General features: G+C 41.0%; 1 protein-coding gene across 1 annotated transcript; it reads left to right on the forward strand.

Annotated features, from left to right (window-relative positions):
* Positions 1-15,534: 15,534 nt before the first annotated feature.
* On the forward strand, positions 15,535-54,096 carry KL (klotho). Its single transcript, XM_060129566.1, has 5 exons — positions 15,535-16,347; positions 42,910-43,420; positions 44,175-44,443; positions 50,102-51,203; positions 51,731-54,096. The coding sequence occupies exons 1-5, from the start codon at positions 15,535-15,537 to the stop codon at positions 52,066-52,068; spliced, it is 3,033 nt and encodes a 1,010-aa protein (XP_059985549.1). The 3' UTR covers positions 52,069-54,096.
* The last annotated feature ends 17,993 nt before the right edge of the window (positions 54,097-72,089 follow it).

Here is a 72,089-nt window from a genome sequence, read left to right on the forward strand (position 1 = left end):
TTTGACCCTTATATTTTTGTTATTGTTACTGCAGCTTAGTCTGCACCCAGTTCATATAAGCAACATCTAAGAGAATCTCTTTCCCTAAACCCTCACCAACACTTTGCAACTTAAGGCCAAAACTCTTCTCTCTTTTAACTTGTTTCTTTAATGGCCCCCAAATTCTGTCTTCTTTTATTTACATGTTTCATGGTTATGGAGTTACTTTGAACTTGTTAATTGGAATTTTAACAAACAGTTCCACGTTTTGCTTCTGATTTAACCCAATTTAACCTAATTTAACTTTGGAGTCACTCTTTACTCCTCTTTCTCAAATCCACATCTAACCTGTCAGGAAATGTTTTGCCTCTACTTTCCAAAAAGATCCAGAATCTGACTCTTTCTCCTTCCACTGCTACCAACCACCCTATTCCCAGCCCCCTTACCTCCCATCTTTTCCCAAAAGAGCAGGCAAAGCGATCCTTTAGAAGCTACATGAGTTCATGTCGCTTCTCTGCTCAAACCCTCCAGCAACTTCCCATCACACTCAGAGAAAGAGCCAGCATTCTCTGCTGTGGCCTTGATGGCCTCCTTGCTGATCCTGAGTGGGTCAGGCACACCCTGAGCTGAGGCCCTTTTCACTGGCTGTTCCCTCTGTGTCGTTTATTCTTTGTCCAGATATATTCATGGCTTACTCTCACCTCCTCCAAATCTCTGTTGAAATGCTACCTCCTCAACGAAGCTCAGCCTGACCACCCTGTTTAAAACTGCAACCAGTCCCACCAGCTTGGCAGTGCCATTTTCTTTCCTAACTACTTATTTCCCTATAGCATGTATCTCCTCCTAATATACTATGTACTAAACAATTTACCTAATATGCTTTTTGTTTATTTTCTATCTCCTTTAACTAGAATGTACGTCACACGAGAATAGGGATTTTGTTTATTTTGTTCGCTGCTCTATACCAAATGCATAGTACAATGCTTGGCATGTAGTAGGTGTTTTTGTTTCCCATAGCTGCTGTAACAAATTGCCCCAAATTTGGTGGCTTAAAACAACACAAATCAATTATCTTACAGCTCTAATAGTAAAATGTTGGCAAAGTTGTATTCCCTCTGGAGGTTCTAGGGAAAAATATGTTTCGTCGCTTTTTCCACTTCTAAAGGCTGCTGACATTCCTTGACTTATGGCCCTGCTTCAGGACAACCCCTGCTTCCATCCTCACATCGTCTCTGTTTCTGCTCTCTTCCTCCATATTTCCCTTATAAGGACACTTGCGATTACACTGGACTCACCTGGTGTATTAGCTTGGGCTGCCTCATAACCAAATACCTAGACTGGGTAGCTTAAACAACAGAAATGTGTCTTTTATAAGTGTACTAATCCCATCATGAAGGTCTCACCCTCAAGATCTTATCTAAATCTGTTTACCTCCCAAAGGCTCCATCTCCAAATACTATCGCGTTAGGGGTTAGAGCTTCAGCGTATGAATTTTGGGGACACAATTCCGTTCATAGCATGCAGATAATTCAAGATAATCTGTCTCTCTCAAGATCCTTACTCACATCTGCAAAGTCCCTTTTGGATTGTAAGTCCCTTCGCCATATTCATAGGAATATGGAATTAGAAGGTACACATCTTTGGGTGCCGTATAACTGCCTGTCATTTAGGTGATCAGTAAATATTTGTTGAATGAGTGAATAAACCCTTTGGAATATTAAATAAATTTCAGCTTTTGGTGTGGTTGCTGTACATTTAATTCTAGTTCAGGCCAGACTGACCTCACCTCTGGCATTCTAGTGGTTAATTGTTCCCAGAGGATCTTGGTGGTAGAAGCTCCCCACCCCCAATCTGGTGAGACAGCTCCAGGTCAGCTCCCCTGAACTCTTGCTTCAGCTCTCTTCCCACGGAGCTTCAGTGAGCTCGTCATATAGTGTGAGCTGGTAACATCTCCCACTTCGTTCCTATTTCTGCTTTTCAGGCCTCTCAGGTCTCAAAATACCTTGTAGCCTGTACCACAGCATTGCCCTCTCAGCATTTATCATTAATCTCCTCTAACACCATCCTCAGGTCATGCTTCCTGCAAGGGTGCTGGTAGCCTCTCCCTTCCTCCCACCATGGGGAGCAGGGCTGGGTACCGGCACTTCAGTGACCATAATTTGGAGTTTTTTAGGAATGGATGATTACAAGCTCAATCATACTATAGTTGCTACAGCACCTAAGGGGAGATACAAACGTCCATTCGTTTATTCATTCCACCAGTGTTTACTGAGCACTTTGCAAGGCATGAGGGCACCAAGCCCTTGAGAAGTTCACTAGATAAAACGTCACAGGAGCACAGATCAGAGAGACAGACACATGTGCTTCCTCCAAAGCACAAAGAGTGCTGCTGCTCTAAGCCAGAGGCTGTGTGGCTCCTGAGGACAGAACTAAGACCCTCTGGTAGAAGGTGCAAAAAGGCAGATTCCATGGAAGGGATCACGTTTGATTTGTCGTGTCTTCCAGGTAGCGATTTCCCTGATACAGAGAATGTTTAGGCAGAAGACTGAGAGGATTAGAGGAGACTCCTACACCGGTGGGAGTTTAAGTCATATGACCTCAAAGCTTCCTTCAAGTCCAAGATTCTATTTTTTGATTAAGGTGGAGTCTCAGGCTGGGATAGAGTCATATGATTAGGTATATTGGTCACTGTCAGCTGCAAATGACAGAACCCACTCTGGCTGGTTTAAACAGAAAAGGGATTTTTTTTAATTAAAGGATATTAGTCACTCACACAATGGTTGGGATGCTTTTCAAAACATCGTGGAGGGTGTGCTTCCAGGAACTGGAAACCACTCCCACTCTTGTTGCCGCCAAGCCCTGGGAGCCGGCATCTCTAGGAGGGACTAGATGCCCACTGGGAATGATTGCTGAGACCTGGCTTCCCTCTGCTTCCTTCCTTCCTTCCTTCCTTCACTGCCCCTTCTCTGTGATTAGCATGCACTCCTCAAGACTGTTCCTTCTTTTTTGATGTTGCCTTCATCAGAATACATGTTCCATGTTTGGAATTCCCCTTTATATTATATCACATCTTTTTTTCTGGGAGGTAAATGAAGTTGAAAAAGAAAACAATTAGGGAGAAGAAAAGACTCAGGGAGATCAGGCATCATTTCCATTCACATAGCATCAGTTTTGTTGGCCACTGCACCCACGGGCACTACAAAACTCAGTTAATCCTAATGCGATTATTTAGCTGACGTGTTTCCTTTTTTCTCTCTTCCTTTCCTTTTGCTTTCTCCTCTGGGGTAAGGGATGGAGAGATAGTATTTATAAAGTAAAGACAAAAGGAAGAAAATTCCCTCCTGATTCCATGCCTCAGAGCATAAATATCTTCAACCAGGAGATGTTTTAAAAAATCTAAATTTGTAGCACAATTTATGTAACTTCCCCTGTTGACGGACATGGGGAATTTCCCTATTGCCTGATGTTACAAACATCACTACACTGGGCATGTGTGCACGTATATCTTTATGCATTTGTTGCTACTATTGCTATAAGATAGAGTCCTTGAAGTGGAATTTCTGGATCATATGCCATGGTATATGTTCTTTTTTTATAGATGATGACAAATTACCCTCCTCCGAAGTTGTAAGATTTACATTTTCATCAGTAGTATATAAATGCACACTTTCCTGTACTCTAACACTAAATGTTAATTTTCCCCCCATTTTTAGATAAAAGATGGTCTCTCTTAAAAATTTTCTTTTGCTCTCAGTTTAGTAGTTCTTGTTTGCTTATGTTTATTGGACATTTTAATTTTTTTCCTTTGTGACTTGCCTGTTCATTTCTGTTGGTGATTTTCACACTGAATGGATTCTCTTTTTTTAAAAAAAAATATTTACAGGAACTCTTTATACATTATAGCTATTAACTCTTGGTGATTATTTTCTTCTAGATTGATTCTGACAAGACACTAATTCTAAATAGTGGCTTTACTCATATAGTTAAATTTGTTGGCCTTTTCCTTTATGTTTTCTGGGTTTTGCTTCATGCTTGGAAAGGCTTTCTTCATCACAAGATTATAAAAATTTTATATATTTCTCCTAAATATTTTTCAGTATTTTAATATATATTTTTTTCATTTTGCTATTTAATCCACTGGGACAGTTTTGTTAATATGGTATGAATTTGGAATCTAACTTTATTTTTTCCCCAAATGAGTGGCCAGTTTCCTCAGGCTTTAAAAAAATCATTCTTTCCTTAAGTTTCAGCTTTTGTTATATTACTACATATATAGATATATAGAGACATACAGATCTCTCTCTCTCTCTCTCTCTCTGTATATATATATCTCCAGAGCTATTTTGTACATTCTAATATGTTTTACTGCTTCTTCACTATTCGTATTCCAGCAATATATTGCTTTGATTATATTAGTATAAACTCTTCCCTTATTCTTCTTTTCACAATTTTCTTGACACAATTGACATTTATCACAAATGCTGCTGAATATTTTTCTTGTTTATACTGTATCCGATTTTTCTTCTTGTGTGCATCGCCAATTTAAGCATGTTGACTTTGAGATGGAGGCTTGAAATTTTCCGATTGAAATGCTGGGCAGGCCCTGGAGGTGTGAAGTGAAAGGGCAGGGATGAAGTCACAGTAGAGAGACCCAAATCTGTGAATCACTCTTCCAATTGAAGCCAGGAATTAGCTGAGCTCTCAGAAGAAGGGTGTCAGGAGGAAGATGAATGGAGGGCCAAGGACTAGGCGTTAGAGATGGTAAACAAGCGGAAGAGGAGCCAAGCTAGAATCACAGAATTCATACTGTAGAAGGCAGGCTATAAAGATCAAAATGCTTGGGCCACATTGGAGGCCCCTGCTGAAAAAATAAGACCTTCAGGCTTTCTGTTTAGAGAGAGATGGACAAAATAGTGCAGGTACAACATCAATACCGTTGGGATGAGGATTTGTAGGCAGCTCTGCTGTCACTTGGTCAACAGCTCAGATCCTATAACCAAATTTTATTAGTCAGTCTCAGAGAGTGATGCATTTTGGGTCATTTTTCTGTGCTGGTGATGCATTCAACTAATTAATTCACCTTCTGCTTCAACCAATGCCCCGATGACTTAGAAAGCCAATTTCAGCCTGTGGCCAGGGGCAGGGTGGCAATCTGTGAGAGTGGGACAGATGGATGCTAACTGGGCCATCCAAAGCTCTGAACTGCCGACCTTAGTCCCAGTCAACAAAAGAGACTGGCCATATTCAAAGAAACAGTGAGCTTGGTTTTGTACTATAGGAAGAGTATAGCTCTTGTGTTATCTCAGTGAGAAATAGGTCACAAAATTGTATATTTTAAACACAAGCATATAGACAACCTGAAATACTGCATCAGGTATTTGAGATAAATGTGGTTTATAAAAATAGTTACTTTTGAAATGCATGCTGTGTAGCTTCAATCCTGCTGCTCAGTGATGTTTCAGTCATCTTCTGTTGACTATTCAGGAAATTCACCATAGTAGTTCTTTTCCTATTTTTCATACTCACCCAGCTTGTTCACTCTCAGCAGTTGACTTACAGTTCTATTCTACTAGAAGATATAAAGCATTAGTTTTTAGTTTCATGTCATTCCCTTGACCCCTCCCATCCCCACCCCATCAGCCTCTCACCTCAAAATTTATTTTTCTATACCTTCATCTCTGCCTCCGAATCTCTCTGTAGCTCTACCCACCTCTCTTTCTCTCTCATCTCAAAAATATATAATCCTTCTTCACTTTGGACCAAAATTCATTGACATGTATGTCCTTTAATTTGCGTACAAGTAAAAAAGTCAAATAATGTTGAAAGGTTTTATTAGAAAATCATCAATCCCCTGGTTTTGCCCCTTTCAAATCTTAGGTGTTTTTTCTTGGCATTTCCCCTCCACATTTTAAAATAATATGCATGTATCACTTTCACCTGAATTATTCATACAATTACCCAGTATGTTATAATCATAATTCTCTATAAGATTTATATTAAACATAAATATGTAAAGTTCATTCACGGCTGAGCCAAGTAGTCCAAGTAGTGTACCATAATAACATTTCTTTTATCATACAATTCTTTTTTTTTCCTGGAGAAGCAATTTCCTTATTTTTTTCTTTGAGTCTAGTACTGATGCTTGCTTTGTCTCTTCAGCCTGCACTTCTTTTCCCTTTAGGATGTCTTTTAATTTTTTGTTGAAAGCTGGACATAATCTATCAGGTCAAAAGAACTGAGGTAAATAGGTCTTTATTATGATGTTTTATGTTTACTTGGCTAGGAGTTAAGCTGTGTTTACTACTTATTGCAGCTGTGGTATCAGAGGCTAAAATTTTCTCTAGTGTCCTTGGTTTTGTCTCTTCTATTGTCTTTGGGTTTCCCTAGAGACCTCTTCTTAAATAGGGTCTGAGGCTTGCAGTTCTGTTAGCTGTAATCCCCCATTATTATACAGGAGCCCTAGTGATGTGGTGGTGAGGTGTGGGAGAAGGGAATCATTGTGTGGCCCTGTGCTTGAGTCTCAGTCTATTAGTGAACCTGAGTTGGGTATTTCTCTTTCTCTATGTCAAAATCTAGAAGGATTTGGGTGTTTCCTGTCCTCCAGGTTGGTAGTCTATGGTAAAACTATAGGTTGATACAAATGAACTTATTTACAAAATAGAAATAGACTCACAGACATAAAAAATAAACTTATGGCTACCAAAGGTAGAAGGGGGGCAGGGATAAATTGGGAATTTAGGATTAACAGATACATACTACTATATATAAAATAGATAAATGACAAGGACCTACTGTACAGCACAGGGAGCTATGTTCAATATCTTGTAATAACCTATATTGGAAAAGAATCTAGGGAGTTTCCTGGTGGTCTAGTGGTTAGGATTCCGGGCTTTCATTGTGGTGGCCTGCATTCAATCCCTGGTTGGGGAACTAAGATCCCACAAGCCTTGTGGCCAAAAAAAAAAAAAAAAAAAAAAGGAATCTGAAAAAGAATATATACAGCATATGTACATAATACATATGTATGTACATTATGAAACATTGTAAATCAACTATACTTCAATAAAAAAATAAATGAATAAATAAAATAATTTAAAAAAACCCCACAGGTTGATTAGGATCTGATACAACAGTTTCCCTTGAGGCCAGGCCTTTTCAAGGAGAACAGAGAGCTATGGGTGCATTTTAGAATGGTTACTTCTCCCCTTCTCCTGCCAGGAGCATGAGGGGATTTTTCTCCATTTTAGAGTGAGAATCTGGTAGGGCTCATGCAGGTAAAATTGACAGAAGTGAGGGGCCCTTAAAGTTGGGCCCCTCAGAGTTTTTAACTCTCAAGCTTGTCCACACTGAATCTCCAGCAATGTGTCAACTACAGTTTAAAGTTTTCCTACTGGTATTGGCTCCAGCTGTGGGCTTCTGCTCCTGGTACGCTGTGCTCCTCTGTAGTGCCTGTCTGTCTTTCCAGTTTTCAAGGCAGCAGTTTGCCCTGTGACCTCACTTCTTTGATGCATCTAAGAAGAGCCATTGATTTTCAGTTTGTTCAGTTTTTTTCTTGTTGCGAGGATGGAAGTGATGACTTCCAAGCCCTTTACATGTCGTCCAGAAAACTCAAACCCTTTACCTCAGGTCTCTGGCTAAGTCTCTTATTCACTCCTAAAATCCTGTAAAATCTCTCTCAACAAAGTTTATCAGATACCTTCCTGTTCCTTTTGTGTGTGTTTTGTTTGTTTCCTGGAGACATCCCTCCTGAAGCCCTCTGTTCTCCTGCTCCTGTCTGGAATGCTTTGCTCTAAATTGGCTGCATCCTGAGGCTTCCTTTTGCTACAATCCTACAAATTCCCTTTGTATTTTTCCTGCCTTCTATCCTCTGTTTCATGCAATCCATGTTTTCTCTTTTTTTGTTTACTTCCTTATTTTAGTGGAGCATTTATTTTTATAGTTTCAGGTGCATGGAAAGCACTTTTTTAAAGATATTTAATGTCTGAATTGTCTATTCTGCTGTCACACATGATTATTAGTTTGGTGGGGTACATAATTCCAGGTTGAATATAATTTTCCCTCAGAATACTGAAGGCATGGCTCCAATGTTCTCTAATTTTCAGTATTTCTTTTGAGTAGTCCAAGGCTATGTTGATTCTTGGGGGGTTTTTTGTTTTTTTTTGTTTTTCCCTTCTAGAGACTGTAAGATCTTATGGGATTCTAAAGTTCTACAATGATGTGCCTTACTTCGGGTCTTTGATCATTATTGTGCTACTTAGACCTATTTAACTAGAAACTCATGTCCTTCAATTCTGAGACATTTTCTGTTTTCTCCATTCTCTCTCTTGAGCTCCTATAAGTCGGATGTTTGATCTCCTAAATTTTCCTTAACTTTTCTTTCCTATTTTCCAATGCTTTATTTCTTTGTGCTAGTTTCTAAGAGATTTTCTTATTTTCCAGTACGTTTGCCAATTAAAAATTTTTATTTGTCACCACATTTTTCATTTTCAAGAGTTGTTTTTTGGCTCTGTATTGTTCCTGTTTTTATCCTTACCTTCTTCTTATATCATAGATGCAATATTTTCTCTTAATTGAAAATAATAATGATGGTTTTTGTACTCTTCCATGAAGAGGTTCCCTTCATCTATCTGGTGATTCTTGGCTGTGTTCCTTTATATTTAAGACTGAGTCACTAGGAAACTGTCTGGAATCTTTGTGTGCATAGGCGGGGCTTGTGATAGATGGAGTGTTACTACCAGGTGCTCTGAGGGAGTCCTGGAACTGGCCTGGGAAAGAGAGTTGGGGGTCCCCCTGCTAGCTATGCAGAATTTTATTTACTCTCTTACTTTTTAGTCCCATGCCTCACCCATGCTCTTCTCCAGGTACGCTGTTCCCAAGGCTGTAGCCTCTTTGGAGTTATTTCTCCAGAGACAATAAGTTCCCTGTGGAGCTAGGGGATGAGTGGAGCCAGATTGTGCTTAGGATGGAAAACTGGGATCTAACTGCTCCATTTTTCAGGCCTCCAGCTGCCTCTCTCCTTTCAGAGTATCTCAGCTCTTGAGCCTTTCTGGAGCGATGTTAGGTAAGCCATCTTACTTCTCATGCATCTCCTCCCTCCGTTAACTCACCCACCAGTCCTTCATCTTCATTTCCTTTATGTACGCTAACCTCTCTCTGTTTCACTGAAATAGATATGTCTCTCCTTGTTGTACTGGGGGAAGTTGTGAGAAAAAAAAGGGAGTAGAAGCATCTTGAGTCCAGCAGCTCAATGCCCTAAGTCCCTGATGGCCATGCTCCCTGCTGCTAGATATGAGCCTTGTGTCAGGACATGTTTAGTTGGTGTGCAGGTCAGTTCCAGGCTAAGGAACCAGTGGTATTACATAGGAGGGTAAGGGGTGGAGTGGGAAATGCCGGATCTGAGCCCTCAGGCTCCCTGCTCCAGGAATGTCAGAAGCACACACAATGCAATCTAGTATCTCCACGGTCTACTTTAGCTCCAGAGAGCTCCTCAGAGCTGCAGCTTCCTGGGAACACATTTGCTGTTGTCTTGAAGACTACAACAGTGTCCTACTGTAGAGCACAGGGAACTGTATTCACTATCCTGTAACTGAGTCACATTGATGTACAGCAGAAATTAACACATTGTAAATCAACTATACTTCAATAAAATTTAAAAAATACATATTTGTTGAAAAAAAAGACTTCACAGAGCTTTTGTTGCCGTTTTTAGTTTTTTTGCCCACCACCCCTTGCCTTTGCTCCTTCTCCACCATTCCAGCATTCCAGTTGCACGCGCTTGTTTATCTGCTCTTCTTACTATCTCCATGTTTAATATTTTGGGACCTTAAAAGCCCATGATCAGCTGCCTTAGATCACAGCTGGTGCTGTACGCTTACCTCATCTTTCTCTTGAAATTTCCAATTTTCCTTCTCCCTCACCTTTCCTCCTCTGTGTACAAATACGTGCAGAGTTCCTCATCTTGAAAATACTTTCTATGAACTCTGTGAACCCCTCAAGTGACCATCCTTTCTCATTCCCTTCCTCTGGCCAACTTGTCAGAAGAGTATGTACTTTGGGCCTTTATTTTTTCACCTCGCACAGACTCTCATTTAATGCCTTACATTGTAATCTGACTTAAGCCCCATTACAACTTAAAACATCTGTCTCCAAAGTCACCACATGATCTAATTTCTAGATCAGTTGTATTTTCTTACCAAGTTTGATCATCTTTCCTTTTTGAAATGCTCATCTCCTTAGCCTGAAAAACACATTACCCTAGGACTTTTGGCCCTCCCTGTGGGTTCTTTTTTTTTTTCCTTCTCTTTTTAGTCCACCCTATTCACTCCCCACAGATGGAGATGAGGCTCAGCCTCTTGGTTTTTAGTTGTTTCTTTTCGAATGCCCTCATCTTATCCACTATTCTGGCATCAAAATTTCTCATCCAAATCTCCAGTCTGTAACTGCCTTCTGAGCTTCAAAGCTATAACTCCAATTATTTGCTTAATAACCTCGCTTACAAATTTGACTGACACTTCAAATTTAACATAGCACTGAATTCATCTTTTATCAAAAATTAATTACACCTCCTGATGTACTCAGGAATAAGAATGGTGGTGTTGTTTTCACTTTCAACTCAGCTCAAAACATTTAAACCATCATTTACTTTTCCCTCTCACTCACCGCCCCCATATGCAATCAGTCTTCTTTTGTATTGCCTCCCATCTTTTGCTTTTTTTTCTTTGCATTTTTTTTTTTACTATGCTAGGCAGAAGCCTTCCTTAACTCATTATCCACTTTACTACAGTTGCTTTCAAAGTGATCTTCTAGGTTCTAGTATCTTCCCCTCAATTTACTGACAGAACAATTAACTGATGAACATTGCCCCTTTTTTAAAATAAGTTGAGGCATCTTTCTCTTTGCCCTTGTAGCTCCACTACTCAAAAACTTTCTGTGGCTCCTGAGTTGGGCTGACCACAAAGGCCTTTACAGTTTTGAAGTCAGCTCTTGGATTGTAAATCAATTTTATTTTTGTTTTGCCAGCAAATAAGCAGAACAAGGATACGAGCAGGTGGGAATGCTGCCTTGTTGCCTTCCTAGTTCTTCATGAAGGTACACCTGATATTTAGTGGCTCTGAAAACCTCTGTGGAATGAGGAACTTGCCAGGTCAGAGAAGCTCAGAGCCCTAGTGTCACTGCCTTTTCAATCTTTTGGGGCTTGTCAGAGGTGTACCAGGGAAAAGTGGGTATGTTGGCAGTTAAACTATTCCACAGTGACATAGCTTTGTGTGCTATTTCCTGTTGTAGCATCAGACCTATCTGAGGTTTTAGTAGAGTGGGCTTGGGCCATTGCCCACCAAAGTACATATATATGCAGGATGTCAAATATGGTATTGTCATGACCACTTTTTCCTGTACTCAGGGCAGACATTACTAATCAATCACAGCCTCTTTTGTAAGCCAGGATGTGGCTCCAGAATCCTCAACAAGGTGCTTCAGCCATCTCTTACTAATGGTTTCATTCATTCATTCCACAAATATGTGTGTAGCAACTACAATGTACAGGCATTATTCTAGGTGTTCCAGATATTGCAAAGAAAAAGCCAGGTGTCTGTTCTCATGAGGCTTACATTCTAGTTGAGGATAAAGGAAATAAGCAAACAGACAAGATAATCTGAGATAGTCATAAGCTCTATGAGAAAAATAAAACAGGACCCTGTAATTGAGAATGACTGGGGGTAACTATTTTGGATGGAGAGGTCAAAGAAGGCTGCTCTCAGAATGTGGCTTTTGGTCTAAGACCTGACTGAGGAGAAGCAGGTGGTTCTGTAAAGAGCATTCCAGAGAGGAGGAACAGCCTTGAGGTTGGGAGCCATTTTGGCTAGTTCCAAGGACAACCAGGAGGTGAGTGTGGCTGAAACAGAGTAAAGAGTGGGAGAGTGATATGAGAGGAAGGCAAGTGTTGTTGGTCTGTTTTTTTAACTGCTGCATTCTCAGTGCCTAAAATAGTGCTTGGCACAAAACAAATGTTTGTTTAATGAGTAAATGAAGGGAGAAGCTCCAATGTGATATAATGACAAAACCTATTAAAGACTCTTTATGGTCTGATCCCTACCTACTTTTTCAGTCCACAGTTTCCTTGCACAAATAGACTTTTTTTTTTTTTTTTTTTAACCACAAATACACTGTGAACACTTTTTTCTTCCACATTTTGTTTCCCCATATCCTTGCCTCCCAGGCTCCTTGCAAGTTTTACTCTTTAAACCCCAGATATTGTCATGTCTTTTCTGTGAGACTTTTCCAGTCAACTCAAAATAGGGTAACTTTTGGGGCTTCAGTTGAGAGTGGCGCAGTGGTGGCGCAGTGGTTGAGTGGTGGTGGCGCAGTGGTTGAGAGTCCGCCTGCCGATGCAGGGGACGCGGGCTCGTGCCCTGGTCCAGGAGGATCCTGCATACTGCAGAGCGGCTGGGCCCGTGAGCCATGGCCGCTGAGCCTGTGCGTCCGGAGCCTGTGCTCTGCAACGGGAGAGGCCACAACAGTGAGCGGCCCACGTGCTGCCAAAAAAAAAAAAAAAAAAAAAAAAATAGGGTAACTTCTTCTTCTGAATTCCTCTAATACCTGTCATAGGTGTCATTTGTTAACACTGAATGTAATAAATTAAACAACTTTATTATCAACTTTCTTCATCCTGTTTCTCCCAACCACTACTGTTTTTGAGGAAAGAGGCTGTCGCCTGTGTTTTGAAGTCTTGAGCTCCTCCTGGTTGCTTTGCCCATGGTGGTTGCTGAGAGAGATTGTGTCGATGATATCAGTATCTTCTCAGAGAAGCTAGTGTCTGTGACTGGTGAGTTGAGAGCATGTGGCGTTGATGTTCTGTTTGGGCCCACGTGAATCAGTGAACCCCCTTCTGCTCCCTTCGCAGGGGAGGGCTCCACTGGTCCCAGGAGCACCTGGGAGAAGGGACTGGATGAAGGATGATGGTCACCTTGATGACTACCTTTAGGTTGTTGAAAATCATCACCACGACAAAAGTCAGTAAGATCTCCACTAATCGGTCCTCTGTCAAAAAAAATCTCCTTTCCTTTGATGCATCAATAACTTCACCTTTATATTCAAAGCACAGCAAGTAATTAATCTCTTATATGTGGGAGAACAAAGCATTGAATGAAATCCACATTTTAGATGTTGGAAGGGGCCTGTGAAAGAACCAAAATAAAACTGAACGAATGCAAAGCAGCAGTAGCAATTATTCACACTTCAGGAATCCAGAATTTAATAACCATGAACAGAACCTTGATAGATAAACAGCAAGTTCTGGAAGTAAAGTTTAATTACCATGTAATTTTTATCATTGGGTTACATTATCACCTGGGGACATCCCTGCAAATGCTGAAAGCTATGATGTCCAACTGGAGATACATGTGCTTTATGTCCCCTTCAGAGAGAGAAGAACTTCAAATATGAAGTATTCAGTCACCTTGGTCCTTTTTAATCACTGCTCTAAAAGTCCCTCTCTCTATCTCTCTCACTCTCTTTTTTTAAAAACTGTTGGTTAAATAAAAGTAGCAATAAATACAATCTGCCCTGAGCAAATAGACCATACATCAATAAGTGAACACTTAGCATAAGCCATTTTCCATGAGACCCATGAAGCATTTCTAATTGAAACTTAACAAGCTACAAGAAGCAGACAGTCTAATCTTAAGCTCTAGAAGGGAAATGTGATCCTGCATGCAGACATAGAAGCTTTTTAATTTAGCTGGAAGAGAGTGTGACTGTGTGGTTGCGTGGTATAATTTTTTTAATACCTGGAGTGTCATTGTTTGTTATTTCACATTTATTGAAAAATGTAGATGCCACATGTAACAGAATAGCAATGTCTTGTTCCAGCCTGATGGCTTAATCTTACTAAGCACATAATATATGCTAGCTGGAGGTGGGACTATTTAATAAAACACTGGAATAAATTTGTTGTGCTTACATTTTAAGGAAATTAATAAAAGTAACCTCATCTGCAAAATTTAAAACTTTATTGATTTTAAGTCTGTATGAAAGAGCAGTGCAGGGATGATCACTAGATGAGAATGGATGTATGGATCCTCTATGAGGATCTTAGTCATTGATCACAGGAGCAGGTGTGCCAGGATTGAGGCACATTGTACTGGAGAGAAAGGCAAAGATATTAGCAGGATCTTACATTTGTCTGGGTTTCCATGTTTGAGTCCTCTGTGTGCACATTTTTTCATTTGAGTGTAACAAGCCTCTAAGGCGGCAGGGCGGACACGGCCATCTCCATTTTATACAATAGAATGGATAAGGATCCTAAGACTTGGAGAGACTTTCCCACCCAAGATCACAAAGGTGGAGCCCAGACCATCCACTCCCCAGTTAGTCACAGATCAGATATACACACACTTAAATGGACACAGTGTCTCCACAATTTCTATCAAAAGGGCTCTTTGGTAACCGGAAAGACGTCATGACTATTTTGTCGTAGAGGGTGCTTGGGCCAAACCCCTCCTTCCTTTTCCGTTCACTGATCAGGGACCCAGAGTCCTCCCACTCCAGCCCAGCTGCGTGCAAGGTCTGCACAGATAAATTACTTGCCAAGCCAGAGCTGAAAGCTAAAACATGTGATTATTCAAAAAACAGATGCAAAGGATAATAGAGGTTAATGACAGCTGGTCAAAGTACAAACCTTGGTGTTTCTCTGTCTCTTTTGGAAGAACAATCACAACTGTCATTCATCAAGTAATTCTGCACTATTGAATTAAAGAACAAGTACTGGTTTTGAAATGGTTAAAAGATAACAGTAAGAGGGAGAGGAAAGCAAAGTTCCAACTCATCCCATACATCTCCTTTGGCTTCCTCGAAGGCGTCCTGGACTGGGGCCTGCGGGACCCGCCATTCAGGTTGCGCGCGTCCGGGGACTCTTCACGGGAGCATCTTCCTTAAACACTTCAAGGGGAAGTCTGCCACAAGTCCCTCTCTCCCAACATTCCAAGTTCCGACCTAGCTCTCCCCACCCTGCCCCCCAGTACAATTTCGGCCAATTCCTAATCGCCTCTAGTAATGTCAGTTACTCTTCTCGGCCTCAGAGTGGGAGAGAAGAGAAAGCAGGTGCTTCCCGGCGGGCGGACCCCGCGAGGGCATGCAAAGTTCCCGCGCCGAACTCAGGAAAGTTGGGTGACCGCCTTCCTTCCTCCACGCTCCCCGGCTCTGCGGCTTCTTCCAGGAGCGCGCGTGGATGCCGAATAAAAGAGGGCGCGGAGGGCACTCATGTCGCAGAAACATACCCAGCTGCCTCTGGGAGCAGAGAACAGGTGCATTTTCTCCGACGTCCGGGAGCGGCGCCCGTTGCACCTTGCCCGCGATCGCGCCCCTCGCGCGGACTCCCGCTCGCCCTTTGCGCCCCCGCCCCCCCCAATTCGGGGCGGGGAGAGGCGCGGGGCCACGTGTAATTATTGCCGGCGGGGCCCGCCGGGGAAGCGGGGGTGGGCGCGCCGGCGGGGGGCGGGCGGCGCGGCGCTGGCATAAAGGGGCGCTGCGCGGCGCCCCGGCGTCCGGCTCCCGCGCAACATGCCCGCCCACGTCCCACCGCGCCGCCCGCGTCTGCGGACGCCACCGCTGCTGCTGCTGCTGTTGGCCCTGGGCGGCCGCCGCCTGCGCGCTGAGCCGGGCGACGGCGCGCAGACCTGGGCCCGCTTCGCGCGCCCTCCGGCCCCGGGTGCCGCGGGGCTCTTCCACGACACCTTCCCCGACGGCTTCCACTGGGCCGTGGGCAGCGCCGCCTACCAGACGGAGGGCGGCTGGCGGCAGCACGGCAAGGGTGCGTCCATCTGGGACACGTTCACCCACCGCCCTCCGGCGCCTCCAGGCGACGCCCCGGTAGCCGGCCTGCCGTCGGGCGCCCCGTCGCTGTCCCCGCCCGCCACCGGGGACGTGGCCAGCGACGGCTACAACAATGTCTTCCGCGACACGGAGGGGCTGCGGGAGCTCGGGGTCACCCACTACCGCTTCTCCATCTCGTGGGCGCGGGTGTTCCCCAATGGCAGCGCCGGCGCCCCCAACCGGGAGGGGCTGCGCTACTACCGGCGTCTGCTGGAGCGGCTGCGGGAGCTGGGCGTGCAGCCCGTGGTCACCCTGTACCACTGGGACCTGCCCCAGCGCCTGCAGGACGCCTATGGCGGCTGGGCCAACCGCGCCCTAGCGGACCACTTCAGGGATTACGCCGAGCTCTGCTTCCGCCACTTCGGCGGCCAGGTCAAGTACTGGATCACCATCGACAACCCCTACGTGGTGGCCTGGCACGGCTACGCCACCGGGCGCCTGGCCCCCGGCGTCCAGGGCAGCCCGCGGCTCGGGTACCTGGTGGCGCACAACCTCCTTCTGGTGAGTTCGAGGGGCCAGGCGGAGGGCCACGCCGGGGAGAGGGCCACTGGAGACGTGAACCTCCGGTTAGATGAGGCTCCATTTGAGCACATCTGTGAGGTTAGCTGGGATTCACACCCGGGGAGGAGGCGGTGGGGGGGGGGGCCGGGGGGCGCTGAGCATCTTGGACTTCCCTGGAAAGCGTGGAGTTGGGAATGGGAGGGAAGCCCCCGCCGTGGGAGTGCCTGTGATTGCCCTTTTGGGCCCATCGTCAAAAAGAAATTGGAATTAGTTTCTCCTGTGAGAAAAGGGAGCTCCTTTCTCTGAGGTTAGAGGAATTCCTAGAGGTAAGATAGGGAGGAGTACGAGCAGCCACGGGGAGCATGAGAAAAGAAACAAGTTTGTTCGGAAGCCACGCAGATAGCGTTACTCTCTACTAGAATTTGTGGAGATGTCGAGAGTTCAGTGTTAATCCAATAAGATCTGTCTTGCTTGTAGCACAAGTTCACGCTGCAGCAAATTTGAAGGTATTAAAATCGCATCTACTGCAGAGCAGAGTTCAAACTGTCTTTGGATGTTCTTTCTGTGGCAGGATTGAACACTACATCCACCAGCCTTACTTAATCAGCAGGGGTATAATGACCCCTCATAAAATCTTAAACAAAGCTAGCCATAAAAGACAGAAACCACTACAGGGTGGTACAGATTGGGTCCTACAACAACTGTATTCGCACGATGCTCTCTCCAATAGGAAGGATTCCTCAGGGATGAGATTATTAGCCTGACAATTGATTTTAACACCCTTGTGCAAAAGGCTTAATAAATTTTGACAGCAGGAAGAATGAATGTGCCATGATAAAGTTGTTCCCCAAATAATTCTTTCTCCTTTTTCTCCTTTACTTAGTATTGAAGGTTAGGTCTCATCATTTATAATCTCAGTTATTGGTACACTTTGTACAGAATTTTGTATCATGAGAGAATATTTTATGGATATGAGCAAACATTTTAATAAAACTGTTTAAATGTGTAACTTTTGGCACCACATTTTGGTGACTTGTGGGCCTACTGGAAGACCTATTTTTCTTTAAACATCTTTATTGGAGTAGAATTGCTTTACAGTGGTGTGTTAGTTGCTACTGTATAACAAAGTGAATCAGCTCTATGTATACATATATCCCCATATCCCCTCCCTCTTGCGTCTCCCTCCCATCCTCCCTATACCACCCCTCTAGGTGGTCGCAAAGCACTGAGCTGATCTCCCTGTGCTATGCGGCTGCTTCCCATTAGCTAGCTATTATACATTTGGTAGTGTGTATATGTCCATGCCACTCTCTCACTTCGTCCCAGTTTACCCTTCCCCCTCCCCATGTCCTCAAGTCCATTTCTACGTCTGTGTCTTTATTCCTGTCTTGCCCCTAGGTTCTTCAGAACTTTTTTTTTAAAGATGGAAGACCTATTTTTAAATTTAGAATTAAACCACATATTTTGAACAAAGTCAAGATGAAGACCACTTCTACACACTTTAATTGAAGCCATAGATAATTGAGGCAGAACAGTATTGGGTTATTGAGTTGACTTAACTGCTGGAGCTGCTGGTAATGTTGTAATAATGGCTAATTAGATTGTATGTCAGCTCCACAAAACCTGTTTGGTACCACAGGTCATAAAAGAATGTTGGCTTTGTTTGACAAAAAATTTGTGATTTTAGTGATTCCATATTGATACATATTTTTCATTAAGATACTTTAGAGCAGTGGTAATAAACTTTTTCAGTCTGTCAATCCTTTTAAGGAATCAGAAGACCCTAAATAGCACCTGCTCATGGTTGGTGATAGAAAAACTATGGGAAAAACTGGCCGTCTTTTAAAGAAAACGTAAGGAAATTTCAGTTTGTACCAGTTTGTACCAGAAACAAGAGATATGTGGACCAGCTGAAGGACCTAATAGACCATTCCTGCAAAATTACTACTTTAGATTTAAATCACATGAGTTCTATTTTCAGAATGCATGTAATAAACTCTGTGTAAATACAAAAGTTATCAATTGTTATAGCCACTTACATGATCAGTTCATACATAAGATAAGGAACTGGGGCTGTAGGAGCTTTCTGGTACTCTGGTATTTTATTTTATTTTGATTCTAAGCTACTGATTTTTTTTTTTTTGGAGTACAGTTGCTTTACAATATTGTTAGTTAGTTAGTTTCTACTATACAGCAAAGTGAATCAGCTATACATATACATATATCCCCTCTTTTTTGGATTTCCTTCTCATTTAGGTCACTGCAGAGCACTGAGTAGAGTTCCCTGTGTTATACTGTAGGTTCTCTTTAGTTATCTATTTTATACATAGTATCAATGGTGTATATATGTCAATCCCGATCTCCCAACTCATCCTACCACCACCCCCTCCCCCTTGGTATCCATATGTTTGTCCTCTATGTCTGTGTCTCTATTTCTGCTTTGTAAATAAGATCTATACCATTTTTTTCAAATTCCACATATATTACTCTGGTATTCTAAATAGTCAACATGCTTTTGGTTCTTGTGCCCACTCTTGGCCTTTTGATTTAACTTCCCAGTTATATTTTTGTATCCTTACACAAAAACTTGCCAAACACTAACCATCTTTCCCAGAAATGCAGTGGACTTTGTGTTCATAAGAAATTAGTAACAGGGGGACAGTTGGTTTTGCTGATGCTACAAACATAATTACAGTTGCTGTAAAATATTAATTTTGCTTTCAAATTTCTTTGGTTTGGAATTTAGTCATTCTTGTATCTTACAAAGAAGTAAGTTGTCATGATCAAAAATGGTATCTTTCATTGTTTCATATGAGATGTTTTCATTCTGATTTCAATACTCTTTCTTGGCGTGTGTGTTAGGGGGAGGGGGGAGGGAAGTTTTGATCTTAGTTGAAAAGATAAATTATATTCCCCAGATTTTGGTAATGGAACGTTTTGGTAATAGAACATTTCAGCTAGGGCTTAGATATTACTGGCAGGGGTCACTGGGCCCCTAGCTTATTCATCTGCGTTTGGGGATGTAATAACTTGTGAAGGATAAATCTGGCCAACACCCCTCCCCTGCCCCATTCTCTGCTTCCACTAATTTACAGGTGGACTAAGGAGACCCCCTGGGGAGACTGGAAATTTGGACACTACCCCCCCCCACCCCGGAGGACAGGAGGCAGGCCAGACAAACTGCAGGATGAATAATGAGGTGGGGAGGCTTTGCTCAGAATGGAGTCTTCGTGGTTTTTTGCGGGTTTCTGGTGCTGAGGTAAACCTTAATAAAAATAGCCTCTGTGTGTGTATGTGTGAGAGAGACAGAGACAGACTGACAGCCAGAACTGAAAGGAGGATTTCTCTGCAGAGCCCTAGGAATCCAGACTGCTTTGCTCAGAGTATAACCCAGGAAGAAGACACACCTCCTCTCTGACTTGAAGAGGGACTGCTCTGCCTTCATGGCTCTTGAAAGATGGTTCTTGATGGCCCCAGAAAAACTAGTGTTAAGGCCTGTGGTTGGGAGTCCAGCTCCAGCGGTGCCTCTGAGTCTTTGTTCTGCCCGTGGGTTTCTGACCGTGGGTTTCTGACCGAGTTGAAGATAAACATGGGCCTCCCAGGGAGTCTTGCAAATGTCTGTAAAGGGAACCTGTGGGAAAAGACAACTTGTTTCACTTAAGGAGGTGGGGCTGGGAGATGTTACTTTGGGCATTTCGTATAGTGCAGACCTGACTGGTATTGAACATCAGTGCTCCTGTCTCAGCTGATCTATCCACAGCATCTGTCCAGCCACTATTCTCTTTCTTGCTACACTTCCTCAGCTTGGCTTCCAGAACCCAACTGCCTCTCCCTTCTCCTCTCAGCTCACTGGCGATTCGTTCCCAGTTCCCTTTGCTTATTCCTCTTCATCCTGCCTCTAAATACTGGAGTGCCTTGTGCTCCCTCCTGGGACCTCTTCTTAGATTCGCTCCAAGTGAACTCTTTGAATACTCTATGTCCTGATGACTCCAGATTTTGAGTCTCCAGCCAGAACTTCTGATCTGAGCTCCAGACTTGGAGCACTTGGAGTGCCTTCTCCACTCTGATGTCAAATAGGCATGTCACATTTAACATCCAAAATCAAATTCCTGTTTTCCCCATCTCCATTATGGCAGCTTTGCTCTTTCAGTTGGTTGGGCCCCAAACCTTAACTTCTTCCTTTCTCTTACATCTTATATTCAATCCATCAACCAATCCTATAGCTCTGCCTACCTTCAAAATGTATACAGAATCAAAGCACTTTTCCTTTTATCTATAGCTACAGGTCCAAGCCCCTATCAGATTCTGCCTGCATCACTGGAATAGCCTCCTAGCTGATGTCCTTGCTTCTGCACTTGCCCCTTGCAGTTTGCCATGATGGATATTCTCAAGGATATCATTATGTATGAACAAGACAAAGTCCCTCATTTATTAAAATCCCACTTCTTCTTCGAGAACCAGCTCACATGCTCCCTTTGGCTCCACACTCGAATGCCATCTCTTTCTCCTATGGAATCCCACAGTGCTTCACTCTGATGCCTCCTACCATACTTCTCCTTTTATTTAATCATTTGCTTCCTTTCACTAGCCAGGTAATTCCTTAAGTGAGGAAACCAGGTTCACTTCATCTATCCTAAAATGCCATCTTGCCCTTGGTAGGTGCTCAGTAAGTGGCTTCTGGCTGTTTAACAGCCTGACTCTGCCTTCATAAACTGATGCTCCTAGGATCTGCTCTCTTTGTCAGTCTTTCTAGCCATGTTCTTATGGGACAGGGGGTACTAAATTCTAATCAGATAGTAAGATCAGTAAATATAATGGGGCAGAATCTGATATTTTTCAGTAAAAATATAAGGTTCATCATTAAATGTATGACTCCATTGTAAAAATTTCCAAACAACTGAAAACTATCTATAGTCACTATGCAACACTATAAAAAAGTTTTCAGAATGGGAGGTGGGGAAATTCTCCTGGCTGGCTTTGGGAGCATTTATTGGAAGTGGCTTGAATTTTCATTCCCCAAGTAATAGTGGAGGCAATTTATCTACTAGATACATGTTTAAATTATACATGCTATGTACTTTTGTGAAGCACTTTACCAATTTTCCTCTCATTAAAATGTTTTTGGTACATTGCTGGAATAATCAACTGGGTTGAACGTTAATGTATTTTATAGACTACTGAATTCAATGGTGTGTTTAATCAGAAATGGTTAAAATATCTCCTGAAGAGCTTGACTCACTCTTCTTTGAATATCTGATTGAACACAGTGTTTTTTGAAGGTCACAGTCAAGTCCAAGAAAAAAATTTACAAATAGGAAAAGAACTAATAAAATAATTTCAAAATCATAACAATGTTTTACAATGTCAGTTATTTCGAGTTGAAGAAAAGAGGGAAAATACAGACTACTAAGCATTCAAATAATGCCAATATACATTTCTTAAGTGCAAAATGAATGAATGCACAACTGTATTACCTGAATGTGTAGTTAGTCATGAATTTGGCACACAGAAGTCCTCTGAGTTATCTTAATTTTTCAAACAATATGATTGCTCCAAGCCAGAATTTTAAAATTAATTTGTACAAAAAGTGCTTTTCTTTCAACGAATGTTATCTTTTTAAGGCATAAAGGAAATTTTAGGTGTAGGAAGAGAATAAAGTACAAAATAAAATTGGGAGGACAAGAAATAAAGAGTGGGTAAGTAAGAATACATACTGTTACTGAATCCTTCAAGATCCACATCTTCTCAGGAAACTGCAAAGTGATACTTGTAATCTGTACTTAAACAGATAGAGCATATAAAAGGTAGATTATGATACATTGATACATTCTGGGTACAAAGATAATCTAAAGGATCAGTATAGCTCTTTTCCCTTCCACCTTGGGATAAACTCTTATTTATCCTTCAAAGACTTGACTCAAACACTCCCATTTTGCGATAACAGGCAGAGAGGATCATTTACTCATTTGCGACTCCTTGAGGTCAGAGACTGCATATCATATTTCTTTTTAAATTTTTAGTGCTTATCTCAGTCCTTGGAGCAGAGGAAATATTCGATACAATTTTTAATGAATGAATAAATATAGATGTAAAATAATTTTACTTCAATATGTCCTCTTTTTCTTTCTTCTAAATTGAACACCTACAGTCTGTTTTCTCACCCAGTATCTGGGAAGGAGTTTTAAGAAGTGAGGAAGAACAGGGGAAAAAATTTCTGCCCAGATAAGTATGTAACCTTTGCACATTTACAAGGCAAAAAATATCCCCATTTTCATCCCGTGGACAGGGGAGGAGGGGAACAGGGGAAGGGGGAGAATGTGACCTTGTGAGTGCCTGACCTGGAAGCTGCATCATCTCTTCCACTCACCTCCCATTGGCAGGACTCAGTCACGTGGTGTAAGGAGCATGGGAATTACTGCAGCTGCGTAGCCATGTGCTTAGCGAATCAGGTGGGAACACGTCATTAAGGACAAGCATTCAGCTCTCCGACACCGTCCACCTCTCAAATATATTGTGAAAATTAAAACAAAATCATGTATGTCGACATGTTCTGAAAAACGTAAAGAGCTCTACAAAGGTGAGGTATGAATTTTTATTGTCAGTAATAATAAAAGCAAGAGTGTTTGAGAAGTGATTCTCTTGAGCTGTTTAGGTGAAAGGAATTAGACAAACGCTTTAGAAATTGTTGCCTCACTTAACTTCTTCATTCAGTGGGATAGAGTCTTTGCAATTATTTCAACAGCATTTGACTAAAGATTTTCAAATGAGTTTTGAGATAATTTATTTTACATAAAACCTATTACCAAGTACCTTTTCTTGATGTTTAAAGGAAATATACTAAAATTTATGACTGATATAATTTGATGTATTGACTTAAAGATAAATATTTAGTGAACTTGCATGGCCCCAGTCTGAATAGATTTTTTTTATTAATAACATTATTATTTGAAGTATGGATGTCAGAACATCATCCATGAACCAGTATCATTTATAGTTTGATAAAATACTCAAAATAAACTGAAACCAGTACTATACATTAAGTTTAAATATAATGGTGAGAAGATATTATTTGCATGTCTATAAGTGCACTACTATTTGATAATTAGAATGTTAGAATTAGAAGGCACCAGGGAAATCCCAGGTCAGATTTCTTCTCAGGACCAACTCCTTGCAGTTTCCCTGGGGTCCTCTAGCTTCTGCTCGACTATTTGCGGCAAGAGGAACCCAGCTCCTCTCAAGTTGCCCACTCGATTTTATCTTTTATATTGATTGGAAACCTGCCTCTGTATGGGACTCACCCGCGGTTGTCTCTGCCTCCCTAAATCTCAAAGAATGAAACAAACTGCTTTTTGACGAGACAGCTTTTCAAATATCTGAAAAGGCCACTATGTTCTTCCTAAGTATTTTCTATTTTATTCACACTCATGGCTGCTCCTCCGAGAAGAATTAGAGGGAGCTGGCATTTAGTCAGGGCTCCTTCTTGGGAGACTGCGGTGGGGCAGACAGGAATGTGGTTGAATTCTGAGAAAGCAAATGTGGCTGTTAAGAGGGCTCTTTATCTTCTGACACTTGAGGAAATGGTGGGGAGGGAGAGGGAAGAGTTGACCTTTCTATCTCCCCAGAGGTGGGTCTTTGAGGAACAGAGCAGAACAGGGATGTCTGTGGGAGCTGCCTGTGTCCATCGCCCTTACCAAGGGGCTGCAGACGGTGGAGATGACTGAGGACACCCAAAGTAGGAAGGGCGTTCTGGGCTCCGCGTTCTGGGAACCAGCTGTGCAGCCGGGGCCAGGTGCAGCAATGTGCAGTTCACGTCATAGGATCAGCGCGTAGAGGGGCCGAAGCTCAGATGGGAGAGGAGGGGAAGGACACGAAGCAGGAGAAGTGAGCCCAGACTCTTTGAAGGCTTCTCTTAAGATTTGATGTGCAGACCAAATTTCAGCTGCCCCAGATGTTCAGGGCACATTTCTTATTCTGGACACCGAATCCTGTCCCTGCCGTCCAAGACTGCATTCACGGTTTTGGCTGTTACCTTCCTGCGGACTCGGATTAGTTTGTGGTCAGCGAAAACCTCTCAGGCTTTTAAATTTTTCCCCATGTGAATTGCTGTTAAGCCAGACTTCCCTTGTCATCTCCTTTTGTCACTTACTTTTGAACTTTTAATCGTATTAAATTTCATCCTCAATGTGTAAAGGTGAGAGGAGGATTACCACAGATGGTGGATGCTTCTTAAAAATTGGAAATAACCTAAATATACTAGGGTGATCTGTTAAAGGAATAGCAGTGCACAGGTATAGTGGAATAAATAGTATTCGGCCATTATAAAGTTAATGTACGGTGATTAAAAAGTTGCACATGGTATGTTATTAAGAGAAAAATGCCATATGATATATTATGCTTCTTATATATCTCTGTTGCGTGAAGAAGTGTGAATAAGTAGAGAGCACTCTATAGCTCTTTAGCTGTGCTGAGCTCTCTTCAGCCACTGTCCTTTCCCCCAGCTTCTTTCGTGGCATGCCCAAGCCTAGATTTGTTATCCCTGCTTTCTGCTCCCATAAAATCCTGTACTGCCCTTCTAATAATACTTCACACATTTTATTGAAATTATTTGTTTGTCTTTCCCCAAAGACCTCAGCTTTGAGATGCTAGGAGTCATGTTTATCTTGCTTTCCATTTATATCCAGAGCATGAATGAAAGAGTGCACTGGCTCCCCCCGCCCCCTCCCCCCCAAATGTGAAAGGGAAAAAGAAAACTGTTAACAGTGGGTTATTTCTGGATAGTGCGATTATGGGTAATTTTTTCTTTCTGATTATCTGGATTTTCTAATTGTTCTATAAGCAAAATGTAATACTGTCGTGATGGAGAAACCGTAAGTGGTGTTTCTGGGAAAAGATGGCTGAGTGAATTTACCCATCTAATTTATTTTCCCTCTTGAAACCCCATTAAACTTTAGTAAAGAAACAGTTAAAGCAAAGAAGGGGGGCGGCAAGGGGAGGGAAGGAGCAAAGGAGGGAAGGGTGAGGGAGAAAGACCCACAGTGATGGAGAGAGCAGAATAGTAACAGAAATTTGGAAGCTGAGAAGCAGGTGGGAGAGTATTCCTGACTCAGCGGATCTGAGCAAGCTGACTGCTGAATTGGCTGTGGGAGAAGCCAAGAACCAATCCTACGATTGCAGAATCTTCCAGAGGCTCAGAGAATAGCAAGAGCAGGTACTATGGAACTGGAGGTGAAGGGAGTGGGTGCTTAAAATGAGAATTGGTTGAAAGCTGTGTAAGAAACAACTAGGTTTCTGGGTCTCTTCCCCCAATCCCGCCTGTTGGGCATATGCTGCTTCTCCACTCAAGGAGAAAACTCGAAGTGAACTTTCTGGAGAGTATAAAATGGAAAGTGTCTGGACTGAGGGACATCAGGCACAACTGAGGGCATGAGCACCACACTGAAAATAAGGACTAAGTGAACATATGCGACAAGTTTGAGACACCCACCCCTTCCCCAGACCCCTCCTCCACCCCGCTCCCAGCTCTCCTCGCCCACCAGGCTCTTGGAATGTTGGCTGTGTGACTTCTACTCTCCAGGGAGGGACTGGAAGTGTCTTCTCCAGGAAGTCTGATGAGCTCATGCGGAAAGACCTAAGATGCTGATCCTAAAGGTTCCACAACAAATGGCAGAGACAGATCACTCCACAGTGAAGCTCAAAATCAACATGCCCCACCCACATGCTCAGACCTTCCAGTCAGGGTTTTTGTTTCTCGTTCTTAAACATGAGTAGACAATCAAGAATCAACAGGATCCGAGGAAAGCCTCTAACTTGAAAGATTGAGACCCACCTAAATAAAGAGGGGAAAAAACTCAACTTTCTGGGGCAGAAACTTGGAGGAAACTGAGAATATATAAGGAGGAAAAAAAGCTAAAAAGAAAAACAGAAGACTCAGTCAAAAGATATTACAAACTTCTAGTTATAAAATAAGTCATGGGATGTAATGTACAGCATGGTGATTATAGTTAATACTGTATTTTGTGTTTGAAATTTGCTAAGGGAGTAGATCTTAAAAGTTCTCACAAGAAAAAAAAAAATTGTAACTATGTGTGGTGATGAATGTTAACTAGACAGGTTGTTTCACCCGAGTGAAGTGGGCAAGTAGGAGAAGTTGTGGCCCTGGGTGAGCATGTGCCCCAAGTAATTCTCTGTCAGGAGGGATGAGGTATGGTCCTGCCAGATTCTCTGATTTTAAAAGAAGCTAGAAACTCAGAATTTTGAGTGAAATTTCCTGAATTTTAAAGATTATCTCAAAAAAAAAAAATTTAAGCCTGACAAAGGCCAAACAAATCTGTATGGATTTTGAGTTTATAACCCCCGACCTATAGCATCTGGCTCATCTGAAGCCCTGACAGGAGCGTGACTCCACACCCTCCAGTGTGCCTCGTCCATCACTATCTCCCTGAGGCTCTAGACGGGGGCTGTGGCCTCCCACTGAAGTGGTGAAATTTCCCCAAATTGAATGGTTGCATATTGTTGAAGAATGTGGATTTTTGAGCGTGTTCAGATTGGGTAGTGCCAGGGATTAGATCCTGCAATATTAAATAAATAATGGATATTCACTTAAACTTATTTTATTCGATGACATCAGTAGGTCTTTGTCAGATCATTAGACAATCTACTTAATCGCAAAGAATACTCACACCCTACCATATTCCCAGGCCTGAGACTGGAGGCTTGCTTTCTGGAGTAATTGAAAGACAGGGGAGTGGAACTTTGGGGCTACATAGAGCAAAGACAGGAGTGAGACACGGGGATGAACACAGTGGCTCAACTGGAATTGGACCTACAAACTTTCCATCACCTCCCAGCAGCCTGATCACTCTAAGCAGATAGCATCTGTCTCTCCTGGTAGGGGAAGGGAGGGTATTCGGTGCCTTTGAACGGCACCAAAGTAAGGATCTCACCCACTGACATTGGGGGCTGGTCCCCTAATGAAGTGACTGACTTCCTGGCAAATGAGCATAGCTTGCTGCCTATAAAGTGTCCCCATGCCTATAATTTTGACTAGATTTTAAACACTTTTCTCTTAAATATGAATGGACAGCCAAGCATCAAAAGGTATTTGAGGAAAAGTGTCCACCATGAAACAGGGACAATAAAATAAATACACAGAAAAGCAAACCATGAAAAACACATTATGCAGGAAATTAAATACACACAAACTGAAAAAGGAACAAATCAGAGAATATTTAAAAATTCTTGAACATCAACGTGACTGTTGAAATAAGATGTTTAGTAAAAAGATTGAAAGATATAGGAAAAGAAGTGCCCCCAAAGTAGTACAAAATGACAAAGAAATGGAAATATTAAAGAAAGGGGAAAAAGATTTAAAAGATGAAACATAAAACTCCAACATCAAACTAATAAGAATTCAGAAAGACAATAAGGAAATGGAGAGCAGGAAATTATTAAAGAAAGAATATAAGAAAATCCTTCAGAACTGAGGAACACAAGCCTTTAGCTTTAAAGATCCTTCTGAATTCCTAGCACAATGAATGCACAGTTATGTAGGGATTTAGAAAGCTTACTTCTGATATGGTACTGGCACAAAAACAGGAATATGGATCAATGGAACAGGACAGAAAGCCCAGGGATAAAGCCACGCACCTACGGTCACCTTATCTTTGGTAAAGGAGGAAAGAATATACAGTGGAGAAAAGGCAGCCTCTTCAATAAGTGGTGCTGGGAAAAATGGAAAAAATGGACAGCTACATGTAAAACAATGAAATTAGAACACTCCCTAACACCATACACAAAAATAAACTCAAAATGCATTAAAGACCTAAATGTAAGCAAGATCCTTTTTGACCCACCTCCTAGAGAAATGGAAATAAAAACAAGAATAAACAAATGGGACCTAATGAAACTTAAAAAAGCTTTTGCACAGACCATAAAGAAGACGAAAAGACAACCCTCAGAATGGGAGAAAATATTTGCCAACAAAGCAACTGACAAAGGATTAATCTCCAAAATACACAAGCAACTCATGCAGCTCAATATCAAAAAAAAACCCGATCCAAAAATGGGCAGAAGACCTAAATAGACATTTCTCCAGAGAAGATATACAGATGGCCAACAAACACGTGAAAGGATGCTCAACATCACTAATCATTAGAGAAATGCAAATCAAAGCTACAATGAGGTATCACCTCACACCGGTCAGAATGGACATTATCAGAAAATCTACAAGCAATAAATGCAGGAGAGGGTGCGGAGAAAATGGAACATTCTTGCACTGTTGGTGGAAATGTAAATTGATACAGTCACTATGGAGGACAGTATGGAGGTTCCTTAAAAAACTAAAAATAGAACTATCATACGACCCAGCAATCCCACTACCGGGCATATACCCTGAGAAAACCATAATTCAAAAAGAGTCATGTACCACAATGTTCATTTTAGTTCTATTTACAATATCCAGGCCATGGAAGCAACCTAAGTGTCCATCGACAGATGAATGGATAAAGAAGATGTGGCACATATATACAATGGAATATTACTCAGCCATAAAAAGAAATTGAGTTATTTGTAGTGAGGTGGATGGATCTAGAGACTATCATACAGAGTGAAGTAAGTCAGAAAAACAAATACCGTATATTAACACATATACATAGAATCTAAAAAAAAAAAAGCTTCTGATGAACCTAGGGGCAGAAGAGGAATAAAGACACAGATGTAGAGAATGGACTCGAGGACACGGGGAGCGGGAAGGCTAAGCTGGGACAAAGTGAGAGAGTGGCATGGACATATATACACTACCAAATGTAAAATAGCTAGTGGGAAGCAGCCGCATAGCACAGGGAGATCAGCTCGGTGCTTTGTGACCACCTAGAGGGATGGGATAGGGAGGGTGGGAAGGAGATGCAAGAGGGAAGGGATATGGGTATAGATGTATACATATAGCTGATTCACTTTGTTATACAGCAGAAACTAACACACCATTGTAAAGCAATTATACTCTAATAAAGATGTTAAAAAAAAAATAAATCCTACCTTCTGTGTAATCTTTCCTAAGAAGCTAATGGAAGGCATGCACCAACGAAATTACAGAGTAAATAAACGGGGAGAAAACAGATGTAGAAAAGTATAGCTATAATCCATAAGAAATAAAGAAAAATTCTAGGACGAGAGCAGTTCTAGACAGCATCTCGTCCAGATGGAACCAGGAGGATGGAAGAATCTAGCAGAGAAGGGAGAGCTCTAAGTAAAAAAGTAGACTCAATAGAATAGAGGGTAGTGAATATGATGGAGAATCACGAAAACATTAAAACACGTAGGAAGTATTACACAAGTTTAATAGTGAGGTGATGATTTATTCAAGGGAAAATAAAAAGCTGTACAAAAAAAGAAATATTATAGTGTCCTATTTGGCTCTCCAGTGAACAATATTTATATGAGAACCTCGATGCGACTATTGGTTAATGATTTGAATAAGAACAGACATTTGGGAGAATGAGGCAAGAAAATTGAGGGGTGTGAGAGAGCTAACTCTTCATTATGTTGAATTATTAAATGTTGGAAGAAGCATATTATTTAGAAATATGGTAGTAGTTACTGGAAGAAACAGCTAAAAGTTAACTGTAGTTGTCTGCAGGGAGCAGAAGTGGGAGTTTGAGAAGGCCTGGGGAAGATGCTTACTGTTTTTCATAAGCCTTTGATTTTAAACTACATTAATGAGTTTATTTAATTAAAAATAATTTTGAAAAAGCCTGTACCACTGAATAATGCTTTAAAGTTTCTGAAATGCTTTTGTGTATTTTGGGGGGGCCGGTAAAGTAGTTGAGAGGCTCAGATTTTAGGGAACTAAACTGCCAAGGGATCAAACTGGGATCAGAACCCAGGTTTTCCAGCCATCTTACCACTGGGCGTATACCCTGAGAAAACCATAATTCAAAAAGATATATGCACCCCAATGTTCATTGCAGCACTATTTGCAATAGCCAGGACATGGAAGCAACCTAAGTGTCCATCGACAGATGAATAGATAAAGAAGATGTGGTACATATATATACAAAGGAATATTACTCAGCCATAAAAAGAAATGAAATTGAGTTATTTGTAGTGAGGTGGATAGACCTAGAGACTGTCATACAGAGTGAAGTAAGTCAGAAAGAGAAAAACCAATATTGTATATTAACACATATATGGGGAATGTAGAAAAATAGTGCAGATGAACGTATTTCCAGGGCAGGAATGGACGTAGATGTAGAGAATGGACATGTGGACACAGCGGGGGAAGGGCAGGGTGGGATGAATTGGGAGATTGGGACTGACATACATACACTACTATGTATAAAATAGATAACTAATGAGAACATGCTGTATAGCACAGGGAACTCTACTCAGTGCTCTGTGGTGACCTAAATGGGAAGGAAATCCAAAAAAGGGGATATATGTATACGTATAGCTGATTCACTTCGCTGTACAGCAGAAACTAACACAACATTGTAAAGCAACTCTATTCCAATTAAAAAAAAAGAGCCCAGCTTTTCTGAACCCCTGGTTGCAGTGCTCGCTGCCTTACTGCATGCTGTCTCCAGCCCACAGTTTTCATTTGTGTGTGTGCTGGTGAATGTCTAGACCAAGGGTAGGTTCCCTCCTTGTCACATCGGCGCTCAGAAATGGAGGTGTCACGAGTGTACCTGGGTTGTGATCTCTGCATATTCCCGCATAATAACTTGCCCGTTGTGTAAATATTTGCTTGGTGGAGTAATGATTCCATGATAACTCAAATAATAGTCATGAAAAAGGCACATTTCAATTCAGAGCTCTCATTTTTTTTCTTCTACATGATTCTCATTTCTGAAAAATTAAAGAAACCAAACAATCTTTCATGAGGAGTTACAGCAGAAACCGTGTGTGGATGTTTCCTGGTGTTTATTGCTACTCTGTGAGAAATAAGATGGGGGAACGAAAACCGCGTCATTCACAATTTGATTAAAAAGCTTTTCTTCTTTTTTTTCTTTTCCTTTCATGTTTAAGCCTTGCAGTTTTGAATTTTCCCTTTCTTCATAAAGGAAGACAGGTCAAGCAGCTATGATTCCAGTTCCCCATTCTGGAAACACCCTCACAGCTGTTTAATACATTTGGCCTCAACTCAACCCCCTGTCCCCTCACTCACTGCCTTTCAGCCACAGGAAGGGCTTGCTGTTGTGCCTTGGGGCCCTTTTTTCTGGTTCTTCTCTCTGCCTGGAATGTTCTCCCCACCCCACTGTACCTCCAGATCCACAGCTCCCTCACCTCCTTTAAGCCTATGCTCAAAAGACACGTTCTCAAATGAGGCACATCCTGAACACCCCATTTCAAATGCTTCTCCCAGCACCCCAGACTTAGTGGGAGTAGAGGAACCCCTTCCTGGCTCAAGAAGCACTTTCTGGGGGCCTGGAGAAGAGAGGAGCTCACCGAGTTCATAGGTACTGCAGATGAAATGTGTGAACACGACTTTCTTGGGTTTGGTTTTTAGCTTCAGAATAGAAGACCCTAGAAGAGCAATTAAAAAACAAAACAAAAACAAACACACAGCCTCTGGCATAGTAGTGGCTATTGAAAAGGCAGTCTTCGATTCCTTATGCAACCCCCAGACAGAAGCTCATTCTTTGGATTTAGTAGTTGCTCAACACTGCAGGGCCAAGAGGCTTATGCGTGTTAATTAACACCCTTGATGAACATTTGTAAATGAGTCCCACCAAAGCCCAAGCTGACCAGTTTTTTTTGTGATAAAGAATAATCTTCGGGAATTATTTAAGATCACAAAAGGAGACTAAGGAAAAATGTTCCTAGACCTGGAAATGGGGCAGAAGGATTACTGACGTCCTCCTGAGCAGCGTGCCTGGGTTAATCCTATTCTCTGATTCTGACTCTCTGTGGGTGCAGAAGGGAGTGTGTCTTTTTTAGATTTGCTGTTTACTGTGGATCAGGGTATTTTAAGTTCTATAAGGGTAGATGTTAATGGAAATGATTCTTGCCTAATAGGAGCACATACGGATTTTGTCCTACGGAGATGGAAAATGAAAAGATTAAAACTACGGCATATTCAATGAAAGGAAAATAAAGACTCCTGTGAGTGCTACCAAAAGCAATGGCATCTCCTCTCCTTGGCACCCAGGGCTCCCTTATTTTGTTCCCTTATTTTCACACCACTTACCATCTTTTAACATGCTTTTTAGTTCACGTTTATTATGTTTGTTGTTTTTTTCTTCTCTCCTCCTGCTGAGATGGAAGTTCCATGAGGGCAGAGGTTTTTGTCTGACTTGTTCACTATTGGATCCCTAAGCGCCAGAACTGGGCCAAGCCTATAGTAGGTGCTCAATAAATACTTGCAGAATGAAAATAGCCCTTAACATCGATCACTGACTTTCAAACTTTTCTGACCTTGACCCTGACAGTAAGAAAGGCATCTTATGTGTTGACACATAGACAACAGAAGTCTCACAAAACAATACTTACCCTTATGACATGTGGTGCACTCTGAATAGAATTAGTTCTATTTTATTTCCATTTTCAAAATTTCTGTGCCTATACATAACTCGATTTCACAGCTAGAATCTGTGGTGTGAAAAACTTTGACTTAAGACCATGTAGAAACTGCTACCACATAAGGCAAATGGGAAAAGGGGGGGAAAGAGGGGCAAGCAGATTACTTTCTATTATAGGCTATTCCATAAAACATATTTCCTATTCCTGTAATCTTATCCTGTCTGACAACGTAGAAGACCTCACACATCCACATGTCACTTTTTCTTTACGCGAAAAGTGTTCTCTCTTGCAAGGGAAATTGAGTAATTTCCAAAGCAGAGAGCTATGAATGAGCCTGGGAACTGAGAAATGATCTTAAAGTCTCAGAGAGAGTCAGTTGGTTGGCATCTGCTGTTGATAAGTCAAAGCAGGAGAATTAGGTGAGGAGGCAGAAGTAAACATTTAGAAAGTAAAGATGACTGTTATGGAAGAAAAACACTTTTCTCAATTTTGTTGAAGTCAGAGAGTAGCCGTTTCATGAGGGTATTACAGAATTACTTTGGCAATTATAGTGATAGATGTTTACTGAAAAGAGCCTGGTTGACTGATGAAACTTAGGATGCTTTGGCTGATCTTGGGAATACATCCTTTATCTGAGTCCTTTATCTTCTTGTCGCTTTTTCTCATCTAGCCTGAGGTCTCCCTCCCTGTTCCTTTCTCGGCTCTCATTTTGTTGCTATTAGAAAAACAGGTGCAAAAACCAGGAATTGGAACCCCTCTGTGTCTCCGATAACGTTGTGATTAATGGACCAGATGGATTCTGGTCACAAGCCAGATATTTTGTTAACAACCTAGCATCAATGATTTGGAAGGATTTTCATAGCAGCATGATTTAGTATTAAATAGAATGATTTAACTGATGTTGATTAGTCCTGTACAGATAAATTAATGAGGCAAGAAACCTAATCTCTGATTTATTGATGTATTTACCAAGAGTGAGTTATGAAATAATTTTTACTTCATTTGAAGGAACTTTTTATTCAAAAATGAATGAGTAAGGCCTTTTATGTAACCTACTTTGGAAAAATCCAGACAAAATGATCATAAGTAACAAAACTCCAAAACTACACCATGATTTTAAAAAAAATCTACCTTGATCTGTATCTTACCTAGTTGTAAAAGCATTCCTTTGAGTGAGTTCTTATAGAATCTCAAACTTGGTTATATGTGTATTAGGAATTCTATATTTGCAAATGACCAACCCCAACTAAAACTAGGTTAAAGAGGAAAAGGGACTTTATTAGAAGGACACTGGGGTGGGTCACAGAATTGGCGAAGAGCTCCAATGACTTTGGGAATAGGACTTGCAAATCACCATTCCCGTTGAGGAGGGCAGTCTTTCTCTCTCACTACACACATGCGCATGTGAGGGCACTTTCCAGTAATCATCACCTTTGTCCAGGACCTTAATCATAACTACATTTTGGCAGTAGCGTTCCAACTTGCAGCATCCAGTTGTTCACATTTTAATCCATTCTGCAAGAGATGATTTTGATTGTATGATTTTGATCCTCATTGTCTCAGAAGTTTATGCTCACCTGTTATGATCTGTTCTATCAAATCCAAATAATTTTGCATTTAAAAGTTTTCATATTCTGGTCCCACACTTTCTATTGTAAACTTATATGCCAAAAGCCACAACGTTTTAAACGCTTTCTCTAATTAGGCTAGTATCATTATTTTCACAACACTGAATACATTCTTATGTCTGTGCCTTTAATCATAATTTCCATGCTTAGATACTCCACTGCCCTCCCCAAGCACCAGCCACATTCCACTATGAGGATATTTTAAATGCTTGTTGCCCCTATACCACTCACCCCAAATGTGGCCCGGGCTAGAAAAGAGATCCTAATTGTTTGGCTTATTACATGGATCTTAGAGTTTTGGGGTGAATTCCAGATGATCTGATGAACTACAACTTGGTCAAAAACATTTTGATGGAGAATAATGTAATGAACTGGATCATTTGGTCAAAAATAAATCTCAGTTACTAGACTTTCTGTATTAATAATTTTGTTTTTCTGTGAATCTTTTAAGCATTCCTAACTTTTTTTCCCCCAGAAATTATGAGGCTAAAGTGTAAGAAACTGTTCTTCCATGTTTGTGAAATTTTGGAGCAACTGAAATGTGTGACAATAGGAGATTAGTAAATCAATAAGTAATTGTTGGATGGTGTGAGATAGAATTAGTTGGAACAATCCAAGTCATCCATCTTTGTGCAAAACATGAAAACATAGCTAAACAAGCGGGACAGACATCATCAGTTTAGAAAATAATCTAGTAAATAATTTGAAGCAGAAAATTCCTCAAACTTGAAAATTTCAGTTACTTTTATTATTTATTTTATTTTTCTTATTAGAAAAGCAATGCATGCATGCTTATTACATAAAAGTTAGAAAATCAGAAAAGCAGAACAGCATTAAAAAATGGCCATAGTCCCACTCAGTAGAGATAACAACAATTATCCCCTTGGTAGAAATTCTTCAGAATCCTGTCTTATGTATATTTATTTTATAGATGTGCATATGATTCCATAAATTAGGTAATACTGCTTATGATTTGACTGTAGCTAACTATAATTTATTAAAGTGATTTATTTGTAGCCAACGATTAATTTGTTCCATTTAACCCCTAATTTGTGAGTTATTTCAACTAATCCCTATTGTTGGCCTTTTAGATTTGTTTCAAGTAATCTAAGAACTATGACTGGCACATAGTAGCTACTCAATAAATGTTTGACTAAAAGAATAAGTAAATGAATAATCTCATGTTGTTGGATGTTCAGATTGTTTCAAGTCAACTCTGTTGTTGATGGAGAGTGTACAGTCTTGATGAAGAGCTGCCAGTTTATGAAGAAGCATGACATCTACCCCAACTGTATTTGTGCAGAGGGCAATGGGAAAGGGATGTCTACTGTGTCTGGGGAGCCAAACAAGCCTTCACAGGGGAGATGAGAGTGGAGGTGAATTTGGAAGGAGAGAGAATTTTTCAGAGAATAACTGGGGAAAATAGCAGTAAGAGGAAGCAGGATTAATTAGGGACTCCTTCTTGGAAGAGGCAAGTGTCAACAGAAGGCAGGGAGGGATAGGGATGATAGAGGAAAAGTAGAATGTCATTACAGAGTTGATAGGTTGTCATCCAAGGTATGTACAGGCTTGGGTGAGGGGTAACAAGAAGTTGACCTGACAGTAGCAAAAGAGCAGGGTTGGGGAGCGATGAGATATACATTGATAGGAAATTGTTAATTTGTGGGAGGCTGTAAGGCTTGGTGATCGAGCTAGAAATTCTACTTATTTAATTGGCTAAGAAGTACAAAATAAAGTCAAGCAAGCCCAGCTGCTGCCTAAGTCCATGATTTTTCTGACTGGGTATCAGCGAGGGTGGACATAAGGCCCTGGGCATAGGTTGGGGCCTGGGTGATAGAGGCAGGTCCCAGGCAACTTTTGAGGAACTGCACACAGAGATTACTGGTTATTTTTGTAGATAAAAGTCATAGGGGCCTATTTTTTTGAAATTATTTATGTGCTCTATTAGGTGGTTGTTTTGGGGGAGGATGCTTGAAATTCTTTCTGAAGGAACTTCAGTTTACAATCCATGGGGCTGTGCTGATAGAAATAAGAGGAATAATTCGGCCTACAGTCATGAAATTTAGGCTAGTTGGTGTACTTGTGTAACAGCCCAGGGCAGCAGTGACTTTTAAGAAAGTCCCTAGATGTGTAATCATGATACTATTCTTGAACTTGTGGTAAGAGGATGCCAAAGGGGAAAAAAACTTTCCAGTGCTCTCTGAAATTTATCTAGTCCTTCGACCTTTCTCAGAAGAGTGCACCTTTATTTTACAACCAGAACAACATCTTGAGGGCTCTTTTTGGGGAGGGAGTAGACACAAATTAGCCGTTTGAATGTTATTCTGTTTATGGGCTGCATTTCAGTTCTTTTACCATTGGTCTCAGTCCATTTAATTAAGATTATTTGTAGGATTAAATTAATCCTTTAAGAATTATTCCATTTCAAGTTTTTTAAAAATCTAAAGAATGATTTTTAAAAAAGTGACCCATTCACTATCACCTCTGAAATACATTTGAATGTTTAGTACCGTCCATGTCTTTTCCAACTTCAGACTCAGTTACCCAGCTGCCAACCAGGCATCTTCATTGGGATGTCAAACCCGTGACCTAAACAGAACTTGATCGCTTCCCTTCCCCAGTCCCTTATTTTTTGCTTTCTCTGTTGTCCTTGATTCTTCCCCTCACAAGTCATATGTAACATCCAATTCATCAGCAAGTTCTACTGATTCCACCTTCAATGATAGCCTAAATCTGGCCCCTTCTCACTATCTCCTTTGGTCCAAACCAACCTCATCTTTTGCCTGGACCATTGCAACAGCTCCCTAACTGGTCTTCTTGCTCCCATCTTGCCCTTCTAGAGTCTGTTCACCACACAACAGCCAGTCATCTTTTAAAAATCATAAATCAAGTGACATTACCACCACACTTGAATAATAGACATAAATGGCCAGTCACAATTCTAAGTGCTTTCCATATATTAACTTACTCAATCGTCATAAAGATGTGAACATAAGGTGCTATTGTTATCCCTATTTTCCAGATGAGGAAACAGAGGCACAGAGAGTTAGATTATGTGTCCAAAGTCACACAGCTAATAAGAGTACAGATTTAGAACAGTCTGAGTGACTGTTGTGGTTTTGGTTTGTATTTCCCTATTGATATTGGTGTTGAGCACCTTTCCATGTGCTTATTGAGCATTGGTGTGGATGCTCTAGTGAAATGTCTGTTCAAATTTTTTGTTCATGGCGGGGAGGGGGGTGGTTTCTTTTTTATTATCGATTGGTAGGAATAGTATATTTACTTGGATATAACTCTTTTGTCATTTACATATTTTTAATATTTCCCCTCAGTGTTTTGTCATTTCTTTTTGTTAACTTTTGATGAGCAGATTTCAATCTTGATGATATCCAGTTTATCAATTTTTTTCTTTTATGATTAATGCTTTCTGTGTTCTAAGAAATCTTTTCCTACTCCAAAATCAAGAGGCTATATTTTGTTCCACAAGCTTTATAGTTTTATCTTTTACATTTGGATCTATGAGTTATCTCATATGACTTTTTATGCACAGTGTAAAGTTGAGTTCATTTTTCTCCATATATTTTCACAATTGTTGCAGGAGAATTTGTTGAAAAGTCTTTCCTTTTGCCATATAAGTGCCTTGGTACATTTGTTGGAAATCAGCTGGCCATGGGCTTTAAAAAGTCTCTATTCTTCTCCTTTGATCTATTTGTCTATCCTTATGTCAATATCACACTGTATTGACTATTATGCTTCGACTTTGTTCTTCCTTTTGCAGAGTATTTTAACTGTTCTAGGTGCTTTGAATTATCATATACATTTTAGAATCAATTTATTAATTTCCACAAAAATTGTATTGGGATTTTGGATGGGATGGTGTTGAACCTAGAGATCAACTCAGGGAGAACAGATAATTTAACAAGGTTGAGTCTTACAGTCCATAAAAGTGGTATCCCTCTCACATATACATTATTGATACTATGTATAAAATAGACAAGTGATGGGAATACACTGAACATAGCACAGGGAACTCTACCTAATGCACTGTGGTAACTTAAATGAGAGGGAAGTCCAAAAGGGAGGGGATATCTGTATATGTCTGGCTGATTCATTTTGTTGTGCGGTGGAGGCTAAACCAACATTGTAAAGCAACATACTCCAATAAAAATTAATAAAAAATGGTATTTCTTTCCATTTATTTAGGTCTTCTTTAATTTCTTTTAGTACTGTTCTGTGTAGTCGGTTTGCACATCTTTTGTGAAATTATTCCTAAGTATTTTATGGTTTCAGTGCTATTGGAAGTGGTATTGTATTTAAAATTTATTTTCCAAATGCTTGTTGCTCATATATTAAAATACAATTGAGTTTTGTATCTTGACAGTGTATTCTGGTAACTTGCTAAATTCACTTATTAATTCTAATTAGGGTTTTTATTTTTTTTTAGATTCCTTAGGGTTTCTATATAGTTAATCGTGTTTTATATGAATGAGTTATTTTCTCTTCTTTCCAATCAACATGACTTCATTTCTTTGATTTGCCTTACTACACTGGCTAGGACCTCCAGTATAGTGTAAATAAAAGTTGTGAGAGTGGTTAAGTTTATTTCTAAGTATTTTATTCTTTTTGTATCTATTATAAATGGAATTATTTTCTTAATTTCCTCTTTGGATTATTCATTGATATTGTATAGAAATACAACTGATTTTTTTTTTTTTTTTTGCGGTACGCGGGCCTCTCACTGTTGTGGCCTCTCCCGTTGCGGAGCACAGGCTCCAGACGCGCAGGCCCAGCGGCCATGGTTCACGGGCCTAGCCGCTCTGCGGCACGTGGGATCTTCCCAGACCGGGGCACGAACCTGTGTCCCCTGCATTGGCAGGCGGACTCTCAACCACTGCGCCACCAGGGAAGCCCAATACAACTGATTTTTGAATGTTGATATCATATCCTACAATTTGCTGAACTCACTTATTAGCTCTAATAATTTTTTTGTGTGTGTGAATTCTTTAGCACAAAAGAATTATGTAGAATCACGTCATTGGTGAATAGAGATAGTTTTACTACTTTCCGACTTCTTTCCTTTTTCTCCCCCTTGCCTAATTACTCTGGTTAGAACTTGCAATGCACTGTTTCTGTCTTGATCCTGATCTTAGGAAAGTCTTTCACCAGTTGAGCATGATGCTAACTGTGGGTTTTTCAGAAATGCCCCTATCACATCACAGTAGTTCCCTTTTATTCCTGTTTTTTTTAGTGTTTTTGTCATGAAATACATTTGGATTTTGTCAGATGCCGTTTCTGCATTCACTGAGATGATCGTATGGGGTTTCCCCTTCTTCATTCCATTAATGCGATGTATTGCATTGATTGATTTTCATATGTTGAACCATCCTTGCATTCCTGGGATAAATCCTACTTGATCATGGTATATACTCCTTTTAGTATGCTGCTGGAATTGTTCTGTCAGTATTTTGTGGAGTTTTTTTGTATCTATACCCATAAGGGCTATTGGTCTGTAGCTTTTTTTTTTCTTCTTGTGATGTCCTTATTTTACAAAAGAGAAATTGAAGCAGAGAAGTCTGTCACTCACAGGTCCTGGAGGAAGTACGTAGCATGCCTTAAGGGACCACATGGGGTGGTTAAGGCAGAGCACAGAGAGAGGGAGAGAGACAGAACCCTGGACTCATGCCTTTAATAGGGTCCGTGTGTGAGTGCTTTGGGGTTCCTGGGCCAGATTGGTCAAATCAAACCAAAAGAGGGGTTTTGGTAAGCCCCACAGGGGTCTTTTGTAAGGGGTGCATAAGGCATATACAGTCTGCGAGGCATGGGAGACCTGTTGATCACAGGGGCTACTGGGGAGGTCATCTCAGGAACTTACACTTGTTTGTGATTGTGGGCTGCTATCTAGGCAGGGCATGCGCTTGCATGAGGGGCTAGTGTCAGTTTAAGTTCCCTGTAGGACACACAGTTAAACAAAATGGATGCCAAGGCAGAATACCATGAAGTAGCTGGTTAAACTCTTGACAGATGCTTTACCTGCCATGTGGGGGGTCCCTCAGTCCAGTCAGTCGACACATAAAACTAATCATCACACTTTCCAGTGCTACAAATTTATACTGTACTTCTCTAAAATAATTGACCACTTGAAAAACACTTTCACTTATATCATATTTAATCCTTGCAATGTCCCTGAAGGAGAATAGATGCTATTCCCATTTGTTCAAAGAAGTACCTGAGGCTCACACTGGTAACAGAGGATTTGGTATCCAAACTTGAGATTCTTCTAATCCAAACTCCAGGTCGTATCACTATATCACAGCGATGCTATGGGCTGAATTCCTCAGCAGGTGGCGTTTCCTTTACCTGCTGTGTTTTTCTTTTTGTTCTGTTGATCCTTTAGGGAGAGAAGGAATAAGCATTCATGGAGACCCTACCATGTGGAAACTCTGTTAGGTGTTTTATGTAAAGTATCTCATTTAATCCTTATTACAGCCCTGTGAGAGACAGAGGAAAGTTAGTTTTACCTGCCCTGGTTAAGTTATGTGGTCAAAGGCACACAAAAAAGTGATGGAGCAGGAATTTTATCTGATATCAAACGCCACGTGTGCACTTCCCTATAGCCAGGGTCATTCGTTTCCTTGCCAGACCTCCTCTGAGCCATGTCAAAGTACTCAAGGTTAGAAGAGTGGTCTGTGATTGTAGACAGTTCTACTGTATGGCTCTGACTTCAGCTACCTGCAAAACTGACCCATATCAGGAAGTTCTTGGTTGCTGCCACTTCTCCCTGGCCTCCTGACTCCCCCCTCTTAGTGCTTGTCCTGTAGAGGTATGTCTGTTAGGGTTAGGCCATGACTATCCACGGGCTTCAAATCAGCCAAATTAGCGAAGTCCTCTAGGCTAACATCGTGAGTGCTACAGCGTGGATTTCCCCTTTTCTTTTCTGTTTAACTGTTAACTGGTGAGATTTCTTGTCAGTGGGGAAGGGAGAGATAGGGTGGTGAAGGTGAGGAAGATAGAGAAGGGTGGGGTACATCACAAATCCAGCAGCATAGCACAATCAAGCCTCAGTTTCTTGAATCACATGGGCAAAGGCCACTATTCTTATGATCAATATTGTATTCTCCATTTCCTTCCTAGCATATAGATAGCTGCTTTAGGTCATGAAAAAACACATTCCGTGAAATGAAACCTAGTAGATGTTTACTAAGAAACTAAAAATGAAAGACATGCACTATTTGATTCCACTGAAATATCTGGCTGAACTCATAAGAATGGTGATGAGGCCATTCTTGGACACCTGCACTGAAATGAACTGAGAGCAGAATATTAAGGAACAAGGAAGAGGAAGTTTGGCATATGAGTGCAAGAGCTTCTTCAGGCCCAGGGAGTGGAATGAAAACTGGCATGATCATTGGGAGAATGTGAGTCAAACAGAGAATGGAATTTTCCAAGAGAATATATTAGGAGAGCAAAAGGCTGATAAACAGCTCTTGCATTTGGAGAAAAACAGGGGGAGTAAATCAGGAATTCAAAAGTAAAGAAAAACCTAATTCAAGTAAGGGAGGAAAAAAACACTATTCTTTGTAAATAGAAAGGAGACAAATGAAAATAAGATATCAGAAGTCAGCAAGATTTTATGGGAGTCTGAAGTTGATTTAATGGAAGCAAAGCCCATTTCATTGCTGTAGGAAACACCCAGCTGAGTTGCTGATTCACTGTGGACATCTGATCTCTTCAAAGCTGCATTTAGGTGTTTTTGCTCTTGGCTTGTATCTTGTACCCTGCGGGGGTCGGCAGGAAGCCAGCCATGTCCCAGAGTACTGGGTGGTGGGCCAAGATTAGATGTCGGAGTTGGTTCTTTACCGCGCTGATTCTTCTTAGAGAAGAACAAAGATTGTGAGAACATGTGTTAGAATTTTTGTTATGAGACATGAATACAAAATATTAAATTGACTCCAACAATTTAAGTCGACTTGAAAACTCCCGGTCTCTTAGGATAAAAAAATATAATCCTATTTAGAAATTCCTGGTGTAATCACAGATGCGGGATTGACTCTTTTCGCGAAGGCTATTAATTAAAAACTACATAATCCAAAGTCATTTAAGTAGTAAGATATTATAACAAATTCTTATTTCATTAACTTTTCAAAGTATGAATAATAACTACATATTCAACACAAGAAATTCACATTTTTCCACTGGCTGCTGAAAAACAATGGAAATGATTCCAGTTATGGTTGCAGCTCACTGTGGGCTGACTTACCTCTGGAATTATTTATTGGTTCCAGGTGACTTTTACATTGTGGGGTTAGTCATTAGGTTAGACTTGATGAGAAACAGATACAACTAGAAATGGGGATTCAAATACATGTTGTATTTCTGCTCACAATCAGAGATAAATTCACCGTGGTTTTTCTCTTTATAGGCTCATGCCAAGATCTGGCATCTCTACAATACTTCTTTCCGCCCCACTCAGGGAGGCCAGGTGTCCATTGCCCTGAGCTCCCACTGGATCAGTCCTCGAAGGATGACTGAACATAGCATCAAAGAATGTCAGAAATCTCTTGACTTTGTCCTAGGCTGGTTTGCCAAACCCGTATTTATTGATGGGGACTATCCTGAGAGCATGAAGAATAACCTTTCATCTCTTCTGCCTGATTTTACTGAATCTGAGAAAAAGTTCATCAAGGGAACAGCCGACTTTTTTGCTCTTTCCTTTGGACCAACCTTGAGTTTTCAACTGTTGGACCCTCAGATGAAGTTCCGTCAGTTGGAATCTCCCAGCCTGAGGCAACTCCTTTCCTGGATTGACCTTGAGTATAACCACCCTCAAATATTTATTGTGGAAAATGGCTGGTTTGTTTCAGGGACCACCAAGAGAGATGATGCCAAATATATGTATTACCTCAAAAAATTCATAATGGAAACCTTAAAAGGTAGGATTGTGGATAAAATCCTCATTTTCTGCCAGAATCCACTGGAAAAACAATCTTTAAGATGATCTTAATAAACTGTGTGAATTTATAGTTTTTAATCAGAATGTAGAAATTCATTTTGGCAATAGTAGGAATGCATTTATGTAACACCTTTCTCATTTGGGACCTTGAGGAACTTGAATTAATTTTTTAAACTTGTTTCATAAATGAGAAACTGGGTTATAATGTTTAAAATTACTAGACTTTCAGAGTTACTACTCTAGATTTTTTAGATTATATTAAAGATTAAGTAAATCCCAAGATATCTAGATCTCTGTACACATTTTTCAGTTCAGATTGCTTGTACTGAATAAAACACCTTTTATTAAAGAAAAAAAGGAATATCAATATTTTTTGAAGAAAAGAGTAAGTAGTCCATGCCTTTGAAGACTTAATTCATTTACTGCATCAGGCACAAAGATAGGTGCTTAGGATAGAAAGTAGAACAAGATATCTTGGCCCAAAGAGCACCCACTAGAAATAAGGGAAATTCAGATAAAAACATATTGGAGATAAGCCTATTTGTGAAGACATTTAGTAATATTTGTAGAGTTATCTAGGTTCTCTTAGAGCCTTTCATCAGTGAGAAGGGTCATCAGTTTACCAAACAATAAGCATTATACTTACTGAAGTAGTAAAATCCTCAAATGCTCTTGAATCATGAGACGAGTGCCCATCACAGGGTCATGTTGCTCTTGTCCTCTTTCCTTTGCAGCCATCAGGCTGGACGGGGTGGATGTCATCGGGTACACCGCGTGGTCCCTCATGGATGGCTTCGAGTGGCACAGAGGCTACAGCATCAGACGTGGACTCTTCTACGTCGACTTTCTAAGCCAGGATAAGAAGTTGTTGCCGAAGTCTTCAGCCTTGTTCTACCAGAAGCTGATAGAGAAAAATGGCTTCCCTCCTTTACCTGAAAATCAACCCCTAGAAGGGACATTTCCCTGTGACTTTGCTTGGGGAATTGTTGACAACTACATTCAAGTAAGTCAGCTGACAAAACCAATCCGCAGTCTCACCAAGCCCTATCACTAGTAAGTAGTACTTCCTTATTAGGTTGTCATGGCACATTGTCCATTCCTCAGGCCAAACATGGTTCCTTAGTGAGCACGTTAAAGGCACGCTGCACTCTTCTCTCCAAAAATCTTCCTAGCTTCATCTTGCACTTTAAATCAGCTCCAAGGGGAACAGATTAAAAATATATCCATCTTTAAGATCTGATAGGATAGTGAAAGATAAAACAGTCTCTTTTAATACCATGGTTTTCAACCTCTTTTAAAGTAGTTGTTCTTCCATAAACAAGATATAAAACAGAACTCCACATTATCTGAGATCTTGGTGGAGCTGCTGAGATTGAAGCAGGAGCATTAGGCAGAGCCCTCCTGAGGCATAACTGTGGAACCCCCAAGCTTGTGGAAATACCTCCAGAAAGAAAAACCCTTGCTCTGTGATTCACTGATCGGAATGCCATTTCTAGCAACAGTTTTTGAATTGCAGTGGTAATGAAGTTCTTCAAAATGGTCAACCAATATTTATTGAGCATCTGCTGTGTAGTTAGCCCTCAATATTATTTTTAATTTTTCCAACTTTAAAAGAATCTGTTTTCTAGAGTTTGATTGAATACTTTAGCGAGCACTTTTTGGATGCTTAGTGTGTACAAAGCCCTGTGTTAATTGCTGGGGGGAGGGGACCTGGTTGAGGGGAGTACACACTAAGATGAGTAAGATACGACCCCTGCTTTCAAAGGAGTCTATTGAGGGAAAATGATGGGTCGCAAATAGTTTGACAGTGTGAACAGAGCATGGTGGTAAGTGAGCAGGGTGGGGAGGGAGTGAAGGTGTTGCTGAACGGAGTCTGTGTGTGAAAATAGAGACCAAGACGGAGACAAAGTTTGGTATCCACAGACAAGCAAAGGGTTTAGCATGTTGGGTGCTTCTAGCCAATTCACTGGTTCTGCTGGGGAGGAAAAATAACTTTTCCTCTACCCTTCTGAGTTCTTAACTGAGACCCCTGTAATAAGAGATAGATTAACATGAGAAGAACAAACAGAAGTTTATTAGTATGTTTACCTCATGTATACATGGGAGACGCTCTGAGAAAAATGAGTAACTCCCCAAGGTGGCTTAGAGTTCAGGCTTAAATACCATCTTAATAGGAAAAGGGGAAAAGTAAATGCTTTTTAGGAAAGATGAATGGGCCCTTAAAAGAATAGATGGGAGCTATGATAGTTTGTGACAAAGTTTGCCTGCATGTGATGTTGGCTTTGAATATCCTCTCCTGTGATAAATCTTCCGTGCTTGGTGAAACTCCCACAAAGGGATTTATGACAATCCTTTTGAGTTCCTTTTGGAGGATCTGTCTCTAGGCAGATAAGAGGAGTTCAGAGAAAGCCTTTCCCTTGCATTTGCTATTTTTCAAGTACCTGCAGCTCAAAATAATCAATTTACTGAAGGGGCATTTTTGAGGTGGCATGCCCTGAACTTCTACAGTCATATTTGGGGACGGCATATTCTGTTACCTTTCAGTTCGAAAGAGGTGTTTGGAAGAACGCTTGGATCTGAGGGAAGGCCTTCTAGTTGAAATGGGTTGCTGTTGTTTTGGTAAATATCAAATTGAAATCTTTGATTTATGGGAGAATAAATCAACACCTGGTGGTGCAGTGGTTAAGACTCCATGCTCCCAATTCAGGGGGCCCAGGTTCGATCCCTGTTCAGGGAACTAGATCCCACATGCATGCCGCAACTAAGAGTTCACCTGCCACAACTAAGATCCCATGCAACCAAATAAATAAATAATTAAGAAAAATTTTTTTTTAAATCAACACCATCCTTAATACTTTTTTTGCCGAGTTGTATTATTCTTACATCTTATTCAGACCTCCAGTTAGTTTTAGGGACAGTCTCAACTTCAGTCCCTTCCTTACATTTAAAAGGCATCCAATGAGGACACAGGGAGTGGGAAGGGTAAGCTGGGACGAAGTGAGAGAGTGGCATGGACATATATACACTACCAAACGTAAAATAGATAGCTAATGCGAAGCAGCCGCATAGCACAGGGAGATCAGCTCGGTGCTTTGTGACCACCTAGAGGGGTGGGATAGGGAGGGTGGGAGGGAGACGCAAGAGGGAGGGGATATGGGGATATATGTGTATGTATAGCTGATTCACTTTGTGATACAGCAGAAACTAACACACCATTGTAAAGCAATTATACTCCAATAAAGATGTTAAAAAAAAAAAAGGCATCCAAGGAACGCTGTGTTTGCAAGGATATCTGAGCCCAGTAGCTTGTCTTCCTGGCTCCGGGTTTTCCTCCCTCCTCCATCTCCCCTTCTCCCTCAGCCCACTGCTATTTGGAACCTCCCCATCCTAATTTCTCCTGCAGTGGGATCCACAGTGGGGGTTCGAGTAGGATCTGAAGCGGCAGAGGTGGTGCTAGTGATGGAGGAGGGAAGGAGGAAGGAAGGAAGCGGGGAAGACCACTTCCTAGTGCATCCTGGTTGGTCCCTGGTCCTTTTTCTACCTCTTGACCTTCTTCTGAGCCCTCCTTCTTGCTGGGCCCTGGGACCCTAGTCACTGAGGGCTCGTGCTCTGTCCCATCTCTGACAGCAGCCCAGCCAGGGCTGGTAATTCCCAGCTTTGTCTTTTGAGGAGAGAAGGCTCCGCCAGCGTTTCTGTGCAGATGGTATGAACTCAGGGAGCAGTGGGGACATTTGTGGGGAGCCCTTTCACTCCTGCTTTGTTCCCATCCAGGGACTGTGTCTGCCTTGGGAACTGGTCAGTGGTGAGAATGTTTTAAGAGTACATCTTACTTCTTCCAGAGAGAAGAAGAACTCTGATCAGAGGCGACAAGTACGGCAGGCGGCGAAGAGGTAGGGAGATAGGGAGAGAATTCCTTTTTCTGCTCCCTAGAGGCAGTTGTTTAGACTTTGATTTAATGCCAGCCACCCATCAGCCCTGGAGCTTTGCCCTCGGGCTGCACAGCTCAGGGCCCCTGCTACCTTCACCTAGCCGAGCCACCTGGCCCGCTCCCTGCTGACCCAGCCAGACACAGACCCTCTGCGGACCGCAGCTCCTCTAGGAGCTCTCTAGTGGGAAAAGGCTGCAACTGCTCTTTTATTCTTTCTGCTTTTCACCTGGAGCGTTTGTACTACTGTGGCGGCTCTCTTCCCAAGCTAATAACTTCCTACCTGACAAAGTAAAAACAAGTTTTTTGTTAGGACAGTTCTGATGAGTGTATGGGTAAGTTTTAATTTACAAGCAGGTCTCTATACTTTTAATGCATTAGAAGTGAATTTCATTTTTATTTTATTTTATTTTTTTGTCGTTCAATCGATATTTATTAAGTACCTACCACTATGCTCAGACCAGGGAATAGTGAGACAAATACACTTAGGTGCCTACCTCCGTTCAAATACACAGGCTGGTAAGAAAAACAGCAAGACCCATCATGGTGTTTTTAGCTGGCAATACTTTTTTTTTTTAAACATCTTTATTGGAGTATAATTGCTTTACAGTGGTGTGTTAGTTTCTGCTTTATAACAAAGTGAATCAGCTATACATATACATATGTTCCCATATCTCCTCCCTCTTGTGTCTCCCTCCCTCCCTCCCTATCCCACCCCTCTAGGTGGTCACAAAGCACCGAGCTGATCTCCCTGTGCTATGCGGCTGCTTCCCACTAGCTATCTATTTTACGTTTGGTAGTGTATATATGTCCATGCCACTCTCTCACTTCGTCCCACCTTACCCTTCCCCCTCCCCGTGTCCTCAAGTCCATTCTCTACATATAAGTGAATCTCAAACCATTGAAATTTATCTTTTCACTCCTGGCTAGTGTTTCAAACTCCCAGTATGAATGAGGCATGCATTTCACCTGAAAAGCTTTAAAAATAACATCTCATTAACACCACCTGTCTGAAGTCTGATCTTAGGCTTGTTCACATGGATTGTCACTGTCCTTGGGCCTAATTTGCCAGCCAAGAGGTTTGTTTTCCCCATAACCACTAATGCTTATAGCTCATAAATACAAAAGCTGCTATGTACTGGGGACGTAGAGCTTTTTTAACATTGGCCACTGTTAGGGAAACATTTCTTCCGTAATATACTGAATACCTATATTATAACCTTCTGAAAGGTCCAACTTTATTTTTTCTTTTTTTTTTATTAAGAAATAAGTCAATACATCAGTGGAGATTATATAGAATGTTGCCTAAACACCCATTTATAAATGTCCTGTATTTTTAAGAAATAGGGTATAAATAGAAATTATACCCTAGTCTCTCATGTTTGTTTTCAGATGGACTGAATAAAAGCTGTTGTTCTGGAACAATTATGGTAGAAAAGTTACGAATTTTGTCAACTCAGAGCTCTGTAAAAATAATCCAAATAATTCCTTCAAGCTATGAACACTTTCACTTCCAAAGAGTATACAAATATTTTCTCTTGCAAAGCTGAGGAAACATGATTTGTGGGTGCATCACAGTGGAAAAATACTTCTGACAGCATTCCCACAGCATTAGAGGAAATGCATGTGTGGGTGATCTACAAGGGACAATTCTCCAGAAAAAGCACTTTCCCTCTGACACACTGTATTTTATTACTTTCCTTTATAAGCACAGCACTGACCCCTCTAGAGAAACAGAAGCTCATTTGCAACAGGCCTGAAAAATGCAAGGAAACCTCTGCTAGAGATTCAAAACCAGAGTTTGACCCCAGCTTTTATATAGAGGGTCAAACTGAGGAACCAATTCTAACAGGATTATTTCTGAGGAGAAAACTGGCTTTGGTGGCGGGTCCTTGAGATGAACTTTCAGTTTCCATTCCTGCCATGGTTGGCATGTGGAGGAAGGATTTTGTGATTTTGATTTTGCAATTTGTCCACTTTCCTAAATACATGTTTTCATTTTGAAGGCTTGTAAATCAGAGATTGAGAACCATTATTGTCATGATCGTCACAGAAAAATAATTTAGAAATTTTTAAAAAGCTATGTTAAAATATCCCATTATGGGTGGATGACAGAATTGTTTTCTACATTCTCTATCACTTTCTACCATCAGTCAGAATGAGTTTGCTAAATTCTGTTATGGACTCTAATGCCAATAAAAGGCAACCGTTATGCTTATTTTCCACGTCCTTCACCTAGAGCAAACCTCCATTTAGAACGTGATTTTAAGAAGCGCAATTTAATCTTAAATATCGTTTCATTTTCTGACTCTCAGGTTTTAAGCTTTATCATTTTTTTGTCTAGTTTTTTTTAAATTTGAAAGCCTCGTATCATTAGTGATTTCTTACACTAAAAGAAAAACGTCCAAAATATTCTGCTTGCTTAACGCAGACCAGAGGTGTGTGAGGATTATTAATGTTTGTCATCTGAAGTGACCCCAAAAATTCACATTTTTTTTAACATTAAAGTAACAGTTCCAGAGTTACAGAGAACTATGGGAAAAACAAATGTGCACCCATCAAAGGGAAATATTTTCTTCTCCAAGAACTTTCTCATTATGAAAAAATAGTTTAAAAATTCAGCTAGAAAGGTTTCTGTTTTTACCTATTTCGCTGGCTGGTTTTGTCAAAAAAACTGCATTGAATGACTTTCCAGGACCGTCCAGGTGAGGCTAACGGTTACTCTCCTCCTGCCAGGTGGACACCACTCTGTCTCAGTTTACCGACCCCAACGTTTACCTGTGGGATATCCACCACAGTAAAAGGCTTATTAAGGTGGACGGGGTTGTGACCAAGAAGAGGAAATCCTACTGCGTTGACTTCGCCGCCATCCGGCCCCAGATCGCCTTACTCCGGGAAATGCACGTGTCGCATTTCCACTTTTCCCTGGACTGGGCGCTGATCCTGCCGCTGGGGAACCAGTCCCAGGTCAACCGCACGGTCCTGCGCTACTATCGCTGCATGGCCAGCGAGCTCGTGCGCGCCAACATCACGCCGGTGGTGGCCCTGTGGCGCCCCGCGGCCCCGCACCAGGGGCTGCCGCCACCCCTGGCCCGGCACGGCGCCTGGGAGAACCCTCATACCGCCCTGGCTTTTGCAGAGTACGCCAGCCTGTGCTTTCGAGACCTCGGCCACCACGTCAAGTTCTGGATCACGATGAACGAGCCGTCCACGCGGAACATGACGTATATCGCGGGGCACCACCTCCTGAAGGCCCACGCGTTGGCCTGGCGCGTGTACGATGAGAAGTTTAGGCGCTCTCAGAAGGGTAGAATATCCATAGCCCTGCAGGCGGATTGGATAGAACCAGCCTGCCCTCTCTCCCCAAAAGACCAAGAAGTGGCCGAGCGGGTTTTGCAATTTGACATTGGCTGGCTGGCCGAGCCCATTTTCGGCTCCGGGGATTATCCACGCGTGATGAGGGACTGGCTGAACCAGAGGAACAATTTCCTCCTGCCTTATTTCACTGACGAGGAAAAAAAGCTAATCCGGGGTTCCTTTGACTTTTTGGCTTTAAGCCATTACACCACCATCCTTGTAGACTGGGAAAAAGAAGATCCAGTAAAATATAATGATTACCTGGCGGTGCAAGAAATGACTGACATCACCTGGCTCAACTCCCCAAGTCAGGTGGCCGTGGTGCCCTGGGGGTTACGCAAGGTACTGAATTGGCTGAAGTCCAAGTACGGAGACCTCCCCATGTATATAATCTCCAACGGCATCGACGATGATCCGCACGCAGCCGAAGACAATCTGAGGGTGTATTACATGAAGAATTACATAAACGAAGCTCTGAAAGGTAAGGAGCCCCCGAAACAGCGGTCTCTTGAGGGTTAAGTCACCTGAGAGCCTGATACCTGATAGAAACTCTCAAACATACACACACTATCACCTGCAGAGAAAGTGCTATCTATTCCTTGACACACTGAAAAAGTGCAAGTGCTAGCTAGTATTTTCCCCAGGGATAAAGGAGTTTGGCTAAAAGAGGAAGATGGAATATCCCTCCCACCTACTCTGGGTGGAATAAACCCTGGACTATCTTGTCCTCCATATAAGATGGCTTCACAGCAGTCTTGACTGCTTCACGTACTTAAAGATTTAACCCAAGTGCATCCTAGTAGGCTTAATTATGTAAAACCTACTATGTTAAATGTATTTACCTCTTTGTCTTCGGATACAAGAAGGCTTTTCTGATTAAATCTAATTAAATCTGAAGCTTTATTAAATGGTATTGACATTTTTGCTGATATGCCAGGGCTATGTAAAAGCAAAGTGTTGTGTGCAAAATGTTTTCATAACTTTTCTCCTGTCCTTTTGTTTTTCTAGCCTATGTATTGGATGGTATCAATCTTTGTGGATACTTTGCTTATTCATTTAATGATCACACAGCTCCGAAGTTTGGCCTGTATCGTTATGCTGCAAATCAGTTTGAGCCCAAACCATCCATGAAACATTACAGGAAAATTATTGACAACAATGGCTTCCCAGGTCCCAAAACCCTGGGAAGATTTTGTCCAGAAGAATTCACCCTGTGTACAGAGTGCAGCTTTTTTCATACCCGGAAGTCTTTACTGGCTTTCATAGCTTTTCTATTTTTTGCTTTTATTATTTCTCTTTCTCTTATTTTTTACTACTCTAAGAGAGGCAGAAGAAGTTACAAATAGTCTTGATATTTTTCTCATTCATTTATTTGAAATAATTGTACACACACAGCAGCTGTTAACCATTTGTACTTCTCAGTGTTGTGAAACTGTAGATTTTATATATCTGACTTCTAGAAGACCTTTTTGTAGCATTTGACAGAGCTTTTGAAATGAGCATAAGTGATTGTAAAATATTGAATAATGTGAATAGTGCCTCGATTTGTTCTTTTTGGCAGGGGGGTGTTAAAAAGAATACTGACAGGGGCTGTCATTTCTGCAGCACATTCTGTAACAAAAGCATGAGAAATGGGAACCATTCTGTAACATTTTTACAGAAATTGAATGACAAAATTAAGAATATTTTTTGTCTGTGCCCATTGCTATATGCAGTGTTTATCTTGAAGTCATATTGCAAGTATTGGAATCAAAAGTTAAGTCCCAAGTAACCATATCTTAACTGCCATGATATGCCTAATGGTCTCTGCTGAGCCAAGTTTCCCTTGAAAAAGAAGATGGCAGAATATAGAACAGATGACAAAGGGCCCTCGGCTGGAATGTTCCTTTTAAAGCAGTGTTTCTATCAAATACTGTTATATTAATTTACATATCTGGTTAATGATAGGCTTAGCAGAACAAATGACAGAACTTTATATTTTATGTAAGTATAAAATATATTTTTTTATATTTCGAGGCACTCTCTAAACCCCAGGTCCTTGAGTGCTTTGTGTCCCTGTCGAGGGCCTGCACACATGGACTTTCACTAAATGTGTGCAGAAAAATATGCATGAATTATGCAATATTAGGCCCTTAAAGAAGCATAAACCGACTGTGAAATGCATTATACTGCAGTGGCTGGAGGGGGAGGAAAGGAGGGAAAAGGACTTGTTATGAGCAACATTGTGATTAATTTTATTATAAACTCTTTTATTTAGAGCAGACCTTGGAATGAATGAGGTGACCTTTTCTGAGAGAATAAGAACGAAATAATAACTTATTTTATGAGGAGTGACTCCACTTTCTGTTCTTTAGAATATGCCAAAATTTCTTTGAATTGAGTCTTAAAAATTCTTAGCAGGTTCAAAAGCATTTGGTCTAATAACGCTGGAAGATTTGTTTCTGTAATTGCTGAGGTCCATTTTATATTTTTGCTGCTACTTCTGTGGAGCTAGCTTTGAATGAGTTTTGCTTCGAACTTTTATACAGAAACATGCTATGGATTTTTAGAAAGGGCTAATTAGATCTTATCCTTTAAAGCCCCTTAAATAAGTCTTGCTGATTTTCAGACAGGGAAGTCTGTTGCACTGGAGTTGGGGATTATCCTAATGTTTGTTTTATAGATAAGCCAAAATTATATCAGGCAAGATAAATCAATATCATGTCTGGCATAACTAATCTTGCTGACACAGGGTTCTAGTGAATAAAAAAAAAAACTGTACTGTATCATGTATCATCTTTAGAGGTGGTATGATTTTTTTCCATGAAAGATAAGCTTTTGGTGGTACTCTTAAAAATTGGACTTATTGTTAAAATTGCAAACTAGAGAATAATAGTTTATTTTATGTATATATTTTTCTGATTATAATAGTAATATATGCTCATTGTAAAAAACTTAAAAACACAGAAACTGTATATAAAGAAAAGAATAACCTGTAATTTCACCACCTTGAGGTAGCCACTATTAACATAGTGTATGTATTTTATTTTACATAGAGTCAGATCATATTGTAAATAGTTATGTGTCTTTATTAATTTTCATTGTGTGCATTTCCTTTGTCAGTCTTCAAAGGCATGATTTTTGATAGCTGTAGAGTAATTCCACTATATGAATTTATCACAACTTATTTAATGATTCCTATTTGTTGGACTAGTTTCTTATTGTTAATTACCATTAAATAATGGATTTTATTTAAAAATAATTTTCTTGCTACAGCATTTAATTTCCTTGAGTGTGGAGAGAAGCAGTTCTGTCCCTTGATAAAGAATTGTAATAAATCTGCCTGAAACTTTTTCTTACATCACCAAATAACTAGATAAATTTCTTAATTATTTTGTTCTTTTGGGTTGATTAAACCACCTAGAATATGATCTGAGTGAAGAAAGGGATCTGAGTGAAGAAAGGGATCCGAAAGCAGGAGTGAAGTTCGAGGCTGGAAGACGGTAGGGGCGGGGAGGGTGCTCCAAGCTAATCCCTATGGTTGAGCTGAGAGGGAGTTTCAGACACTGAAAGAGACAGGAGGCGCCAAAGAACCAATGAGAAATGACACTTCAGCATCATTCAGCAAAGTTATCAGGTGAGCATCACGCTAACTTTGAGTCCCCCGTAGACCTTAGGGGGAGGTCGGTGGCTCACCCCAAGCGGGAAGGGGGAGTGGGCGGGTCGCCGCTCAGATGAGGCTGGGAACCCGGAGGCAGCAGAAGGTGCTAGAAGGGCTTTCTGGTCCATTGGGGATGGAATCCTCATTTCTTAACTGGCTTCTCAGGGCATTACTTCTTCCATTGATGCTTTACTTCCATGAATTCTGAGTTTTTCACCATGTTACATATATGTTTTAAAATATAGAGACCATTCCCTTGGAAGTCCTACATCTCAATACCTTTTGGGGCCAGCTGTGCAGCGGCATTAAGTGGTAAGCCGTGGTCCCCAAGGCCTCTGGGCTAATTTCTGCCATATTTCTGTTTGCTCTACATTCCAGGTTCCTTCCTTTGAACGTGGGGTTGGGGAGTGAGAGGGGGAGGAGAGGTGTGGTGGGTCATGCACTTATGCCCCATTCATTTTGCTTTGGTTTGGAAGGATGGTTTTTCATATTCATTTAAGGATATTTTTCATTTTATTTTTGGACTTCCACAGATAGTAATTAGAATCTACTAATGCCTCGGAAACATTTCTTTTTATTATTTCTTACAATGCCATCCAACAGAGATATAATGCTAGCCACATATTTTAAATTTTCTAGTAGTCACATTAAAAAATAAAAGGCATAGAAAATAAAGCTTGATACTATACAGTATTTTATTTTCCCCAACATATCCAAAATATTATAATTTCAATATGCAGTCAATATAAAAATGATTGAGAGTTTTACATACTTTTTTGGGCTACTAAGTCTTAGAAATCTGGTGTGTGTTTTACACAAAGCACACATCTTGAGCTCAATTTGGACTGTATACTGTAAGTAGCTACATGTGGGCAATGGCTACTCCATTGGATAGTAAAGGTCTATAAAGAGAGACTTGCTCTGCTACGTAAATTAGCTGCATTATTAAGCTATCCAAAGTATTTAATGAATTACAAGAATAAACATTTTTTTTTCAACAATCTTCTGAGGTCTAAAATCCAAAGAAATTATTGGCATGTAAATTTACCATTAAACTAAAACTACTGGTAAAACAAATATTTTAAAGACTTTTGTGGATGGAAGAATTCTGCAATTCTGAACCTCGTAATTCAGGTGCTGGAATTAAACTGATTTTCTTTTTACATAGTCTATAATCCAGTCTTTTCTCTAATTCAACTTGCCCCTTTCTGAATTAATAGAGCAATTACTATATTGTTCTATAGCATCTCCATTTAATATTTATTTATTTATTTATTTTTCCATTTTAACATCTTTATTGGAGTATAATTGCTTTACAATGGTATGTTAGTTTCAGCTTCACAACAAAATGAATCAGTTATATATATACATATGTTCCCATATCTCTTCCCGCTTGCGTCTCCCTCCCTCCCACCCTCCCTATCCCACCCCTCCAGGCGGTCACAAAGCACCGAGCTGATCTCCCTGTGCTATGCGGCTGCTTCCCACTAGCTATCTACCTTACGTTTGGTAGTGTATATATGTCCATGCCTCTTTCTCGCTTTGTCACCGTTTACCCTTCCCCCTCCCCATAGCCTCAAGTCCATCCTCTAGTAAGTCTGTGTCTTTATTCCTGTTTCACCCCTAGGTTTTTCATGACATTTTTTTTCTTAAATTCCATATATATGCGTTAGCATACGGTATTTGTCTCTCTCTTTCTGACTTACTTCACTCTGTATGACAGACTCTAGGTCTATCCACCTCATTACAAATAGCTTAATTTCGTTTCTTTTTATGGCTGAGTAATATTCCATTGTATATATGTGCCACATCTTCTTTATCCATTCATCCGATGATGGACACTTAGGTTGTTTCCATCTCTGGGCTATTGTAAATAGAGCTGCAATGAACATTTTGGTACATGACTCTTTTTGAATTATGGTTTTCTCAGGGTATGTGCCCAGTAGTGGGATTGCTGGGTCATATGGTAGTTCTATTTGTAGTTTTTTAAGGAACCTCCATACTGTTCTCCACAGTGGCTGTATCAATTTACATTCCCACCAACAGTGTAAGAGGGTTCCCTTTTCTCCACACCCTCTCCAGCATTTATTGTTTCTAGATTTTTTGATGATGGCCATTCTGACTGGTGTGAGATGATATCTCATTGTAGTTTTGATTTGCATTTCTCTAATGATTAGTGATGTTGAGCATTCTTTCATGTGTTTGTTGGCACTCTGTATATCTTCTTTGGAGAAATGTCTATTTAGGTCTTCTGCCCATTTTTGGATTGGGTTGTTTGTTTTTTTGTTATTAAGCTGTATGAGCTGCTTATAAATTTTGGAGATTAATCCTTTGTCAGTTGCTTCATTTGCAAATATTTTCTCCCATTCTGAGGGTTGTCTTTTGGTCTTGTTTATGGTTTCCTTTGCTGCACAAAAGCTTTTAAGTTTCATTAGGTCCCATTTGTTTACTTTTGTTTTTATTTCCATTACTCTAGGAGGTGGGTCAAAAAGGACCTTGCTGTGATTTATGTCATAGAGTGTTCTGCCTATGTTTTCCTCTAAGAGTTTGATAGTTTCTGGCCTTACATTTAATCCATTTTGAGCTTATTTTTGTGTATGGTGTTAGGGAGTGATCTAATCTCATACTTTTACATGTAGCTGTCCAGTTTTCCCAGCACCACTTATTGAATAGGCTGTCCTTTCTCCACTGTACATTCCTGCCTCCTTTGTCAAAGATAAGGTGACCATATGTGCGTGGGTTTATCTCTGGGCTTTCTATCCTGTTCCATTGATCTACATTTCTGTTTTTGTGCCAGTACCATACTGTCTTGATTACCGTACCTTTGTAGTATAGTCTGAAGTCAGGAAGCCTGATTCCTCCAGCTCCGTTTTTCGTTCTCAAGATTGCTTTGGCTATTCGGGGTCTTTTATGTTTCCATACAAATTGTGAAATTTTTTGTTCTAGTTCTGTGAAAAATGCCAGTGGTAGTTTGATAGGGATTGCATTGAATCTGTAGATTGCTTTGGGTAGTAGAGTCATTTTCACAATGTTGATTCTTCCAATCCAAGAACATGGTATATCTCTCCATCTATTTGTATCATCTTTAATTTCTTTCATCAGTGTCTTATAATTTTCTGCATACAGGTCTTTTGTCTCCTTAGGTAGGTTTATTCCTAGATATTTTATTCTTTTTGTTGCAATGGTAAATGGGAGTGTTTTCTTGATTTCACTTATAGATTTTTCATCCTTAGTGTATAGGAATGCCAGAGATTTCTGTGCATTAATTTTGTATCCTGCTACTTTACCAAATTCATTGATTAGCTCTAGTAGTTTTCTGGTAGCATCTTTAGGATTCTCTATGTATAGTATCATGTCATCTGCAAACAGTGACATCTTTACTTCTTCTTTTCCAACTTGGATTCCTTTTATTTCCTTTTCTACTCTGATTGCTGTGGCTAAAACTTCCAAAACTATGTTGAATAAGAGTGGTGAGAGTGGGCAACCTTGTCTTTTTCCTGATCTTAGTGGAAATGCTTTCAGTTTTTCACCATTGAGGACGATGTTGGCTGTGGGTTTGTCATATATGGCCTTTATTATGGTGAGGAAAGTTCCCTCTATGCCTACTTTCTGCAGGGTTTTTATCATAAATGGGTGTTGAATTTTGTCAAAAGCTTTCTCTGCATCTATTGAGATGATCATATGGTTTTTCTCCTTCAATTTGTTAATATGGTGTATCACGTTGATTGATTTGCGTATATTGAAGAATCCTTGCATTCCTGGAATAAACCCCACTTGATCATGGTGTATGATCCGTTTAATGTGCTGTTGGATTCTGTTTGCTAGTATTTTTTTTTTTTTTTTTTTTGTGGTACGCGGGCCTCTCACTTTTGTGGCCTCTCCCGTTGCGGAGCACAGGCTCCGGATGCGCAGGCTCAGCGGCCATGGCTCACGGGCCCAGCCGCTCCGCGGCATGTGGGATCCTCCCGGACCGGGGCACGAACCCGTGTCCCCTGCATTGGCAGGCGGACTCTCAACCACTGCGCCACCAGGGAAGCCCCTGTTTGCTAGTATTTTGTTGAGGATTTTTGCATCTATGTTCATCAGTGATATTGGCCTGTAGTTTTCTTTTTTTGTGACATGCTTGTCTGGTTTTCAGGGTGATGGTGGCCTCGTAGAATGAGTTTGGGAGTGTTTCTCCCTCTGCTATATTTTGGAAGAGTCTGAGAAGGATAGGTGATAGCTCTTCTCTAAATGTTTGATAGAATTCGCCTGTGAAGCCATCTGGTCCTGGGCTTTTGCTTGTTGGAAGATTTTTAATCACAGTTTCAATTTCAGTGCTTGTGATTGGTCTGTTCATATTTTCTATTTCTTCTTGATTCAGTCTTGGCAGGTTGTGCCTTTCTAAGAATTTGTCCATTTCTTCCAGGTTGTCCATTTTATTGGCATAGAGTTGCTTGTAGTAATCTCTCATGATCGTTTGTATTTCTGTAGTGTCAGTTGTTACTTCTCCTTTTTCATTTCTAATTCTATTGATTTGAGTCTTCTCCCATTTTTTCTTGATGAGTCTGGCTAATGGTTTATCAATTTTGTTTATCCTTTCAAAGAACCAGCTTTTAGTTTTATTGATCTTTGCTATCGTTTCCTTCATTTCTTTTTCATTTATTTCTGATCTGATTTTTATGATTTCTTTCCTTCTGCTAACTTTGGGGGTTTTTTTGTTCTTCTTTCTCTAATTGCTTTAGGTGCAAGGTTAGGTTGTTTATTCGAGATGTTTCCTGCTTCTTAAGGTAGGATTGTATTGCTATAAACTTCCCTCTTAGAACTGCTTTTGCTGCATCCCATAGATTTTGAGTCGTCGTGTCTCCATTGTCATTTGTTTCTAGGTATTTTTTGATTTCCTCTTTGATTTCTTCAGTGATCACTTCGTTATTAAGTAGTGTATTGTTTAGCCTCCATGTGTTTGTATTTTTTACAGATCTTTTCCTGTAATTGATATCTAGTCTCATAGCGTTGTGGTTGGGAAAGATACTTGATACGATTTCAATTTTCTTAAATTTACCAAGGCTTGATTTGTGACCCACGATATGATCTATCCTGGAGAATGTTCCATGAGCACTTGAGAAAAATGTGTATTCTGTTGTTTTTGGATGGAATGTCCTATAAATATCAATTAATTCCATCTCGTTTAATGTATCATTTAAAGCTTGTGTTTCCTTATTTATTTTCATTTTGGATGATCTGTCCATTGGTGAAAATGGCGTGTTAAAGTCCCCTACTATGAATGTGTTACTGTCGATTTCCCCTTTTATGGCTGTCAGTATTTGCCTTATGTATTGAGGTGCTCCTATGTTGGGTGCCTAAATATTTACAATTGTTATATCTTCTTCTTGGATCGATCCCTTGATCATTATGTAGTGTCCTTCTTTGTCTCTTCTAATAGTCTTTGTTTTAAAGTCTATTTTGTCTGATATGAGAATTGCTACTCCAGCTTTCTTTTGGTTTCCATTTGCATGAAATACCTTTTTCCATCCCCTTACTTTCAGTCTGTATGTGTCTCTAGGTCTGAAGTGGGTCTCTTGTAGACAGCAAATATATGCGTCTTGTTTTTGTATCCATTCAGCCAATCTGTGTCTTTTGGTGGGAGCATTTAGTCCATTTACATTTAAGGTAATTATCAATATGTGTGTTCCCATTCCCATTTTCTTAATTGTTTTGGGTTCGTTTTTGTAGGTCTTTTCCTTCTTTTGTGTTTCTTTCCTAGAGAAGTTCCTTTAGCAGTTGTTGTAGAGCTGGTTTGGTGGTGCTGAACTCTCTCAGCTTTTGCTTGTCTGTAAAGGTTTTAATTTCTCCATCAAATCTGAATGAGATCCTTGCTGGGTAGAGTAACCTTGGTTGCAGGTTTTTCTCCTTCAACACTTTCAATATGTCCTGCCACTCCCTTCTGGCTTGCAGAGTTTCTGCTGAAAGATCAGCTGTTAACCTTATGGGGATTCCCTTATGTGTTATTTGTTGTTTTTCCCTTGCTGCTTTTAATATGTTTTCTTTGTATTTAATTTTTGACAGTTTGATTAATATGTGTCTTGGCGTATTTCTCATTGGATTTATCCTGTATGGGACTCTCTGTGCTTCCTGGACTTGATTAACTATTTCCTTTCCCATATTAGGGAAGTTTTCAACTATAATCTCTTCAAATATTTTCTCAGTCCCTTTCTTTTTCTCTTCTTCTTCTGGAACCCCTATAATTCGAATGTTGGTGCGTTTAATGTTGTCCCAGAGGTCTCTGAGACTGTCCTCAGTTCTTTTCATTCTTTTTTCTTTATTCTGCTCTGCAGTAGTTATTTCCACTATTTTATCTTCCAGGTCACTTATCCGTTCTTCTGCCTCAGTTATTCTGCTATTGATCCCATCTAGAGTATTTTTCATATCATTTATTGTGTTGTTCATCATTGTTTGTTTCATCTTTAGTTCTTCTAGGTCCTTGTTAACTGATTCTTGCATTTTGTCTATTCTATTTCCAAGATTTTGGATCATCTTTACTATCATTATTCTGAATTCTTTTTCAGGTAGACTGCCTATTTCCTCTTCATTTGTTAGGTCTGGTGGGTTTTTACCTTGCTCCTTCATCTGCTGTGTGTTTTTCTGTGTTTTCATTTTGCTTGTCTTACTGTGTTTGGGGTCTCCTTTTTGCAGGCTGAAGGTTCGTAGTTCCGGTTGTTTTTTGTGTCTGTCCCTTGTGGCTAAGGTTGGTTCAGTGGGTTGTGTAGGCTTCCTGGTGGAGGGGACTAGTGCCTGTGTTCTGGTGGATGAGGCTGGATATTGTCTTTCTGGTGGGCAGGTCCACGTCTGGTGGTGTGTTTTGGGGTGTCTGTAGACTTACTATGATTTTGGGCAGCCTCTCTGCTAATGGGTGGGGTTGTGTTCCTGTCTTGCTAGTTGTTTGGCATAGGATGTCCAGCACTGTAGCTTGCTGGTCGTTGAGTGAAGCTGGGTGCTGGCGTTGAGATGGAGATCTCTGGGAGATTTTCGCTGTTTGATATTATGTGCAGCTGGGAGGCCTCTTGTGAACCAGTGTCCTGAAGTTGGCTCTCCCACCTCAGAGGCACAGCACTGACTCCTCCTGCAGCACCAAGAGCCTTTCATCCACAGGGCTCCTTAATTTGGGATGATTCGTTGTCTTATTCAGGTATTCCACAGGTGCAGGTACATCAAGTTGATTGTGGAGCTTTAATCCGCTGCTTCTGAGGCTGCTGGGAGAGATTTCCCTTTCTCTTCTTTGTTCTCACAACTCCCAGGGGCTCAGCTTTGGATTTGGCCCTGCCTGTGCGTGTAGGTCGCCGGAGGGCGTCTGTTCTTTGCTCAGACAGGACGGGGTTACAGGAGCCGCTGATTCGGAGGCTCTGGCTCACTCAGGCCGGGGGGAGGGAGGGTCACGGAGTGTGGGGCGGGCCTGCGGCGGCAGAGGCCGACGTGATGTTGCTAGCCTGAGGCACGCCGTGCGTTCTCCCGGGGGAGTTGTCCCTGGATCCCGGGACCCCGGCAGTGGCGGGCTGCACAGGCTCCCCGGAAGCGGGGTGTGGATAGTGACCTGTGCCGCACACAGGCTTCTTGGTGGCGGCAGCAGCGGCCCTAGCGTCTCATGTCTGTCTCTGGGCTCCGCACTTTCAGCCGCGGCTCGCGCCCGTCTCTGGAGCTCTCTCAAGCAGCGTTCCTAATCCCCTCTCCTCGTGCACCAGGAAACGAAGAGGTAAGAAAAAGTCTCTTGCCTCTTCGGCAGGTCCAGACTTTTCCCCGGACTCCCTCCCGGCTAGCCGCGGTGCACTAACGCCCTGCAGGCTGTGTTCACGCCGCCAACCTCAGTCCTCTCCCGGCGCTCCGACAGAAGCCGGAGCCTCAGCTCCCAGCTCCGCCCGCCCCGGCGGGTGAGCAGACAAGCCTCTCGGCTGGTGAGTGTCGGTCGGCCCGATCCTCTGTGCGGGAATCTCGCCGCTTTGCCCTCCGCACCCCTGTTGCTGTGCTCTCCTCCGCGGCTCCCAAGCTCCCCCACTCCGCCACCCGAAGTCTCCGCCCGCGAAGGGGCTCCTAGTGTGTGGACACTTTTCCTCCTTCACAGCTCTCTCCCGCTGGTGCAGGACCCGTCCCTATCCTTTTGTCTCTGTTTAGTTTTTTCTTTTGCCCTAACCAGGTACGTGGGGGGTTCCTTGCCTTTTGGGAGGTCTGAGGTCTTATGCCAGCGTTCAGTAGGTGCTCCGTAGGAGTTGTTCCACGTGTAGATGTATTTCTGGTGTATCTGTGGGGAGGAAGGTGATCTCTGCGTCTTACTCTTCCGCCATCTTCCCGGAAGTCTATCTCCATTTAATATTTAATATTGAACAACGCTGCTAAAAATTTCAGCCTGGGAAGGAAAATATTAATTTGGATGACCAATCTTGACAGGTGGGCCTGGTTCTAGAGGGGAAAACAGAAGCCATGGCTGTTTTGTTTTGTTTTGAGTATTTAGCGCAGTGTCCCATGCAAAATATTGTTTAATAAAGGTCAATTAGTTCAATAAATGTGGGAAGGAGTGATGGAGTTAATGAATGAACAGAATTAGCTCACCGACACCATCTTTGTCCAGAGGCTGATTTAATAGGGACCATCTGTCAAGAATCAGAAACTGCTATATATTAGATGCCACACAGCTCAATTCTTTGTATTCAGAGGAGGGAATGATGACTTACATGTAATAACCTTTGATAACCTGTCTTTCTAGGTTGCAAGGCAGTAAACTGCTGTCCTGTCCTCATCTGTAGACTACTCACTAGGTGAGAGTATTATTAACTCTTTTCCTCATTATTCACCATGTCCCTCAACTAGTCAGTAATCCTTTTGTTTGCAAGACTTGTTATTGGGTTAAGTTCTTTATCTGCAAATAAAAACAGGGAACTCATCTAGAAGGAATCCCTTTACGTCATCTCCAGATACTTATAATTTCCTAGAACATGTAGCTTTCTACTTAGACCTATTACCGTTTTCAATTTTCATAACTATTAAATACTGTTAGAATTTTGTCTGTCATAGTGCATTTCCTGGACCGTTTTTGTTTCATACATTTGTGGTAAATACCCATTGTTTGATATCCAAGAGAAAGAGGTCAAGAAAAACCACAAGGAACCTTGAGTAAAGTGCAAATGCCAATAACTACTGTGACAGGATGCCTAAAATATGGTGAAATCCCATTTCACGACATGATTGCTACACACCAGCAAAGACTTGCTGACTGATATTCAGCCCCTTTTTTGATCCAATAGGTTAAAGAAGAAAAACATTTCAACCTACATATTAATGGAATCAGAAAGGCTTAGGGAAAAGAGTCAGCAAGACCCATGTTCAGAATTTGCTGAGCCTCAGTTTCCTCATCTGTGAAACGGGAGTAACATAGTAAGTATTCAATAAATAAAGCACCTATCCTAGAAGTATTTTTTTCCAAACTGATTTCACTTACTCTTAACGTGCATGTGATTTCTTGTTAATCAGATTTTTGGAGCTCAGTAACATAAAACCAGGGCCTATTACAGTCAAATAATTCACCCAGAAGCCCTTTAGTTATTTTATTTGTGGCTTTGAATATACATCTTCATAGAATGTCCTTGGTAAAAACCAAACAAACAAACAAGCAAAAAATCAACACCCACATATACTTAATCATATCAATACTAGAGTATTTTCTTGGATTCTAATTTTACAAATGTTGGATTGATAGAATCCTGAAGATAATTTGGCAGGAGGTGTTTCTATATCAGTGTGTTGTACCATCTGCTCTTTTAAAATAATCTAATGACACAGGCAAAACACTGAGATTTGTGTATTTGTTACTGGTAAATAACTGAAGGCCCATTAACTAAATTTTTATGTGATTCAAAAATCTTTGGTAGAGTTTCTGATTTTGGTAGAATCTTCAATATGCTTATTTATGGTAAAACTAATTAATTTTAAATGAGCTTATTTATATGATATAAATTATTTGCAACTGAAACATTGCCCCTTAATAAACTGCTGGAATAAGCTGACATGTTTTTCTTTTTTGAAGTCTCAATTGATTACTTTGTAAAATTCGTTTTTTTTTCAATATTGTAGCAGTTGTCTAATTATGGCCGTAAGCATAAATGTTGCCTAAGGCATTTCAGCCTGTTTTGATCTCCAAATGCATGTGAATCAAAGCTTTAGCTAATTTAGTTCTAAGTTATTAGACCGCAAGTTCTATAGTGTTTCAAGGCCATGCTGTTGCATTTAAGACATGAAGGCTTTATAACTTTTTTTTTCCTCTTTAAATTATGGGTATTATGAGTCTCTGGTAGGTAGCCCAGAGGCTTCAAGATAAAACATTTCAATGAACAGGGACAGTAGTGGTAAGCCACGGAGCAGTGAAATGGAGATATAATTAGAGCTAAAGATTGACGGGTCAGGTGAAAATATTCCATTAGTAAAGGACAACACGATAAAGAATGAACCAGATTTTCTTCCAAATTCGTACCATTCTAAAATGTCCTTATTTTTTTTTGTGCCTGTCATGAATCTATCAAGCCAGCAAAACAAACACAGTGTGGGTTACTGGGCGATCAGACTGACAAGATCAGAGCAGCAAGCTTCCCTCAGTGCGGGGGACTCAGTGGCAGTGGTTCATAGACACAAAGGGCTGAGATGAGGGAAGCCTGGAAGCACGTGAAAGCCTTGCAGTTCTGAGGAGAGCCCGTGGTGGGGCAGGGCCTCAGGATTGAGGTGTGCGATTTCAAAATGCAGATGACCAGGCCTTTTCCTTTAGTCCCCACTCTCTGAAGTGCCCTTGGGGAGAGGGCTGCAGCACCTGAGGTTTGGCAAGGGGGCTCCCCTGAGACATTCTGACAGGTGTTCATTGACAGCCATGGCGTTACATGGAAGAGTGTGGTCAAGGCCGGGTTCAGTGGGTGCAAGAAGTGAGGAAGATCGAAGGACAAGGGGACAGAACCAGAACCTGGAATGTCAGAATTCAAGATGAAGCTTTTTCGGTTTGTATCAGGAGGGTTGTGTGGAGAAGCAACGCCATTGGAGGTGATGATGTTTAGCGAATGTTAGTCCAGGGTACGGAGAAGGGCATTTACAAGGAGGCTGGAAAGTCTGGGAACGATTCAGGGCTTACGAGAGTGGGCCCAGTGGAGGAGGGGGAGGGATACAAAACATAGATGAAAATTGTGAGAGAGGCATTAAGGTGTGTCCAGAAAGCCAGAACATTCCTAAGATGAACAGGAGCAGGTGAATGAAAGGCTCTGGGGAGCAAGGATTATGCCAGCTCCTCAACGTGGGAACAGAGGCCTCAGTTGTGGAAGGAAAGGGCTCTACCATAGTGTAGGCAGCCCCAAACCAGACTGGGATTTTCAGATTCCTAGGTCTGCTCTCAAATTTGCTTTATAACCTGGAGTAAGTCACCAAGGCTGCGGAGTCTTATTGTTCTTGTCTGTAGAGAGACGGGGTTAATCAAGACCAGTAGGTTTCAACCTTGGTTACACATTAGAATCATGTGGGAGCTTTTAAAAATCCCCAGACTGATTAAATCAGATTCTCTTAGGGTGGGATCCAGGCAGTGGTATGTTTTAAAGCTCCCAGGTGATTACCATGGGAAGCTAAAACTGTGAACCAGAAATCTCTGAGCTTGAGGATATCTTAATAGAAACCTCCAAAAAACAAAAACAGAACAAAACAACAGCATCTCTCCAACTTCATTTTTATTTTTATATTTCTTTAATAGTAAGGAGGACCTTATTAAAGACAAATGGCTAGGGGTCATGACTATTACAATAGGGGATTGAGGTTGGACTACATAAAGAGGCCAGGGTGTCATAGCCATCAAGCAAAGCGAGGAGGGTCAGGAATTTTGGAATTATCAGACCAGGAATTTAAAACAACTATGATTAATATGCTAAGGACTCTAGTAGAGAAAGAAGCAGCACACAAGGACAGATGGGCAATGTAAGCAGAGAGATGGAACTCCTAAGAAGGAACCAAAAAGAAATGCTAGAGATCAAAAGCACTGTAACAGAAATGAAGAGTGCCTCTGATGGGCTATAAGCCCATCTACAAGTCTACTTATAAAGTAGACTGGACACGGTTAAGGAAAGAGTCTAAAAAGATGATACAAATGATGCTTGCTCTGTCTCTTCAAATTATGTTTTTTTAATTTAATTTTTATTTTATATTGGGGTATAGTTGATTTACAATGTTGTGTTAGTTTCAGGTGTACAGCAGAATGGTTCAGTTATACATATACATATATCCATTCTTTTTCAGATTCTTTTCCTATATAGGTTATTACAGAATATTGAGTAGAGTCTCCTATGCTATGCAGTAGGTCATTGTTGATTATCTATTCTATATATAGTAGTGTGTATATGTTAATCCCAAACTATATCCATCCCTCAAACAACCATAGAGGAGCCTCCTCTCCAACACCTGTTAAGCCAGTTAGTAAGAATCCCAAACTCCTAATTTATCCCTCCCCCCGCTTCCCCTTTGGTAACCATACTTTTGTTTTCAAAGTCTGTGAGTCTGTTTTGTAAATAAGTTCATTTGTATCATCTTTTTAGATTCCACATATAAGTGATATCATATGATATCTGTCTTTCTCTGTCTGACTTAGTTCACTTAGTACGATCATCTTTAGGTCCATACGCGTTGCTGAAAATGGCATTATTACATTCTTTTTATGGCTGAGTAATATTCCATTGTATATATGTACCGTATCTTCTTTATCCATTCCTCTTTCAATGGACATTTAGGTTGCTTCCATGTCTTGGCTATTGCAAATAGTGCTGAAGTGAACATTGGGGTGCATGTATCTTTTCAAATTATTTTAACTTTAATTAGCTCCCATTTGTTTGTTTTTATTTTCATTACTGTAGGAGGTGGATCCAAAAAGATATTGCTGCAATTGATGTCAAAGAGTCTTCTGCCTGTGTTTTCCTCTAAGAGTTTTATAGTACCCAGTGTTACATTTAGGTCTTTAATGCATTTTGAGTTTATTTTTGTATGTGGTGTTAGAGAATGTTCTAATTTCATTCTTTTACATGTAGCTGTCCAGTTTTCCCAGCACCACTTATTGAAGAGGCTGTCTTTTCTCCATTGTATATTCTTGCCTCCTTTGTCATAGAGTAATTGACCATAGATGTGTGGGTTTATCTCTGGGCTTCCTATCCTAGTCCATTGAGCTATATTTCTGTTTTTGTGCCAGTAACATACTGTATTGATTACTGTAACTTTGTAGTGTAGTTTGAAGTCAAGGAGCCTGATTCCTTCAGCTCTGTTTTTCTTTCTCAGGCTTGCTTTGGATATTTGGGGTCTTTTGTGTTTCCATACAAATTAAAAAAAAATTGTTCTAGTTCTGTGAAAAATGCCACTGGTAATTTGATAGGCATTGCACTGAATCTGTAGATTGCCTTGGGCAGTATGCTTATTTTGACAATATTGATTCTTCCAATCCAAGAACATGGTATATCTTTCCATATGTTTGTGTCATCTCTGATTTCTTTCATTAACATCTTGTAGTTTTCAGAGTACAGGTCTTTTGCCTCCTTAGGGAGGTTATTGATAATTCCAAAATTCCAAAATCCCTTCCATGTCTGGTCCTGATGCTTGCTCTGTCTTTTCAAATTATGTTTTTTGCCTTTTGGTAGATCTTCTAATTTTTTCTTGGTAACTGGACATGGTGTACTGGGTAAAAGGAACTGCTGTAACTAGGTCTTTAGTAATGTGAGGGTGAGGTGTGGGGGAACAGGAATCATTCTCTAGCCTATGGTTAGGTCTCAGTCTTTCAGTGAGTCTGTGCCTTTGGGCTGTGAACTTCATAGCATTCCTCAGTTTTTTCTTCTATCTTAGGTGGGACAGGATGGATAGCATGAGACGGTGTTGGGTATTTCCATTCTCCCATGTGGAAAGCTAGAGCTGAGTGGAGTTGGGTGTTTCCCTTCCCCCAGGTCAGATAGGCTCTGATAATATCCGAGTAAGTTAGGCTCTGTTCAACTAGTTTCTCCTGAGGGCAGGTTTTTTAAGAACAGAGTGCTCTGGCATATTTCAAAATAGTTTCTTTTCTCTGATGACTGGGTTCCCCTGGAGTTTTTAACACTGAGCCTCTGGCAATTCATGAATTACATTTCAGGTTTTCCTCCCTGGCACTGATTCCTGAGCTGGTTTCCATTCATGAGCCTCTACTTGGGTAAGCCCGAACTCCCTATGTTTGTCTGTCTCTCCAGTTGGGGGCAGCAGTTTGCCCTGTGTCCTACCCTCTCTTATGGATCCAAGAAGAATTGTTGCTTTTTCAGTCTGTTCAGCTTTTTACTCATTGTTAGGATGGAGTGATGACTTCCTGCCTATCACTGCTAAATAGAGAAAGAAAGGGAAGAGTCAATGAAATGCTGTAGTGCTTATAAAGCAAACTGGGGGGCTACTTTCAACCCAACTGCAATACGGTTGCAAAATATACTCTCTAACAGCTCAGCAGCCTCTCCAGCTCTGTCAGTGAAGCACAAATCTATGAAGTCCACCAAGGATCATAACTGTTTATATGATGGGCTTTTGAACAGTTGGATCTGGTACTCTTAAACATCAACCTAAAAGGCTGGACAACATCATCATGATTCACCATCATGATTTTATTAAAGTGAAGTGGAAACAGTATATATTTGATGCATGTAAAGATGACTTGCACTGTTGTTTTTGAAAGTCATTAAGAATATTGTGTTGGGCTTCCCTGGTGGCGCAGTGGTTGAGAGTCCGCCTGCCGATGCAGGGGACGCGGGTTCGTGCCCCGGTCCGGGAAGATCCCACATGCCGCGGAGCGGCTGGGCCCGTGAGCCGTGACCACTGAGCCTGCGCGTCCGGAGCCTGTGCTCCGCAACGGGAGAGGCCACAACAGTGAGAGGCCCGCGTACCACAAAAAAAAAAAAAAAAAAAAAAAAAGAATATCGTGTTAACACAGGAATTTGTAATTTTGTTCACAACATTTTGTATTATGAATGACAAGTGAGTGTTTTATTTCTGGATACAATTACACAATGACAAAATCATCATAAAACGACTTTGCAAACAGTGTTCTCAGTGCATTCATGCTGGATGTCTCTTGTTGGATGTCTCTCTAGCCTTCAACCAGATATATCTGAAGAGGAATATTCATTATCTTTTCCTTCAAAGGAGCCCTTCCTTCTGTTTCCTTAATTTTCTTTAGTCAGCCCTTGGAGACATTCAGGCATGAAATTCTACGGGGATTTTTCGTTCTGATATTTCTAGCGTCCATGCTTCATTTGGATACTTGCTGCTGTTGTCTTCTTTGAACCTTTCACTTTGATTTTTCCAGTAATCCTTAAATGGTTTCCTGGCGTGTGTCCATTCTGTACATCAAGTGCCATTTTGATTTGGTCGCTTCTCTCTTCAAATACTTTTAATGTGTGTCCCTACTCCCCACAATCAGCTGACATTTGCTCTCAAGTCTCCCTTCTCATGTCCTCTGGCCTGTTCACCCTCAACCTCACTGAACGTTAGAATCAGCAACTACTGCCTCTTACCGGGACTTGTGTGATTGTCTAATCGCTTCCATTAGATTATAAAGTGCTCTGAGGAAGGGACCTCATCTTATTTGTCTTGTTATTCCCTAGAATGTATATTAATTGCTTAAGAAACATTTCTTGTGTGAATAAATGCTTAATGAAACGCATTATAGATGCGTTCTTTGAAAAGAGTTCACTCTTTTTTTCCAGTTACCGAGGCTCAGTTGAACTCATTACCTGGAGTTTTGCTAGTCAGACTTCTCTTTAGCAATGTTTATGATGATAATTGGTGTTCATTGTGATTACCCGAGGGCGGTACAAAATCTTGAAGTATCTTCTCAGTTATTTAAAAGAAAATCATATTAAGATGTTTGTTTCTAGTTAACAGATTCTTTGTATGTATCATCATAGATTATCCATTTGAAAATAAGTAAAATACAATTAAAAATCACAATAGTATCACACTGAACACTAAGCTTCCTTTGATTATTAGTGCATTCAAGAAATAATTAGCACACACTTAATATGTACACGTTAATGGAATAATTAAGCAGGATGTTCTATTTTAGTTTATGTATATTGGAAATGCCTGTGCATCAATTGTGCTAGCTAATGGTTTACTGTAATTGGCACACAGCGTGATATCTAATCAATTTTTTCAGTAAACAGAGGATGGCTCTTTGAAATAGTATATTTTAGACAGCAATTACTAAAGTTTACCTATGAAGCAAAATTCTATAAATCAAATCCAGTTCTTGGATATTCCTTTTAGGGTATCTTAGAGCAGCTTGGCATCCCGATTTAGCAGCGTCTTTGGTCTCTGCTTCTGGACTTTGAGCAATGGTATATCAGCAGCACTTTTCCCCGCGTCTGCTCAGTGCGGGGCAGATGCAGTTGTAAGAATGCAGATTCTACTAGATGCTTTAAGCTGGGGTTCTCATGCCTGGTTGTGCATTGGAATCACCTGGGGAGTTTTAAAACCCACTGATGCCTGGCCCCATTTGCAGGGGTTCCAGCTTAATTGGTCTGGGATGTTGCCCTGCATCTCTTACCTTGCCCCAGTGCCCACTGGGTGGGCCTTCCAGCCTCTCCCAGGTGACCCTGGCCCCTGGGGTCCAGAAACACCCTCTCCTTTATCCTGTAGCTCAGAGGAGGCCGTGGATGCCCGCTGTTGCTACTCGCTAGCTTTCTTCTCCATCCCCTGTTGGCTTCTCAGCTCTTCCAAGGCCCCTGGAACCAACTCTTTGCATGACATTCCCTCTGCTGTAAAATTTCCAAGTGGTTCTTTTCCTTGTGCAGGTTTTTATGGGACCTTGACAAAGACAGCTGGCAGTGAAGACAGGGAAGGTGAATTACTCACAGTATGGGGCAACCTTAAACAGCCAGCACTAGTGCTGGCTGGGAGGGCAGAAGAGGCTCATCAAGTGGAGGGGGAGGGTGGGAAGGATGCAGGCATGGTGGCCATTTCCAGAGGCCACTCATTCAGCTGTAGAGACACCTGCAGATAGTCTATAACACAAATCTCATGGGAGAATCTAATGAAATATTTTAATTTCATCTTTTTGATGATTTCATTTCCTTGTAATAGGTCACACTTTTATAAAGTCCATCAGGGAGGAAATTAATTTTTTTACTTTATGCCTATCTATTGGTAAATAGGGTTGATTAATCAAACCTGATTACCCTTTTAGTACATACTGGTAAAGCTGAAAACACTTAATTGTGAATTTCTTTTTAAATACAGAATTCCTTTTTACCAAACCCTGCTGTTGGCTTCTGCTTCAAATTCATGACCAAACATCAGGTGTTGGAAAAGCCTCATCCCAGTTAAAAAAAAAAAAAACCAACTTCAGAAAATGTCTGTTCTTTGTCTTGTGTGGGTAAGAGGAGATGCTCTGTTCTATATTACTTATGAGTGTTGTCGCGTTGGAGCTCTGCTGACAGCTGCCATGTAACCCAGAGGAGCAACAATCCCAGACATCAGATAAAAGCCATGTGTGTTTGTTGGTTGTATACATGGACACTCAAAGCCTGCTTTCAAGTAAGCACAGGAAGGATCCCATACAGACTCATGCTCACACACCCACACATCCCCTCCACACACTCAGCGGATCCTGCGGCAGCTTCGCCCAGCCATACTTTCTGAATGGCCTTACTGAACTGGATTGTTTCTGCTCCCTTGTGGACTCCTTCAGAAAGC

This window comes from Lagenorhynchus albirostris, chromosome 18 (assembly GCF_949774975.1).
Source record: "Lagenorhynchus albirostris chromosome 18, mLagAlb1.1, whole genome shotgun sequence".
NCBI classification, from domain to species: Eukaryota; Metazoa; Chordata; class Mammalia; order Artiodactyla; family Delphinidae; genus Lagenorhynchus; species Lagenorhynchus albirostris.

Bases quoted from the DNA above. Each gene is read 5' to 3' on its own strand.
- KL (XM_060129566.1), top strand. From the start codon at position 15,535: ATGCCCGCCCACGTCCCACCGCGCCGCCCGCGTCTGCGGACGCCACCG. The intron at 16,348-42,909 runs GTGAGTTCGAGG...TTCTCTTTATAG, and splicing joins TGGCGCACAACCTCCTTCTG to GCTCATGCCAAGATCTGGCA. The intron at 51,204-51,730 runs GTAAGGAGCCCC...TTGTTTTTCTAG, and splicing joins CATAAACGAAGCTCTGAAAG to CCTATGTATTGGATGGTATC.